Source organism: Lolium perenne, chromosome 3 (assembly GCF_019359855.2).
Source record: "Lolium perenne isolate Kyuss_39 chromosome 3, Kyuss_2.0, whole genome shotgun sequence".
NCBI lineage: Eukaryota > Viridiplantae > Streptophyta > Magnoliopsida > Poales > Poaceae > Lolium > Lolium perenne.
This window is the reverse complement of record NC_067246.2, coordinates 283400631-283472719: the sequence shown is the minus strand read 5'-3', so window position 1 is coordinate 283472719 and position 72089 is coordinate 283400631. Positions and strand designations below refer to the sequence as shown.

Here is a 72089-nt window from a genome sequence, read left to right as displayed (position 1 = left end):
AATAATAAACATGTCAGAGAAAAAGTTTCAAAACCTAAAGTCTCATGACTGCCACGTGATTATGACACAATTACTTCCGGTTGCATTGAGGGGGCTTCTGCCGGAAAATGTTCGAGTACCCATTGTGAAGCTATGTGTGTTTCTAATTGCAATTTCTCAGAAGGTGATCAATCCACTTACTCTTCAAAATTTACAGAAGGATGTGGTCCAATGTCTAGTCAGCTTCGAGTTGGTGTTCCCACCATCCTTCTTCAATATTATGACACATCTCCTAGTTCACCTGGTCGAAGAGATTGGCGTTCTCGGTCCTGTATTTCTACACAACATGTTCCCCTTTGAGAGATTCATGGGAGTCTGAAAGAAGTACGTTCATAACCATGCTAGGCCAGAAGGAAGCATCTCCAAGTGACGAGGGAACACCTCGGCAATGCCTACGTATTGTAGACTAGGGTTTCGGGAGAGAGCGACGATGGAGATTCCGGGGACGAGATTAGGCACACGACGTACCCAGCTTCGGGTCCCCTCGGTGGAGGATCCCTACGTGCTGCTAGCAATCCAGTATATGAGCATATGTATGTTTACAGGGTGTCGCCATAGGCGGAGCTATGTTGTCTATCTCTATGTCTATCTGTTGTCCTCTTTATTTCGGGTGCCCTGGCTAGCTTTATATATGCAACCAGCCTAGGGTTTTACAAGAGTCCTAGTCGACTACTTCTTCGGATTGCCTTGTTGGGCCTTCTCCATATTGGGTCTCCTCCATATTGGGCCGAGCCAGGTATACTAATAATGGGTATCCGAAGTGTATGCCCATGTCAGTAGCCCCCGAGTTTATAGGGAAGTTGAAGACTTGCGTAGAAACTCCAAGCATAACCATCTTCGATGTCGAAGAAATACAAGGCGAGGTCCATGTAGAAGATCATGTATAGCGTAGATGATGTCGACGATTCTTGAAATTATCGGGTGCGCGACAGCGCTCCCGATGGGAGTAGCCCCCGAGTCTATGGACAAGTGCTTTCACTTGGGCATAGACTCAAGTTGTACTTACTCGATGAAGAACTTAACTATATTTCCGGAGAACTTGATGAAATCCATGTGCTCCCGATGGGAGTAGGCTCCACTCGAGTCGCAGACTCGAGTTGAGTCTACAAACCTTGATTGTCGTAGATGTTGTCGAAGTTATTTTCTATCGGACGCGCGACCAGCGCTCCCGATGGGAGTAGCCCCCGAGGCTACAGCCAAGGACTTGTGCTTGGTTGTAGGCTCAACGCTTTATGCCGCTATATTGTCATTCTTTCTTGAGCTTTTCACATTTATCGGGTGCGCGACCAGCGCTCCCGATGGGAGTAGCCCCCGAGGCTACAGCCAAGTGTTTGCACTTGGGTGTAGGCTCAACTTGCTTGTAATCGACACCACAATTTTTCCTCTTTCTTGTATCTTATCGGGAGGGTGAACAATACTCTCGATAAGAGTAGCCCCCGAGCCTATGAGCAAGTGCTTGCACCTGGCATAGGCTCAAGTTGTACTACTCGATAAAGAACTTGGCGCAGCCCCTCTTTTTATCGACTCCAGGCCATTGCTATTTTTATTTGACATCCATATCTATATTGTACAGGGATAATGGTAGTTGGGGCTAGTTCATCTGACGGATCAGGTACTAGTTAACTGCTCTAGTGGCAATCCGCAAAAACCTACTTCAAGATCACGTCCCTGGACATGATCCCGGGATACTGGTGTTAACTCGACAGGTGCCGCTTAAGGTCTTACCATTCTGTCGAGTCCCAGTCATGTTTTATCGGGTACCTAACGCGTCCGTTAGGATTTTCCTTCGTATCTGTTGATACGGATAAAAGTAGCAGAGCGCAGTCTTTGGCGATGCCACGCCACACAGAACGGATCTGGGGTCTTACCTTCGCAGAGTTTTGCGGCATTCAGAAATTGTTCGCAACTTTGGCGTTCTGAGAATATTTTGTCAAGTGCCTTGTTCGGCTGATGCAATGACCCATTTTGCGGGTTTTTCTATTTTTCTCTCGGGCTTGATGAGACGGCCGAATATATTGGTTATTCTATATTGTCGGGTACATCACCGATGCTCTTGCTCGGAACAATATGACGAGTCAATGGACCCGAAGATTTGTCCACCCCCCCTTTTTTTTTTTTTGGTTCCTCCTTGATGAAAATTTCGTCAAGTTCCTCCTTCAGGAAAATTTCTTCGGGTCCTCCCTGAGAAAAAAATTTCGGGTCCTCCCTGAAGATAATTCTTCGAGACCACCTTGAGGATAATTCTTCGGGACCTCCTTGAAGGTAATTTTTCGGGACCTCCTTGAAGATAATTCTTCGGGACCTCCTTGAAGATAATTCTTCGGCACCTCCTTGAGGATAATTCTTCGGCACCTCCTTGAAGATAATTCTTCGGGTCTCCTTGAATAAAATTTCGTCGGGTTCTCTTTTGAAGAAAATTTTGTCGGGTTCTCTCACGATTTTATCGGGTTCCTCCCTGAAGAAGATTTCGCCGGGTGCTATTTTGATTTCGTCGGGTTCCTCCCTGAAGAAGATTTTGTCGGGTCCTGTTCTCTCTTGAAAACAATTTCGTCGGCTTTCTCCTGCACAAATAAACAAACTTTTTCGATCTTTCCCTTGACTCTCTTTTTCGCATGCGGTGTCAGATGCTCAGATTCGATGATATGTAAAGTGAATATATGCCGTGCAGCCCCCGAGCATCGGGTGCGGCAAAAGTGAATGATAATCAACTTTTTGCAAAATAAAAGAACACTTAGCTTTTTGGACACGACGGAGTCAATGCGCGATGAAGGTCTTCGAGTGCAGCAAAAAAGTCGAGACGAAGTAGAAACCACCAAATAGTGAAAATATATGCCGCCAAATTATTGATGAAGAAATAGCCGAGCCCCCGAGCGCTGCTGGGGTGATATCATGATTGTTGCTTAGACACCGTGTCGCAATTGTGATCCGAGGCGAAATTATTGTTGAGCCCCCAAGTATTATCATTAAATATGAATCATATATTGAAGATGAATCCGCCGATATCATAGAGGATATATTCATTGACCCGAAGAATCCAGTAATAACCATAGAAGATGAATCCGTTGGTATTATAGAGGATGAATCCATTGATCCGAAGAATCCAGTAATAACCATAGAAGATGAATCCGTTGGCATTATAGAGGATGAATCCATTGATCCGAAGAATCCAGTAATAACCATAAAAGATGAATCCATTGACCCGGAAACACATCGGGTAATATTGTATAAGTGAACCAATTATTAACCAAAGAAAACCAATCCAGTAAACCGAAGAAATTGAATCCACTGAGAGCCGAAGAAAATAAAGCCACTAAGTTGAAGAAAATAATTCCACTAAGCCGAAGAAAATAATTCCACTGAGCCGAAGAAAATAATTTCACTGAGCCGAAGAAAATAATTTCACTGAGCCGAAGAAAATAATTTCACTGAACCGAAGAAGATATATCCAGAGCTGAAGAAAAGGAATTCACCAAGTAACCGAGTATATTTGCGCAGCCCCTAGTGTTTGGGTGAATTTGCTGTAATAATGTAATGGCGCAGCCCCGAATATTTGGGTGTGGTGAAAGTAAATAAATAATTGAATCTTGGAGAAGGAGGAAAACTTAGCTTTTTATTGGGTGCGGCGAAGCCAATGTGGACGCAAGTCGTGCCTCGAACGCAGTCTTTAGTTACGCGGCGCCTAGCCGAAAGTAGTAGATGTGGCCGACATAATCGATGAAGAAAACGCAGTCGATCCGGCGGATCCGCGATGGGTGAACACCTTAGTGTGTTAAATCCGCGATAGGCGACTGTGCGCGGCGAAGTAGTAGAAACTTGTTCCGATCTGCAATTATATTACGACGCAAAAAAAAACTGTGCGCAAATAACAACACGAACGAAAAAATTGGCCAAATAAATTTTGTGAACAGTAATTAATTGGGAAAATAAAATCTAATGGTATTTGTGTCGGATGGCAAGTCCGCAACGGCGAGTCCGCAATGAATAGTTATCTACATGCATGAGAGTAGCCCACAAGGCAAATAAAATATATCTTTGTAAAATTACGAGATTTAGTACAAGGTCTCATCTGCTCAAGCTAGGCTGATTATTGCAGCGACGCGCTAAGGAGCGCATAGAAAATTAAGTAGCCAGAAGTCGGTTCTAATTTACTTTGATGGATGCAAGAGAAAAGCAATAAACAATAGAGATCTAGTACATTGAATTGGTGTGAAAATACTTAGCTTCGTAAGGTTGATTCCTGACGATCACGTGGGTTGTCTTCTCTTTTCTGCTGAAATCACGACTCAAAGCATATCAATCGTGTGCGCGGACGAGTCCTTTAGCTTTTTTTTTCTTCTTCTCTAACGCTCGTGAAGATCAGACCAGGAAGTTGGGGTAGTGCGCGCGATTCAGCGAACCGGAGCCTAATCGAGTGCGCCAGCCGAGTTTGTCACGACCACCACCAGATGCAGATCTTGCTGGCGTTGACGGATCAGGCGCCCTCGTCGCAGACCGTCCTTGCGCAGGCTTTTTCTTGAAGACGCCCGAAAGTTGTGCTTTTCGAAGATGACGAGAGATCCCGCCCGGATAACAAAATCCAATCGCCACGATTCCCACAGACGGCGCCAATTGACGAGGGATCACCTCGGCAATGCCTACGTATTGTAGACTAGGGTTTCGGGAGAGAGCGACGATGGAGATTCCGGGGACGAGATTAGGCACACGACGTACCCAGCTTCGGGTCCCCTCGGTGGAGGATCCCTACGTGCTGCTAGCAATCCAGTATATGAGCATATGTATGTTTACAGGGTGTCGCCATAGGCGGAGCTATGTTGTCTATCTCTATGTCTATCTGTTGTCCTCTTTATTTCGGGTGCCCTGGCTAGCTTTATATATGCAACCAGCCTAGGGTTTTACAAGAGTCCTAGTCGACTACTTCTTCGGGTTGCCTTGTTGGGCCTTCTCCATATTGGGTCTCCTCCATATTGGGCCGAGCCAGGTATACTAATAATGGGTATCCGAAGTGTATGCCCATGTCACCAAGGGCTATGGAACAGAGGAGGTCATTGAGTTTTGTGTTGACTTTATTCCTGACCTTAAGCCGATCGGTGTTCCTGAATCGCGCTATGAGGGGAGACTGCGTGGAAAAGGCACGCTAGGAAAGAAATCAACAACGTGTATGGACGGACATTCTTTCACTCAAGCACACTACACAGTTCTACATAATTCCATCTTGGTGGCTCCGTACAAAGAGGAACACAAGGATATCTTACGCTCTAAATACCCGGAGCAACATGAAGATTGGATTGATGGAGAACACATGAAGACTTTCGGCGGTTGGTTGCAAACACGTCTCATGAATGTCACCGATGACGAGCAGCTGTACTTGTTGGCCAAGCAACCATCTTCTACTATATCGACTTTTCAAGGGTACGAGATTAATGGGAACACATTTTACACTTTCGCCCAAGACAAAAAGAGCACCAACCAAAACAGTGGTGTCCGCTTTGATGCAGAAGATGGCAATGGGAACAAGGTCACACATTATGGGTACATAGAGGAGATATGGGAACTTGACTATGGACCTAATTTCAAGGTCCCTTTGTTCCGGTGCAAATGGTTCAACCTGAAAGACGGGGTACAGGTAGACCCGCCGTACGGAATGACTACAGTGGATTTCAAGAATCTAGGGTACGACACCGAACCATTCGTCCTAGCCAGTGAAGTGGCTCAGGTTTTTTATGTGAAGGACATGTCTAGCAAACCGAAAAAATGAAAAGAAAGGCAAGAGGACACATCATACGATGAGCCGAAGCGGCACATAGTTCTTTCAGGAAAAAGAAACATCATGGGAGTAGAGGACAAGACTGACATGTCAGAAGATTATAATAAGTTTGACGATATTCCACCCTTAAAGGTAAAAATTGACCCAAGCATCATCTTAAACAATGAAGATTGTCCATGGTTGCGTCGCAGTAAGAAGAAAGGAAAACAGACGAAGAAAACTCAGAAGACTAGCTAGATATAGGGATCATAACTTGTGTATCTCAATATGGAAATCACTTTTGTGTAATGATGTTACTGTATGTAAGATATTAACAATGGAGATGGTTGGCTTGTTTTACTAGTTAAGTAGCTTTCACGGGCTTGCAGGGAAATTTTTCCGAGGCGGAACTTCCGAATATGCCATATATAGGGCATGTGCACCAAGGGCATATTCGAGAAGTTCCGCCACGGGAGATTTCCCAACCCTTTCCCCAACATTGTTAGAGGAGATGGAGTCTTTCACGGGCTTGCAGGGAAATTTTTCCGAGGCGGAACTTCCGAAGATGCCATAGGGCGTGTGCACCAAGGGCATCTTCGACAAGTTCCGCCACAGGAGATTTCCCAACCCTTTCCCCAACATTGTTAGAGGAGATGGAGTCTTTCACGGGCTTGCAGGGAAATTTTTCCGAGGCGGAACTTCCGAAGATGCCATAGGGCGTGTGCACCAAGGGCATCTTCGACAAGTTCCGCCACGGGAGATTTCCCAACCCTTTCCTCCATCCATGGTGATGAAACTCTCCATCCATGTTGGCTTGTTGAGCTGCTTGCCATGGCGTATCGATGCTCCTTTTATAGGCACGACGCCGCTTCTAAATTGTCTTCTTCCTCCGACAGGGCGTCGTGCGCTACATGTTTTATCTCATCGAGCAGGGCGTCCTTATCCTGCCGACAGCTTTAGTACCGGTTGCACCCACCAGCCGGTACTAAAGGTTACCCACGCGTCCTTATCCCACCGACACTTTTGTTACATGACAGAAAAACCACCTTTAGTGCCGGTTGCACCCACCAGCCGGTACTAAAGGTTACCCACGCGTCCTTATCCCACCGACACTTTTGTTAGATGACACAAAAAAAAACCTTTAGTACCGGTTGCACCCACCAGCCGGTACTAAAGGTTACCCACGCGTCCTTATCCCACCGACAGTTTTGTTACATGACAGAAAACCACCTTTAGTACCGGTTGCACCCACCAGCCGGTACTAAAGGTTTCCCGCCTATTTTCTTCCCACGCTTTCCACCGGTTCCCGCCTATTTTCTTCCCGCGCTTTCCACCGGTTCCCGCCTCCGTCATCCCGCCATTTTTTCACTATATATATGTAGGCTTGGCCTCCATTTACATATCACATCTAGACTCATATCTACAAACCTCATCATTCTCTCCCATGGCTTCCATCGTATCTCTAACCCCCCGGGAGGCGGAGGCACTTTGCGCCTCGAACTACCCCTGCCCGCCGGGCTACCGCGTCCCGACCGGCTGGTTGCTAAGCGTCAGAGGCGTACCGGTCCCTCCAGTCCCTCTAGGTGTGGCGCGCGAGATGGCCATCACGAACCACTACTACTTCAAGCTCACGCCAGAGCAGCGGAGGAATCCCCAGTGGCATCCCGACTACAGCCCGACTTGAGAAAGCTTCTTCATCAATCGGCGTGAGAGGGCGCTTGCCAGGCACGAGGAGGGCGGCCCGCCTCCTTCGAACTTCAACGAGGCCGGCCGTCGGCTGTGGTGGCGCGGCCGGACTCTCCAGGGCGTCATGGCCTACCGTGGCCCCCGCCTGCGCTACCCTCAGTCCCAGCCCACGTGTGCTCACCCACCGACGTTCGACTACCGCGACCCCGATGCCAGCGACGATGATGACGGCGACTACGACGACTATAGTGACGACTACTACAGGGTTAGGCACGAGTATGACTGAATGACTCCAATAGTAGAATCTGGCCATGTATCTTAATTTTCAGTTAAGCTATGTACTTTTAATTCGAGTTCAATCGTAATAAAATTTTATTCCGGCCCTTTCTTTCCCGCCTTTTTTCTCCCACGCGCGGCGTCGTGGCGGGAAAGTAAAAGAAAAAAGAAATAGAAAAGAAACAACAAAAGAAAAGAAGAAAAGAAGAAAAGAAACAGAAAAGAAAAAAAGAAATAGAAAAGAAACAGAAACATAAATGAAAAGACAAAAGAAAAAAGAAATAGAAAAGAAAACATTAAAAGAAAAGAGAAATAGAAAAGAAAACATAAAAGAAATAGAAAATAAATAGAAAAAAAGAAATAGAAAAAAGAAATAGAAAATAAAACAAACAGAAAAGATAAAGAAATAGAAATAGAAAAGAAACATAGAAGAAAAGAAAAAGAAACAGAAAAGAAAGCAGCAAAAGAAAAGAAAACAGGAAAAACAAAAAGAAAAACAGAAAAAACCCTTTGGTACCGGTTGGTACCACCAACCGGTACGAAAGGGTCTTCCCCTCTATTTCACTTAGCCGCGCGGGCAATTTTCCCCCAATTCCCCAAATTTCTCACACCCCGCGCAGAGACCACGCCGTCGTCGTCGCCGAGTTCTGCGCGCTCGCCGTCGCCGTCGTCCACGCCGTCGCCACCTTCCCTCGTCAGCGCCACGCCGCACCATGCCGTCGCCGCCGTCCCTCGTCAGTGCCAGCGGCATCTCCTCTCTCCGCGCGCCACCGCAGGTACGTCCTCCACCACGGCACCGCGTCGTCGGCGTCTTTCCCTTGTCGTTCCCCTCGCCTGCGCGCGCTTTACTGCTGCTGCGAAGGTTGCCGTCGCCGTGAAGGTAGCCGTCGCCGTCCAGAAGCTGCTGCGCTCCTCCGCCTCGGCGCCGGCCATCGAACACCCGGAAGGTGTTCGACGTTATGCCGAGGGACGCCGAGCCGCCGCGCACGCCATGCTTCTCCACGTTATGCACGCCGCGGAGTACGCCGGGTCGGCCTCCCGAAACACGATGGAGGCGGCGGCCAGCGCGGCGGTGATCTCGGCAGCGATGTCGGACCCCGGGTGCGTGGTGTCCACCTTGTAGACCGTCCGAGGGGTGTCCATGTCCTCCGGCCGCTCCCAGCACGAGTGGTCCCGGAACGCGTCGTTGAGGGCCGAGTCGCGCCGCCAGCGCACGCGCTGGCAGGGGAGTAGGCGGCCGGACCGTTGGCCCTCAAAGAAGAGGATGCTCTTGCGGAGGGCGTCGCCGTAGTCGTGCTGCTGGGCCGTGAACACGGCCGCCGTCGACAGAAGCAGCAGCAGCGCCATCATTGCCCTCGCCGGCGACGCCATTGTTTGCACCTAGCCGAGCTCGCGGTATTGATGTTGGTAGTTTAGTTTAGTTGCTTGGTCGCGCAGCGTCAGCTGCTCCCTCCACGGCGTCGTCAGCATAGAGTTCTGCTTCCTTCTCTTTGCCTCTGCCGCCGGTGTCCCGTTGGTGGAGCGCCATCGCGAGCCCGCGGCATGGCGACGGCCTGGGGCTGCTTCCTCCGCCCTCGCCTGCATCATGGGGAAAAAATGTTTTCGTGGACATGAATAAGTTGATTTTTCTTGAGTGGGATGTAAAGTTGGAAACAAATGAATATAAATATCAAGCTAATCTCTACTCCAACCGAAAGTACAAAGAGAGAACAAAGGCAATAGAGCTTTGGTGAAAAGAGAAGTGAGGAGCACATCATGAAAAGAGAGGGAAAATGATGGACAAAGAGCTCTAGAGTCCAGATATTCAGATAGAGGGTCGAGAAAAAGAGAGAAGAGCAAGAGGAAGAGCGCCGAGTGTTAGGGGTTAGGGTCGAGAAAAAGAGAGAAGAGCGAGAGGAAGAGCGCCGAGTGTTAGGGTTAGGGTCGAGAAAAAGAGAGAAGAGCGAGAGGAAGAGCGCCGAGTGTTACGGTTAGGGTCGAGAAAAAGAGAGAAGAGCGAGAGGAGGAGTCTGTGGTGGTGCCGCCGCGACATAGAGAGAAGAGCGAGAGGAGGAGCGCCGAGTGTTAGGGTTAGGGTTTTTTTGCTTTTTTCATTTCAATTGTTATTCATCTAATAATCTGTTATATGATCATTACATGATGAATGAAATATAATTGCTTTCTTAATTTTGCAGTGACATTGAGGTATGGAGGACGGCACCTTCGTTCGAGATGAGGAGGGGGAAGAAGCGGTGCAGAAATTGATCTATGAGAGTGCCCGTGGTCCAGAACCCGATGGAGATGACAACGAGTTCCAAGACTTTCTGAATGATTTCGGCGAGGGACTTGAGTCGGAACAAGTTAGAAGAGACAACGAAGTGTCCATAACAAACTCCGGCGAGGTGTATATTTATGTATAAATTAGTCTATATTCATCGATCCCTAGATGCATTCATTTATTTGTATTGCACTTATTAACGAATAATTTTTTCTTTTAGCCTTCTGCATCATCGAGCAAGTCTGTTAAAACAAAAGGAGGCCCGACGAGAGTGTTAAAGGGCGAGGGCAGGTTAGCCCTCACGGCAAGGCTAATGGTGAACCGGAGCATCCCAAAGAGTTATGCCGAAATTTACAAATCAAGCCGGAGTTCTTGTTAGGGACCATGTACCGATCAGCATTCAAGAGTGGAATAAGCCGAAGAAAGCGGGGACTGAAGCTAGTTATGTCAACGACACGATGAAAACTTTTCTTTGGGACACTCTACTGACACGATTCAGCCTACCGGAAGACATGACGGAAGGCCAGAAGAATAAAGTCAGGGAATGGACATGGAAGAAGATGGCCATACAATTCCAGACCTGGAAGAAAAATTTATGGGACAAATATAAGAATGAAGATCCAGTTTTCGATGATACTCTAGTGAAGATAAAAGATCACTGGCCCGCATTTAAGGAGTATAAGCAATCGTCTACTTTTGTGTCCCGATCGGAGACAAATACGAAAAATGCTGCAAAGAAGAAACTTTGGCATCATTTGGGGTCAGGTGGCTACAAGACTGCCATTCCGAAGTGGACAGCGTTTGAGAATAAACTGATGGACGCAGGAATCACTCCACAGACATGGGACTGGCCCGAACGGTCCAAGTTCTGGTTGTTCGCGCATGGGGCAGGGTTGGACCCAAATACAGGGTTGATCATTGTGAAGGGAAAATGGAAGGAAAAGATTGAGGCAATCGTACCGAAGCTTGTAGATGCAATTGATAAGGTCAGAAAGGGAGAGTACATTCCCGATAGAGAGAATGACGAGCTTACACTCGCTCTGGGGAATCCTGAACACGTTGGACGGGTACGAGCTCGCCCAGGTCTCACCATGAAGGAAGCGTTCCCGGAGTCCGCTGACACTTATAGAAGCCGTTCGCGGAAGAAGAAGAAGGACGCCGACACGTTAACAGAATTGTTAAATAGGGTGGAGGCGCTTGAGAAAAATCAGAGGGCACCTGATCAGCCGTTGTTTCTACAGGATCCACAAGCCGGTGCTGCCCCATCTCAGCGAAGAAGCAGTGTCGGTTCCTCGCATCTTGACGGATGTGGAGGAAGCTACCCCGTGGATTATGTCATGGAGAAGACAGATTGCGAGCTACATATGTTATTCAGGACCGCGTCCGTTAAGGTGGCGGTCGGCTATGTGTACCCAAGTGAAGATGGAGCAATGCAGCATCATATGCCCATTCCACCTGGCTGTGTTCGTGTCGGGGTGGATGAAGTTGTTCCGGGTTTTGAAACAGTGGAGCTTGATATTCCTAGAGGTGAAGATGAGAGGACACTAGCCGATGTCAAGCACGTTTTCGCCCTATGGCCGAAGAAGTACATCGTCCTTTTTCAAAGGCAACCGACTCCTCCACATGAGCATCAAAGGCCCTCGACTCCTCCTCCTAGCAGTCCACATGAGCAGCAAAGTCCACACCTACCTGAGAGGGACCCCAGCGTGAGTCCACCACCTCGAGATCCTCCGTGTAAGACAACGCCCGTTAAGCGGAACGGTACGCCGCCTAGGAAGAAAGCTAGAAAGGAGAAACAACTGCCGCCAACTGAGAAGTTACCTTGGGAAAAAAACTCCCGAGGAAAACCAGGAAGCCGTTGACTCCCAGCTGAGGACCTTTTTTGCACCGAAAGTGCCAGAGATACCTTTTCAGAAGACACTAGATCCGGTGAAAGTTGTGCGTACCGTTGAGAATCTATATGACCCTGTACCATCGCCGCCATCTGACTATAGGCGTTCTATTGAAAGGTCGTATGACGATATGATGCAGGCGAAAAAACCCTCTACCAGCTCGGGTATCAAGGAGATAAAAGGGATACACCAAGTCTACCAGCTCGGACAACAACCCGTTCAATCGGCCCCCCCTCTCAAGGTGTTTGACGAGAAGGCCGTTCAAAGTTCTCGGCAATACACCGATTACCCCTTAGCTGAAGTGCAATATCAATTTGTTCGAGGGAAAGATTTGGTCGAGAATCTCAGGAAGCTACCAACAAGAATGCGTAACTTGCATACGTGGTACGGTGTTGCCACAAAGGGAGGGATCGAGACTATCATGGTGCGAGTTAAGGAAGAGCACTACTTCCAAGAATACTCTGTGAACGTTGACTTCGCCGAACTCTTCCAGTTATACAATCTTCGGGCCCTTGACAAATCTATCATCAGTTGCTATTGTCTGTAAGTGATTTATTTATATAATTTGAGAAGTCTTTAGCTCAGCTCCTTCATTATATGCAAATTATAATCTTTTGTGCGCTATGTTATGCAGATCGAAGATGCTCGAATGCAAAAGGGATGAAATCACGGACATTGGGTTCATTGACCCGGACACAATGCATGTAAGGACCTTAGAAGAACCCCTCTATAATAGGGATACACCGGAGACTTTGCTAAGGTTTTTGAAGCGACAACGTGACAAAAAGATAATACTTTGGCCTTACAACTTCCAGTGAGTGTTACTCTCTTATAACACATTCTATTTTTCTCACCATATGTTAAAATATTAACTGATGACTTATATATATGACACTACATATTTAAATGTGTGTAGGTTTCACTTTATTCTTCTCGTCATTAAAATGTACGAAGGAGAAGTTGACGTTTTTGACTCACTAACCAAAGAGCCTATACTATACAAGTCTTGTTTTCTTATGCTCAAAAGGTAATTCAAATTCTTATCGGTTTTTTTGTGAATTTCCTGATATCAACTGATTGATAACTCTTTTGTGCATTTTCTTTTGTCGGGCAGCGTATGGAAAACTTTCATCAAGGAAGATCAGTCCTTTCAATGGGCACCGAAGCTGATATGGCGTGCGAACAAAGTAAGTAATAGTTACCTAGGTCCACACACCTTTATCATACTTGATTATTGTTTGACTGAATTATATTCTTGTACAGAAATGCGCGAAACAATCAGAGGGGACTGATCTATGTGGATACTACGTTTGCGAGTACATCCACAGAATTGTCAGCGAGAGAGCGAATAATGAAAGAAATAGAGAGGTACGAAAACAATATTCACAAATTTATTTTGTTACCATAAGTTCTGCTGAGTTTCAGTAATAATTATTTGATTTGTGATTTGATATATACATATATATACACACACACATAGCTCATGTATTCATTTGTATCTTATTCTTTTACAGTTGAGAAGAAAGCGGGAGAAGCTCTCAATCGAGGAGCGCTTCAAAGCAATTGGTGAGGAATTTGCGGGATTTTTCCTTCGGGAAGTCATACCACCATCCGAGAGTTCCACTATGCATAAAGATCTTCTCCCGCTGCTCGATTGCTTTGTGTATATATAGTTCGACTCCGAGTGTACCACTATGGTACATGTAATAGATAGTATGCCTCGGAGAGTACCACTACGCATGAAGATCGATCTTCATGCATGTACTACTTTATTCTGGTGCATCGACTTGATATGCATCGAAGAGTAGTACTTATGCAATTACATGTGTGTTATATTATATGCACCAACTTGATATGCATCACCTTGATCTTCATGTACTACGTAAACCCAAACGCGTTTCTGGTGCATTGACGTGATACGAAACGCACCGATACCCCTAAACCCCTACAAAAACTCTAAACCATGAATTCTCTGCCGCGGCAGAGATTCATGCATATTTCCTGCCGCGGTAGCCAACCTTTGGTACCGGTTTGTAATACAAACCGGTACCAAAGCTCCCTCGCCGTGCGCTATCCTGGGCGCCCACGTGGAGGCGCCATTAATACCGGTTCGTAAGGAACCGGTACGAAAGGGGGGGGGCTTTTGTACCGGATCTTTTATATCGGTTGCAAAACCGGTGCAAATGGTCCTTACGAACCGGTATAGATGAGCGTTTTTCTACTAGTGTCTGTCATGCCAAAATCCGAACTAACAGAAAATAGCGTATAATATATTTCAACAAAAAGTAAGGGAACAATGCATATGGTTATGAGATAGCGGACGAAAGGGAGATAGTTCTTAAACTTAACAGAGAGGAGTGAACAACCGTGTGCCAAACAGCGAAGAGACTATGTGGGAGGTGGTGACAAAGTAGAAGGCTGCAGAGGCAAACAAGAGTTAGTGGGCTAGGCCTCGTTTACGGATACACGTGCAAATTTATGTTTTTGTGGGCTGAATGTTTCACTGGGCCACTTCCCAAGTGAATAATTAATGAATTCCGATAGCCTCAAAGGGGCCGCGATGAATGAACATGTCAAATTGGACAAAATCCCCTCAAACCATGTCACTCGCATCTCATTTCGTCGGGCCCGGGGATCACTTCTACTACCTCAAAACTCAAAAGAAATCACGACCACGGTATCACTGATGACAACGGAGTTGCAAAAATGTTCACTGTGCATTTTTTCTTCAGTGCTCAGGAGTAGTAGTTTTTTTTTTCTTTTAGAATACAGTGCTCTCACTAGTTACTGCACAATTTTCATTACGTTTTACACCGTTAAATTTGCTCGGACTGTCCAGCTTCAACCACGACCTGCAGCTGCACGGCCGCCGGCGCCGGCTCCTCGACAGTGGTTTGAGGCGCGGGCGTAGAGAACGGCTCCCGCCTGCAGGTGGGGCACGTCTGGTGCGCGGAGAGCCAGCGGTCAATGCACCGGACGTGGAAGCCGTGGTGGCAGCGCGGCAGCACGCGGACGCGCTCGCCCTGCGCGAACTCGGTCAGGCAGATGGCGCACTCGGTGGAGGAGCACACGGCGAGTTCGATCTCGGCCGAGTACTCCACCGTTGGGATCGCTCGGATGGCGGCACCCTTCCCCTTCCCTTTCTTCTTGGAGCTGGCGCTGGCGACGGCGACGGCCCCGGCCAGGGCCTGCAGCGCGGCCATCTGCATGCCGGCCTCGACGTCGCCGAGGGGGAGGGGCTCGGTCTGGCCGTAGTAGAAGCGGTACCCGCAGCGGACGAACGCGCGGAGCACGAGCGCCACGACGAGGACGCAGAGAAGGAGAGACAGGATGGTGATCACCGTGTCGTCCGCCGATCCGAAGGGCGTCGAACGCGGCGTGCCGGACGGGCCAGGCGTCGAGGCGACGGCCGGCGTGGCTGCCGCCCCAGCGGCGTGCGACAGGAGCCTCCTGGCATGCATCTGTTCCATGTCCATATCGACGGCTTGTAGAGCGTCCTCAGCTAGTTGAGAGAGGTCGAGTTGTTGTTTTCTGCAGCGGAGAGTTCTCTTGTTTGCGGCGAGGAGAGCAGTTTATATAGGAGCCGAAGGGGACACAGAACGTGGAGGGATCAATATTATTTTGTGAAGATATTTCGGGTCGCTATCTTTGTGAATGTTTTGTGTCAGTGGGTCATGTGTTAACTTAGCTAGCCTTCTGTTTTGACGAGACCAAAAGGTTTGTGGAATGTGGGAGCAAGGGAGTCACCGAGATAATGCGGTAAGGAAAACATATATAGACACCAAGATAAGATGCACCTCACTATTCGTACGTAGGAAATCCGATCGGCGGCGAAATTCAGAGAAGAAAGGCTTTAACCATAGGCGGATCTACCATGCCTTTTGCCCGGGCAGCCGCCCAGGCTTCCGGCCGGACGGCAAGCCTATTTTCTCCCCAATTTCATATGTATTTGATAAAAAATTAGCACACTAAGCTTATTTGCCCAGGCTTCAAAATTTTGTTGGGTCCGCCTATGGCTTTAACTAAAGGAAATTGCTAGTTTTCACTAGATTGAGAACTAAGGCTAGTGCTCAATAGACTCTTGCGACGTCGGATTTGCATCTTGATTTTTGCTTTTGAATTTAAGTTGGGCTGCAATTGAGATATTTTTAGTTGCAACTGAAATTTCTGAGGTTGCAACTACGATGCCTTAAACCATTAGATTTACTTCGTAAACTGTGCTGATGGTAAATTGCAAAAATTGAGATTTGATGGCTTTATTATACTAAGAACTAAGTTAGTGCTAAGTTAGACTGAGAACTAGTCACATCCTTAACTAAAACCAGCTTACCGAGTACTGAATATACGCAAATAGTACACCATTTTTTTTTTGGGTACCAAAGATAAATATTACAACCTCTAACATAAGTGACTTAACTATGTCTAGATATCTAGACGCACGCATGGAGAGAGTATGATTTAGATTTTTTTACCTCGTTGTTACTATCTATGCAGCTTTTTCGGATGTGTACAATTCAGGTCCCAGCAGTATGTCACCGTGAAAACATTGCGCCTATAGCAGCATCGGTCATATCAAATAACCCATGATTCTCTAAATCTCATCAAGTTGCCAAGTAGGGTTATCTTTTTGAGTAGTGCAGGAAGTTAATTAGTACTCTATTTCATCCGTTTCATAGTTTTTGTCGCAAATTTAGATGCTTCTAGATATATTTTAACATACGAATCTAGGATAAGAATTATAGAACGGAGCGAGTACGGTGCAATAATGCAAGTGCCACACACCCACGGTGCCATTCTGTCAAGCGAAAAGCACAGATTTTTTTAGACATTTTGCGTGTTCACAATGCAGCACCTCGGCACAAAACCACTGTGCTAGTACACGGTTTGTTGTTTATGTCCACGAGCACAAAAGGAAACCCCAAAACCAGAACATGCCGACGGAGTTCCGTGTCTGAACAGAGCTTCGTAGGGCCAGAATGTGGCCAAGAGGGGGCTTGCTAGCTGAAGCTCCAAAAGTAAGGATTTGCCAAACCGCACTTACGCCCATCAATGATCATTAGGGGCTAATAATAGTTTAAAAAATCTCGATCATAATCCTGCATGCCGTTGGAGCCTCCACTAATCGCGACCTGCCGGCCGTCGAGAGTATGCCACGTGGATCGGCAGGCGCCAGGGTGTTGCTGACTTGTCAATACGCGGCTGGTTCGGTGCTCAAGCCCAGGACACCGTGGCGTCGGACGTGTCTCTCTGTGTCAGTCTTGCCGGCTGCTTTCAGCTTCTGTTGGCGCGCGTGATTCTTGCCTAGATTTTTCAGTACAAACCGCATATATGGGCTGGGCTGTGTTAAATCCTGCGTTCATGGGCCAACTGTCCCCTCGCCCAAATGAGCTGTTTATAGTTGTTTTGCTAAAAGAAAGTTGTTTATTGTGGTCCCTCACAAAACCTACATCCAACGTTTCGTGACCAATTGCAATTCTGTGGTGTTCTGTAAAACAAAAACAAAGTTAGTGAGACAAATGGTGCAATTGCCATTTTGAGCACCAATTTTGTTTATTCGCAGAACACCAAGGATGACATCTCTTCACCAATTTTTCCATCTGAACATGCTTGTTGCAAGATTTTTTTTCCAATTTATTTGAGTTTTTTGTTATTCTCTCCGATTCATATTACTTGCCGCTAGCATCGATGTACCTAGAACTAAAATATGTCTAGATACATCCGTACTAGCAGCGGGATGGTGTGAGCTAATATGGTAGTTTTTTTTATTTACTCTTCACCAGGTTGGTGTGAGCTCGGGAGCCAAACTCCACTCTCAGTACTTGTCCTCACTTAGTGAAGGTTGGCCCTTTCACGATGTAAGATGGTCACTATTTATTCAATTGTAGAATATTTTTCACTCCTTCATGTGTTTTCGGCACATATTTTCCCTATTTAATTGTAATCATGGTATATTATCAATTATAATATATGGACGTTTTCAGCTATTCAACATGCCTTCTGTAATTTTAGTAACTCCCTTGAAAAGTGTAGGTCGTTTGATTCATATATGTTTCCACAACTCAAGTTTCATTTATAATATCTAGACAATTTCTTTTTCTTATATTAAATAAAAGTGTTTTATTGATTATTCGTAGTGCATCGAAGTGATACACCAATGGAACAAAGTCTCACTAGGGAAAAGGGAAATAAGAACATTCTTGAGATGAATCGTCTTTCCGACGGTCCTACATGATTAGTTGCAATGCATCAAAGTGATACACCGATAGAACAGCTGAAGTTTAATTCATAAAATCTAGATAATTTCTATTTCTTCTATAATTTATAAATAAAAGTGTTTATTTATTATTTGCAATGCATCGAAGTGATACACCGATAGAACAACTGAAGTTTAATTCATAACATCTAGACAATTTCTCTCTCTTCTATATTTTTAAAATAAAAGTGCTTTACTGATTATTCATGATGCATCGACGTGATACACAGATAGAACAGCCATGATATGAATCGTATATCCGACGGTCCTACTTGGAGAGACACCAGAGGGTTTCAGAGAATAAACCTGGCTACTTAGGAGCAGGAGATGTGCACGATGTGTCTTGAGTATTACGCGACAATGATGATCAGTGTGGCGGCTGATCTTCAAGCTAATCCCTTGAGATAAAACACACACCACCAGAATATACCTCGATCCTCGTCAGGCATATACGAAGTTCCACAATGCGGCAGAGTACCGAGCTAACCCCTTCCCGGTAAATTGCACACCACCAATACGTACCTGGATATCGTCACACATATGCAGACTAAACTCTACATCAGCTATATCTAAATCATATCCACTTCAGCTTTTTGTTTAGATTAGATTCAGGAGTGCGTGAAACACAGAGTATATCGGTATCTTTCCTGGCGCATGATACGCAACAGGAGCAAAAGTTTCGAGGATGACTGTATATTCACACCCAGGTTGAGGACCGAGGGAGTGGGAAACTGCATAAGAATTGTCTTTCTGGCGCTCCTACTTGGAGAGATAACATGGGGTTTCAGAGAACAAACATGGCTACTTAGGAACAACAGATATGTACACGATGGTCAGTCTTGATTCTTGAACACTGCTGAACGAACAATCTGGCAGATCGACGAGCCAATCCCTTGTGCGATAAAATGCACATGACCAGAATATAGCTCGATCCTCGTCACACATATACAAGTTCCACATCTACATGTTAATCATATCCGCTTAAGCTTTTGTATTGTCCTCGGTCATTTTAGAACTTCACTACTCGACAATCAATGTGGCAGAGCACCGAGCTAACCCCTTCCCAGTAAATTTGCACGCCACCACAGTCAGCAGCATACCTCGGATATCGTCACACATGTACAAAGCTCGATCTACATTAGCTATATGCCTAGTAGACATGCTACCTAAACCTCGGATATCGTCACACATGTACAAAGCTCGATCTACATTAGCTATATCCAATTTAGCGTTACCCGCTGTGAAGGGATTTAGATACAGCTACGAGGTAAAGAGAAACTGCAACCAATAGTCGACAAAAGTAAGGAAAAGCTGTTCGAAAGAACGAAAGCGCATGAAAAAAGGGAATGGGTTGTTAAGTGTATAATTGATCAAGCTTTTGCACAGGCAGTGAGAGCGCCTCGTACATTCTAGCCACGAGATGTGGCTTGCTACTTGCTCTTAAGGTAGCTTATCCCAGGCATATCAGCTCAATTCAATAGTTGAGGTCACTCTGAATGGCCAAGAGCCTAATGTCCGTGCAGGCGCACACGGCGATCGTCCAGCAGCCTTGTCATTTGATCCCATCCTATCCACTGCAGCGTGGAATCCAGTCCAAGTATTAGACTGCAAGTGGTAATACTTAAACTTAACATGTCGTAATGGATGGGCTCGTGCGGGTGCAGGGGTTAAGTTACTAGCCTAGCACCTTGATTGACTAGTCTGTTTCATCCCTTCACGCGCGCACGGGCCACAAGACGAGAATGCAGGGACACTCTCTCTGCGCTATGAAAGAAGAACAATATACGCAAGTTACCCATTTCGAAATGTTTGCGTTTATATATGTATGCTCTGGTTAACTTCTGTTTCAGCAAAAGACAATCCCGGAGCTTCCCATGCATCTGCTGCTAGTACTTTGTGTGCTTCTTAGACAACCGTACAATTTCTGTACTAGCATATCATATGGTTTAGCATATCTGATGAGGGCAAGCCAATCTTTAAATCCAGATCGAAGCCCACTCAATCGACATATACTTTGGAGGCGTGATCCATGGACAGATCGGATGTCATGTCTCTATGATGAAGGCACGTACTTACGCTGTTACGCGACGCGTGTTGCGGACGGGGCAAAAAAGTACATATCGAGTTCATACGTGTGATGGCCTCATGGGTCTCATGACTAGGCTAAAGCAAACTGAAAAGTGCACTACCTTCCGGGGGAAATATGTAAGCGCCAGATGGTGAAGTTGAAAGCAAACCAGGAGACCACATGGGGGAGCAGTAGTGGTGTTTCTGACCTGCGCATCAATCTCTCTCGATTTGATGCATATATATGTCTTATTTTATCTTTTTGAAAGAAAAAACTAGGAGGGCAGGCATCGCCTGATGATACAAGGCAAAGCCACGCAAAAACTCGAACTCGAGGATGTATTGCTCGTGAGTCATGATAGGAACTCTGCCAACCTAACCCTAAAGGCAAGTACAGACCTCTTTGTCAAAACATTCTAACGAGTCCAACCTTGGCTGGTTTGGGGATTTTCATCACCAAAGATAAGTTTCGAGCCACCGCCTTAAGTAAAGGAACGATGCAGGCTTGCATTGACATTGCCTGAGATCATATATCTTACTTTCCACTAGAGTGTGCACATACTTCTTACTGATGGCATATCTCTAGTCGAATACCGCTGGAGAAGTTAGAACATCTTATAATTCGAAACGGGCTGACATATCTTGATCATATCCTCTTAAGCTTTTGTTTAGATTGAGGAGAGGCGAGAGCGGGTATGGCCGTGTGCAAAAACTGAGAACATAGAGTAAAGTCGTATCTTGCATCGCAGCAAGATACAACAACAATATAAGTGTTGAGGATGATTGTACCTAGGTTGAGGAACGATGGAGAGATCGAAAAGGGGATGAGCAATAAGGGGAATGACCGCAGGGCGCAGTCAATGCCTGATGATTAAATCTAATTTTGTGTTAGCTACTCCAAGGAAGAGATTTAGCTACAGACAGCAAACCAAATAATTGACCAGGCGTGTACACATGGACGTCCTTTTTTACCTAAAAGAAATGAAAAGTTGTTGGGGAAGAAGAAAAACGCATGGAAAAGAGAAAAGCGCATGGAAGGCAGTGAGAGTGCCCCGTAGATCCTAGCCACGAGATGGCATGCTACTTGCTCTTAAGGTAGGGTTATCCCAAACATATCAGCTTAATTCATTAGTTGAGGTCGCTGTGGATGGCCAAGAGCCTACTGTCCGTGCAAGCGCACAAGGCGTCATGTGTTCTAATCCTATCCACTACCGCGAGCAATCCAGTCCAAGCACCGCAAATGGTCGTAGTTAAGCGTGTCACAACGGGCTCGGGTACAGGACTCAAGTTACTCCTACCGCCAGAGCGTACTATACTTGACAACCTGCATGTTCCGTTCCATCCATTCAGGTGCGCACGAGCCACAAGGCAAGAGTGCAAAGATTGATGGAACGAATGATGATGTGTTCACTCCTCCCTTCTCTGGCTTGGGGAATATTTTTGTCAATATATCTAGCTCCCTCCGTCAGCCAATGTTTCGAATATATCCTTTCAACGAAACTTTTTATTTTAGGTTAAAATGAACTCTTTTCAAAGCCTTTGGCGGCATCGCCATGGTACCTCGAGACTCGAGAGGCTCCGGCGCTAGCCCATTATCCTACCGCGAGAGCGTTCGACGGCGCCGAAAAGAGTTTGGTCTAATTAAATTTTCAGATTCATTTTGTGTCAAAGTTTTCAAGAAATGTCAAATTTGTTGAAATGCGTCCTGTAATATAATTTGTTATTAGCAGGTTGTGGCAACATCTCATATTACGACCAGAGAGAGCACTATATATACATCGATCACTAATTTCATTTCCTTCGCTTTTAGCTGCATGAATGCTCTAATCCCAACTTCAGTTTCAGAAAAGAAAAACAGGCTAGGAGCTTTTGTTGCTAATGGTACTGTACTTTGATTAGTTAGATGCATACATGATGGACTGATAGTATATATGATGCGAGCTGCGAGCAATGGAATCGTTAAATCCAGATCGAAGCCCACTCAGTCGACATACTTTGGCAGCGTGACCCATCATATCGACAGATCAACTGTCATGTCTCGGTGATGAAGGCACGTAAGTAGGCGACGTGTACGTACGTGTCGCAGACAGGGCAAAAAGTACATATCATGGCCATGCACTTTTCATACGTGTGATGGCTAAGCAAGCTCAAAAGTGCACTAAAGTGTACTTACCTTCCGGGGAAATATGCAAGCGCCAAATGGCGAGGTTGAAAGCAAAACAGGAGACCAGCTGGGGGAGCAGTAGTGGTGTTTTCTGTTATCCTGCTGAAATGGGCAATCTCTTTGGATTTTAAACACCTTGTCAATAGGTTGCTGTCATTCTGCTTTTAGTGGGTTTTTGGATATGCTCTCGATGACAACCTTAGATAGTTTTTTTCTTCCAACTAGTTAAATGCCCGTGCGTTGCCACGGAAAAACAAAATATGTTGAAAGGTGAATTTATTTTGTTGGACGTATGGAAATATGGTGACTTATAGTTTTTAAAACACATTTTTATCTTCTTACTAATCCTTTGAGGACCAACAACTATACTTTTTTCCCTTTTTAACATGTTATGTTTCTTCTTCTATAGCACACAATCTAGCAATTTTCACCATATTGGCCATTTTTCCGTAGGACAATTATTGGTATTTTCATTACCTAAGTGTGTAAGAAAAACTTTGTTGATCCTAATTCATTGTATAAATCGATTACAAAAGTGCAACATGACACTGAATGTGAAGCATACTACTTTTTTTATACATTGACAACAATTCTTTTATAAGAATAAGTTACAAAGTAACGTATACAAAAATACGTATAAAATTTCTTGCAATGCATACTACGTAGTAAAAACCCATCCTCATTTTTCTATCCTCCAAGGAAGAATTTGGTTCGCATATTTTCACCGATTACATTGTTACCTCTTTCCGTTAATCGTGTTTGATTTAGTTCCTCCAAAAACAAGTATCGTGTAATCGAGTCCCAGCGCAGCTCAAAACTGTTACCGGCCAGTCCCCACCGAAAACGAAACATGTTACCAGAGCTAGCCGGGTTGAGCGTCCGCTTCTGATCTCGACCCAGCCGGCCAGCCGCTACCGATATCGGTCCTCCTCGGCGTCCTCTGTTTCGGTACCTAAAGTAGCATAGACTAAAGAGCATAAGAGCATCCGCGCCTGAAGGGCAAGAGAAGCACGAGGATCCCTCATATGGCAAATACCAAATATTCTTGATCTTTTAAAGACTGTAAAGAAATATAGATTTATAATATTCTTTTCTGTTCCTCTTAGATTGTAAAGTTAAGATGTACATAAGGTAGGATAATTTCCTCTTGTTTCCAGCACCGAAAAAATAATCGATCACAACTACAATTCACAGCCATGTTTCTGCAAAATACCAAATGAAGAAGCAGCAACTATACTACGAACTATGACAACGCAATAACCAACATAGCTATGAGTAGGCATACTAAAACATATGTACCGTGCTCTTCTTAAAATCATGTATTCAATAAGAAGCACCAAAGAACACGGCAATCATCACAATGGGATGCAAAATCTGTTCAATAGCTATGAGTACTAAAAGATGTGTACAGTGCTCTCTTGAAAATCATGTATTCAGTAAGCAGCACCAAAGAACACGACAAGCATCACAATGGGATGCAAAATCTGTTCAATAGCTATGAGTAGGCATACTAAAAGATGTGTACGGTGCTCTCCTTAAGAAGAAGAAAAGACTTAATACCTAGGTAGAGAGGCGAGAGGAGGATTTGAACCTTTGTTTGTGGTTAGTGGAGTTTACTTTGATCTGAAGACATATTCTACCAACCTACCCCGATGTTGTTTGTTAAAACCTCCAGCTCCATATATTAGAAAAGCAAGAGGAACTTTTTTAAGTTGTATTATTCAAGAAGAAAGCAGAATAAAGATATCCTTAATAAAAAAACAAAAAGAAATTTGCATCAGACTTAATACATTGTTCAACAAAATCCAATGTCCATAAGAAAAAATTTATACTGCCTTATTCACAATCCACCTTTGGTTTCACTTCATTTAAATGTTCGTGACATGCTCACAATGAACAAAAGTAACCACATCAAGTTTCTCCTATTCCGAGACCAATTCATAAGAACAGAATGTCAGAATAACAAGAGCAGGCTTTGGAGGCCCTGAATAGTGATATTCTATCACACATTGGAACTTAACACCTCTTTATGCTAAAAAAAAGTATGATTATATACTGAGTATACTTACCAATGAGATTTACCTGTTGTCTCAATAACCGCATGATCAACCTTGACCCTCTTTTCATTCACCAACTTCAGAAGCATCATATGGTGAGTCGTCTTTTCTTTACTGCAATTTATGATAGCATAGGATGTCAGTGAAATAGACTGGAAATTCACGAGACCTAAAGTTGCACGGTTTTGCATCAGGGAGTAGAAATTCAGCGGGAAGCATCATGGGGTCTAGCTTCATTGCCTTTAGATTGAAGGCCGCATGAACTGTCTACGGCAGTGTCGGGGGTTCTAGATACGGCGGTGCTTCCTTCTGTCGTCGGCAGCGGATTCCTAGAGGATCTCGCGTGCTGCCGTTCCCCTACTCGCGTCAGGCCTTCCAGCCGACGTGCCATCGGAGGGGCTCGCCGTGCACGTGCTCGTACGCTGCTGCGGGAATATGATCAACTTATCGTGTTGGTGCCACTGCCCTTTTGATTCACCAACTTCAGAAGTAGCAGCACAAACACGTCGAGCGACGCCCATGTGGGGCGGTACGGATGCCGGAAAGCTTGGAACATAGGTTGACCGAGGAGCCGACGGAGTGAGGCGACGGGGGAGGCGGCCAGAGTAGGCTGTGGCGGCGGCGATGGGTGCCGCACGCCCGCGCTGCAGGCTGTTGACATCCTCCCCGTAGATCACGAGATCGTCGGGAGGGTCGGCGGCGGCAACAGTCAAGACTCAAGAGCGGCCGAGTGGGTCGTGGAATCCACGGAGGGGAGCAGGATTTCTAGGGGGGCGAGGGTTTCAGGTATTGGGTTTCCGTTCCTGTCACACGAGATAGTTGGGCTTGGCCCAGTTGGCCGCGTGCGGGACGACGGAATCGATCGACGAAACGAAACGATTTGCGGACGAAGGACCAGACGCGACGAAGAAAGGGTAAGACGTATTGGCAGAATAAGGAACATGTTCCTTCTTTTTAAGTAGTGTAGATGTGTAGAGAATGTAGCTTTGGGCGACCGTACTTCTAAATTGAACTCACTAAGCTACAAATTAATCAAGTCTGCAATAGTATGTGCATATATGCTCAGTTGGATTTACGCATAGTTCTTCCTCTCAGCCAAACTAAGTCCGAGCTACTCTCTACATGGGTGTATACAAGACCACTTAATTTCATACCAAGTCAAACCTATCAAAAAATTAGGAAATCGACATTTAACATCTACAATGCCAAATCTATATTACTGACTATATCTTTTTATCAGCTTCACTTAATCAGATTTGACTTAAGCCAATATTAACTGGTCGTACATACATACACGACAAGTAGTGATTTGAACTAACAGCGTATCTCTATTTCAAACCAAAACCTTTCTTTGAACCAAGCACCTGGAGTCCGCATAATATGTTTGGTAGTGACTGCTCCTCCACCAAAGAGATTTGGAGCTTGCTTCGCTCCTAGAATGAGTGAACTCTGTTATTGCCCCAGTAGGATACTCCTGTCAACGCCTAGTGTGACCAAAATTTTGGTGTTTTCGAAATAATCGACCTCCAAAGTTCATCGTCCTGCTCATCAACAATGCCTCAGGTTCTTGGGCAAGGCCCTCAATGCGAGGAGGTTACCATATTGATGCCACAAGAGGTCTTCCAATGGTAACTATTCATTAGACCGGCTCTCTATCGCAAATACTTCAACAAGGAAAAGGTAAAATCTCTTATCACTGCTATATCCTAACTCATGTCTCAGTAATTTGCGGCTGATTAAATGTAATGTGGCCTGATTAATGTTGTAATAAATATTTTTTAACAAATATGTGAATCTTGATATTTTTCTATCTATACAGAGCTGTGTTACGGTGATTGGTCAGTACTACCGAGTACTACTAAGTACTAGCGCTGGGATTAATTATGTCCGTTCGATCTGGCCAGTTAATTATGCAATTTTAATTAAAGTAATAGGGATATTATGGTAACTTCCCGGGAACCGCCCCACCTCGCACGACCGCATGAGGAGCTCCCCGATCTGAACCAGGCCGCTCCCCAACCTCTGCCCCTTCCTCATGATGGTGACAATTCCTTGCAGCCACTGTCGAACCCCTGCCGCCGATACCCTGCGGTGACTGCTTCGGAGCTTGCTGATCCCCTCTTTCCCTTTACTTCTGCAGCTCTCCTCTCCCGCGCGGCCCCGTGGACGGCGACGGCGGCGGGTTCGTCCGTGCTGTCTCGGGCTCTGCGGAAACAGAGATGTCGCCATTGGAGGCGTGCATCGGTGTCGGGAATCGGAGCGCAGCCGCCGCTCTCGGTCGCCGGACGATCACTTCTGCACTGCGCCCGCCTCCGCCGCTCATCTTGTGGTATGATTAATGCCGCTGATTCTAATTTTCATCAAAAAAAAAATTGTTCTCCCTGTAGTACTCGTCTGTAGTACCCGTATACACTAGTCTGCTGTATCTATGTTCGTCTGTAGTGCCGGAGCCCTAAACAAATTATTACTAATATCCATATGTATCAAGCAGATCTTCTAAGTACTCTACTTAAAACTCCATTGCTAAATCCCGGCTAATTGCATCTGAGATAAATGGATCCAATTTTTTAGCAAACAATATTGCTTCACACTTTATATGGAAGCACTCTAGTTTTTCTTGCAAAACCTACAAAGAGCAGTGCCATCAGTAATTTGATGCAACATAGTTTTCAGAGGGTATGCAATGTAAGATTACTATGAATGAAACTTATAAGATCCTACAATGCATTATTCTTTCTGTATTTATTTGTGTTATTTAAATGCTTCTCCATGAACAAGATTACTTCATTAGCTGATGTAAGTTTGATTAGCAGCAACCTTGCGCAAAAAATGCAGTTATGGTGTGGGTATGGCTTGAATAACCTCCAGTGATTTCTAGTTATTTTAGCCTCATGGTCTGAGCATGTTTGATATTTCTAATTCCACACTTAGTGATACATAAGAGAGTTCCATCCTGAAATGTACATGTATTTGCCAAGAAGATAGTCTAACTGAAATATAGGCCTATTTTGCATCGAGGAACTTAATAGAATGCAGCTTAGTGTCCTATAAATGAAGCCGATATCATTATTAAAAACACGCGAAAAGTACATTTAAACAACTGATTAGATCTCTTGAAATATAGCAAGCAAACATGAATCTTCCTAAACTGGTTTTAAGTAGCCAAAAAGGAAGTTTTTATGCGCCATTGTTAAATAAGCCCTTCTACTAATCAAGCAGCACACTTGGTGACTTTGTTATTCTTGTTATTACATGTATTGCAGTGTACAGCCCTTAATCTAGCTGCTTTCTGAACTTCAAAGATAGGAAACAAATATTTGGCCTGATTTGTGTTAACTCATTTCTGTTTTCAGTAAATACAAATTGTTCTCTAATTTCTTATTTGACATGATAAAACTTTTGATTGTTAATTTGTGTGTGATATGCAGGAAGACATGGGTGATGAGTCTGCGATGAGTACTTGGACATCGTCAAAAAGATGTTTGCTAGTGAGGATGATGGATTTGAGAAAGGTTTTAGTGCGAGGAAAAGCCATGTTGGGTTGGACGAAGGCAACCAGGAGATCATGTGATCTGCAAAATGTGTTGATAGAAATTGCCTTTTGTTACATGACCATGTGATTTGCAAGGCTTGCCTGGAGGACTGCCCCAGAGCAGTGTCATGCTACAGTTTCAGTTTGCACATGCACGGAGTGTGTTACAGTGAATCTATTTTCATTTAACACCATTCCATGTAGTATGTATCTGTGTTCCCCAACTGAACAGATGCACGTATATCTCCAAACCGAAAAATATGTTCAGCTACTTAGTACTCCTAATAGCCTAGTTAGCTTTGTCTAATCTCCTTGTTGCTGATTGTATGATTGAAGTGTAGAGCTCAGAAGTGAACTGAACCATGCTGATTGATAGAAGATAATTGGCTTTTGCATAGTGTGATTCCGGATATTAGTTGTACTGTTAGGCAACAACACTAAACTGAGGTTCAAGCCACTTATCAAGTCAAGCGTTAGTAGCCAGTCTTTCAACCGATGTCCAACTCCAGGTTCTGTAGGGATGCTTGTAACTATACTAACAGCTTCCTGTAAACGTGATGTCAACAATATCACTACTTTCAGTGATCTAAGTTAGTGTTGGCTGACTGAACCAGATCACCTACCGATCTTTGAAAAAAATACATTAATCACCCAGCCTGAAGTTCAGAACCGTGTAGTGCTTGTCTGTACATAAATGATTTGTTTGCTTGCTCACCTGCTTATATTTAAAGGCTATTTCTGTTGTGTACTTTTGCAAAACTGGACCATGATAGTTCCAGGAACCAACGGATAGTATGCACTTGACCTTTGACCAACTTGGTAGGCCATGTTTAACTAGTTGCTTTAGGAGCCAAATCTGACTTTTAAACAGAACTTGCTCTTAGGGCATCTCCAGCGGCGCGACGCAAACGGTCGCTGAGCGACCGTTTTCGTCCGCCGTGACCGGAAATGCGTCTGGAGCCTGTTCCAGCGGGGCGACGCAAAGTGACCGGGCCGTCCGCGGAGACGCAAACCTGGCCCAAATATGCGCTAGGTTTGCGTCGCGGCGGATGCTCGGCGGTCGCTCCGAGTGTCCGCCGAAAAAGACGTAGGACCCGCGCGTCAGTGGCTGGAGGGCGATATTATTCCCGCCACTGGCCATTCCCCCGCGCCAAATTGGAAACTAGACCGGCGCGAGCAGGCCAGAAGCGATGGACGTCCTCGCCGCCGCAGCTACCGCCATGGATGCGGAGCAAACCTTCGCACCCGCCGCCGCCCCACACTCCCCCGTAGCCACGGCCATAGCCACAATGAACACTGCAGCTCCGGCGGAAGCAAAGCGGGCCGCCGACGGCGGCGGCCGGGAGGCAAAGCCGAAGGCGGCAAAGAAGGTGCTCTCTGCAGAAAAGAAAGTCCTGGAGGCCGCCAAGCGTCGCGGGCGGCGCAAGAACCAGAAGATCAAGACTGCCGCGGCCGCCAACCAGCAGGCCTAGCAGATGCAGATCAAAGCCGGCGTCGCGCAAGTAGCCCTCCATCCGACCTTAGCGGAGGGATACATGATCGTCAAGAGAGAGGGGATCGCCGGCGTCGCTCCTCCGGCCTCTTCGGTCAGCTCGGTAAGTTCCCAGCTGCGCCCTGGAACTCCCGCTCCCTTGCAGGGCCACGCGGCGTCGCGGTTCGCCTCCGGCCTGCCGCCGGTGAAGTTGACCGGGGCGGCGGTTCCCGACCTCAACCGGACGCCTAGAAGCGGTGACTCCTGCCCGGGCGCGACACAGAAGACGCGCCAGGTGCCGGAGGAGAGCATGCCGCAGCCCCGCATCATGTTCGACGAAATGGCGCCGCCTGCCCCGACGATGGACGACCCGGTACGTGAGCTCTGTCAATGTGTGCGAGCGCCCAGCAAAAGGGCAAGGTCTATTGGGCCAAGGTCTTGCAGCAGTACAACGAGACCAGGATGCACCCGCCCTACCATATCACAGGCCCTCGGACGGAGGAGTCCCTCCGGAAAAGATAGAACTACATCAAACAAGAGACTGCCAAGTTCTGCTCGACGGTCGAACATGCTATTAACAACCCCGTAAGCGGCACTGGCGTCATGACAGTGGTAAACACGATACAACCATCATCATTCTACACAATTTGCGTCATTGCGTCAATTTGCGTCATTGTACATCATTGGCGGCTTTCGCTTTAGGATCCGTGTCCAGCGGGGTAAGCGCGCCAAAGTCGCTAGAACAAAGTGGTGGAAGCTCAAGGGTGAGGCATCCCAGGCTTTCAGGGAGAGGGTTATTAAGGAGGGCCCTTGGGAGGAAGGAGGCGATGCAAACATGATGTGGACGAGTATGGCGACCTGCTTGCGGAAGGTCGATGTAGAGGAGTTTGGGGTGACTAAGGGAAGTAGAAGGGAAGCTAAGGATACCTGGTGGTGGAACGATGAGGTCCAGAAGGTTATTAGGGAGAAAAAGGACTGTTTCAGATGCCTATATCTGGACAGGAGTGCAGCTAACATGGAGAAGTACAAGGTGGCGAAGAAGGCTGCAAAGCGGGCGGTGAGTGAAGCAAGGGGTCGGTCGTATGAGGACCTCTACCAACGTTTAAACACGAAGGAAGGCGAAAGGGACATCTATAAGATGGCCAAGTTTAGGGAGAGGAAGACGAGGGATGTCGACGAAGCCAAATGCATCAAGGACGGAGATGATCAGCTTCTTATGAAGGATGAGGCGATCAAGCGTAGATGGCGGGAGTACTTTGACAACCTTTACAATGGAGAGGCTGAGAGCTCTACCATTGAGCTAGACGACTCCTTTGATGATACCAGCATGTGCTTTGTGCAACGTATCCAGGAGTCTGAGGTTAAGGAGGCGTTAAGGAGGATGAAAGGCGGCAAGGCGATGGGTCCGGATGGTATCCCCATCGAGGCGTGGAGAGGCCTTGTAGACGTAGCGATAGTATGGCTAACTAAGCTTTTCAACCTCATTTTTCGGTCAAACAAGATGCCCGGAGAATGGAGGCGGAGTATTTTAGTACCAATCTTCAAGAACAAGGGGGATGTTCAAAGTTGTACTAATTACCGTGGAATCAAGCTGATGAGCCATACTATGAAGCTATGGGAGAGAGTCATTGAGCACCGCTTAAGAAGGTTGACAAGCGTGACCAAAAACCAATTTGGTTTCATGCCTGGGAGGTCTACCATGGAAGCCATCTTCTTGGTACGACAGCTGATGGAGAGATACATGGAGCAAAAGAAGGACCTTCATATGGTGTTCATTGATTTGGAGAAGGCCTATGATAAGATACCTCGGAATGTCATGTGGTGGGCATTGGAGAAACACAAAGTCCCAATAAAGTACATTACCCTCATCAAGGATATGTATGATAATGTTGTGACAAGTGTTCGAACAAGCGATGGCGACACTGATGACTTTCCAATTAGAATAGGGCTACACCAAGGGTCAGCTTTGAGCCCTTATCTTTTTGATTTGGTGATGGATGAGGTCACAAGGGATATACAAGGAGACATCCCATGATGTATGCTCTTTGCGGATGATGTGGTGCTAGTCGATGATAGTCGAACGGGGGTTAATAGAAAGTTAGAGTTGTGGAGGCGAACTCTCGAATCGAAAGGTTTTAGGCTTAGTAGAACTAAAACTGAATATATGAGGTGCAGTTTCAGTTCTACTAGGCATGAGGAGGGAGAGGTTAGCCTTGATGGGCAGGTGGTATCGGAGAGAGACACTTTTCGATATTTGGGGTCCATGTTGCAGAAGGATGGCGATATCGATGAAGATGTGGGCCACCGAATCAAGGCTGGTTGGATGAAGTGGCGCCAAGCTTCTAGCGTACTCTGTGACAAGAGAGTGCCACAAAAGCTAAAAGGCAGGTTTTATAGGACAGCTATCCGACTTGCGATGTTGTATGGCGCTGAGTGTTGGCCAACGAAGAGACGACATATCCAACAGTTAAGTGTAGCAGAGATGCGCATGTTGAGATGGATATGTGGCCACACAAGAAAGGATCGGGTACGGAATGACGATATACGAGAGAGAGTTGGGGTAGCACCGATTGAAGAGAAGCTGGTCCAACATCGTCTCAGATGGTTTGGACATATCCAACGGAGGCCTCCGGAAGCGCCAGTGCATAGCGGACGGATAAAGCGTGATGAGAATGTTAAGAGGGGTCGTGGTAGACCAAACTTGACATGGGAGGAGTCCGTTAAGAGAGACCTGAAGGTTTGGAATATCGACAAAGAGTTAGCCATGGATAGGGGTGCGTGGAAGTTAGCTATCCACGTTCCGGAACCATGACTTGGCTTCGAGATCTTATGGGTTTCAACTCTAGCCTACCCCAACTTGTTTGGGACTGAAAGGCTTGGTTGTTGTTGGTTGTTGTTGTACATCATTGGCGGCTATGATTGCAGGTATCCCGCGCCTTGCAGAAGTTCAGGGCGACGCACAAGAAGGGCTTCCATATGGTCCATTGTTGGGAGCTGCTCAAAGACAACAGCAAGTGGATGATAAGCTTTGCGGCCTACAACGAAGCTGTGAGGAATGGGACAGCGATCAACCTCGTCGGCGAAGACGACGATCAAGGTCGTCCAGTCCCTTCCACCTCATCCACGAGGCCACAAGGCTACCAAGGCCGATCTCGTCCGGAAGGCGCAGGCCATTGCTTTCACGCAGAGCATGGAGAAGATAATGGCCGACAACCGTGCCGCCATGGCTGCTAGGGACGAGAAGAGGCGTCTGGAAAAAGAGGCCGCAGCTGCCATCTACCAGAACCTCGCCAAGGAGGTCCTCGATGTCCAAAGGCTGGACATCGAGGCCAAAAAGGCAGACTCCGAGGCCAAATTGCGTGCAGAAGACACAAGGATCATGCTTGCCGACTTGAGCGGCGTCGACGACGACACCAGGGCATGGTTCATGAAGAGGCGCGCCGAAATCCACGCGCGAGACGCCTGATCGCCGGCGCCATGCGCCCAGCACCTTGGCCTCCTTTTGGAATACATGTTGTATTGGGACGGGAAAAGATGACAGATGAGACAAACACTTATTTCATTCCCCACCCTTGTACTCCCTCCATCCCATGGAACATGACTGAGACTTGTGAAAATTTGGATGTATCTAGCCACTATTTAGTGTCTAGATGAATCTGAATTTAAATCTCCGACATGTTTCATGACACGGAGGAAGTACTTACCATGCATGCATCATTGTGCTAACATATGCATTGCCTACAATTTGTTTTAATTGTTGTTTTCTCATATAGTAAAGCCACATTTGCAAAAATGCATGAATATGCCGATAATTCGAAATTGCAACTGGAAATATATCATGCAAACACCAAATTTTATTATCAGTTTGTGTATCTACCCAATATGCGCACTCACTGTCAAACTTGAAGTGGCCGGTTAGTTGCAGACTATGTTTCCAAATAACATGGACATAGTCAGGCAACACATATAGTTCAAACTAAATAGTCAAAGAGGATTTGTGAAACGTATATTACGTGCATCGCTTCCTTCCCTGACATGAAGTGTAGGTCTGTTCGTATTGTAGTCATTCATTATTGATTAAAGCATAACTGAAAAAAAAAAGCATTTAAGTAGCTAAGTTGATCAAAGGCGTACAAGTAATACAATGTCATGACAACTGAACTCAACTGAAGCAGGCAACATTGCATACCTACTGTATTAAACCAGAAGAATCAAGGGATTCAACCAAGTCCCTAAACCTTAAAACAACTGGATTTTGACCTCCAACAGGAGGAAGAACGGACACCGCAGGGGCAGGAACATTACCTTGCCGGACGCAAAGACGACATGATCCCTCATGGTCTCAGACGAGATGGGAAGAGGAGCTGCTCAGGAACCAAGGCCTCCATCGTCCCCATCCGCTCCTCCAGCTGTGACGGACGCCACCAGCCGGTGCTGCTGCCTCCTCTGCCGACCTCTCACCTCAGAGCCGACATCAGTCCGTGGAATGCCCAAGGCAGGCGGAGCGGGCGGGGCAGCGAAGACCCGGAAGGAGGAGGAAGTGGGTCAGTGCCATCTGAGGCGGGCGTGGCAGCTTCGGAGGGGGCTCCGATGGGGGCTGAGTCAAGGGTGAACTCGCCGCGGTGACCCTTAAAGGCGCCGGCGCTTGAAGAAGGGAAGCTTCCTGCCCCCGGATCGCCTCTCCATGATCGCGGCGGCGGACGGTTCACTCGTCGCCGACGATTCGAAGGAATCGATTCAGTCTCGACTGCTTGTGAGAGAGAGGATCAAACTGGGGAAAGAGCTAGACAGGTGGGACCATGAAATTAAAATGACCTATGTACCCTTTTTAAAAATAAAATAAATTAGTACTTTTCAGTACTTATTTTCTAGTACTTTTCAGTACTACTATCTTTTCCACCGTTAGATTAACTAGCTTGGACGGTTCCTAAAATATTCAACCATGATAAAACTTGTAATACTTAAAACGTTTACCTTTTGCTAAACAAATTATCCGTACTTGAAAGTGGTCAGGCTCCAATGGAGACTGGGAATGTGTACGATATTTTCTGGTACAGTTAGAAAACGGATACCTTCGCAAAGGTCACCAGCAGGCAAGAGAACAACTAGAGGCACACTTCGTGAGCACTGAGCGGTTCGGGGTTTTCCCCCACTGTTTCGTTCTAAAAAATATCCAGTTCTTTTGCAATATCACTGCTCTACTCTGGTCCCTAACAGTTTACAAGCTTATAGCTTAATTCATCCATAATTTGAGGGCCCTATCTTTGCCACCAGAGACGACTTTCTCACCATCAGGGCTCCAATCCACAGCGTAAACCTCGTCCGCATGCCCCGGCAAATCATGTTTCAGCTTGCGCGCACGAATGTCCCAAACCTGAAGGAACAAAACACAAAGTGAATCAGTTTTCCAGTTCCTCACAGATCAGCATGTTTATCTTATCTCTAAATATAACCAATGCCATGCCAACAAAAACCTGAAAAAAAAAATCAAAATGGTACGAAAACATGAATGCAATTCAAGTTTATACATCGAAAGATTAAAAGTGCATGCAGGCTCTTTCTTATGCCAGAGTAAAGTGGACACATACATACCTTCAGGGTGGAGTCCTTGCTTCCACTCAATAGAAGCCTACTGTCGGCGGACCAGCTAAAGAGAGAGATTATAACCATGCATGATGTTAGGCATCAAGTGTGGAATCTATGCGAAACTGGATGTAGAGAAAAGGCTGCTGACCTGATCTGGTACACATCCGCGACGTGCCCTCTGAAAGCCGAGACAAATTTGCCAGTAATACCATTCCACAGCTTTACGGATTTGTCAAAGGAAGCACTCGCCAGCCACTGCCCGTCAGGGGAGAAGTAGACATGGTTTACCACCTGTGACAGAGCAAAAAAGACAACAAAAACATTTGTGTGGGTATCTTTAACTAAATATAAGTTACCATGACTTGCTTCCTTGAGAGAGCAAATAAGATGAGATGCTATACCTTCTGATGACCAGTCATGCGAGCTTTCGGCTGTTTACTAATTGTTGGCTCCCAAAGAAACATAGTAAAATCATCAGAACCAGAGACGAGCCTCTCTGGAGCATTACCCCTCATCTTCTCATATCTTGCAAGAGCTGCCTAAATATGAAAAATTATAAAGAGTTATTTCCAAAGTTTACCGTAAGAATTATATGTCATTACATTAGAAAAAACTAAATAGTCGTTTTGGCAAGAAATAAATTGGAATATTAAAATATTAGCACCAAATTTGCGTCACGTTGAACATACCTCTTTCATTTCCTCTGGAGTTGAATATGTCTTTCCGGTATGGTCAAATGCCCCAGTGCGGAGCACATACTCTGTGCTCAAGGCAAGCGAATTTACCCAGTGCCCATGACCCTGAATATGTAAATGAAAATTATGTAAAAAATGAATTAGAAAATAAAATATGGGATGGTTTCACTGTATAACACGGATTTGGTAATGTGATAACAAATCACAAAACATGAAGTCAAACGCACGCTAAAATCACAATAATTTCAGTTGAAAACATTCAAAAAAAAACTCGATCCACCCACGACAAAACAGAGCTCTCAACTCAAAACCTGAAGATTCTTGACTTGGTACTTGCCAGTATGTTGGTCATAATGTACATAGTCAACCTTAAAATGCAAATAAAAGCAGAGTTGAGAAGTCACGTAAGCTTTTAGGGTTAATTTGATATGTGACATCGCTAACTTTGCTTATTCGAGAATTGCACTGCAAAAACTAACTGAAGGAAAATGTTGCTGCCAACACTTGGATTCAATGAATACCATTATGCCAGTGGCATATATCTAATCAAACCCCTTTTTGCGGTGGCATTTTTCGTAAGTCGTTTTCTGCAGTGAAATTTTTCGATTGAGCAAAGTTGGTAATGGCATATACCAAATTAACCCAAGCTTTTATAGTCAGTGCATAAAAGGACAAGTGAAATAACCAGGGTTGGTCCACATGTAGTTGAGGTGCATACTGGTACTGTAAACACGAGCTTTTCTGTTGATGACCAGCATGGCTAGACTGTTATTTTAGTGTGCTATGGTCAGTCCCCTGAAGTGCACTCCGCCCAGGAAACTAGGCAGTTTGGCAGGATCAATCTAGTAGATAATTGAGTTGATACCCTATGCTTTAAGATGGCAGTCAATGGGACCCTAACACCCAGTGATGTCCTAAACTTTTGCTGATATAAATGTGTTTTAACAGGGGTGAACATGGACATTATAACCTGACACCCTACTGAACATTAATTTCATATACTTGCTACCTCCATTCCAATGAATAAGGCTTATATTATTTTTGAAAATTCAAACAATGTAAAATTTGACCAAGTTTTTACAAAAAATTATCAACATGCAAAATAAAAAAATCAATATCATTAGATACATCGTGAAATATATTTTCACATGATATATATAAAATATCATATTTGTTGATAGATTTTTCAAAAACTTTAGTCAAACTTTACTTGGCTTGACTTTAAAAAAAATGATAAGCCTTATTTTATTCATTGGAATGGAGGGAGTATATGCTTAACTAAACACATATTTTGCAAACGACAAATCATTTTTACACGATGTTGGGTCAGAGCCTGGTTAAACAAATTCATCCACAATTACCAGTATAAGGAAACACATTATCTGGATTTTCATCTAGTAAACAATATTTCAAGCAAAAGGCTGATGAAATGGGTATAAAACGCTGTTGAACTCCTTGACAAATATTGCTATGTATTTTAAATTGAAGTTTCAAATATATAGGAAATATAGAAACATCATTAGAAATATATTAGAATATGATTTGGTTATTTAGATAACAGAAGTAAGCAATAAAGGGAATTTCTGACAAAAACTCAATACTGTTATTCGTGTAGCAAATCAACAAAAAAAGGTGGATTGGTACTGATTAGTCCGAGAATTGACACTGTTGATGGCCCTTAATATAGTTACACAAGTTGGAGAAATTATACTTCGAAAACAACAATATGACATGACCTGAAAAATATACTTTGAATTGTTGTTAACATTACCTGCAGTGTTTTGACCAACTTGCCCTGAGTAGTTTCCCAGACTTTGATTAAACAATCTTCAGAACTGCAGTAGAAATTAAAAAAAAAAATCAGAATTGTATATGTTAACTATAACCAAAAGTGGAGAAACTAATAAAGATTTGCGACGACGCTAGAAACATTTATGGTCAAGGACGTAACTAATTCAGAATCTGATGGCTTTAGCCATCTAGTGTGTCGGGTGTGTCGTCAATCGCTTCGCAAAGAGTTACAGCAATAAGGATTTAAGAATGAATGTTGAATGCATATAAGAAGGAAGTTTAGGAACCAACAAAAGCAATCTGATACCAAGCTAGATCAAGGCCTAACCGCAACAACATATATGCTTACAACGACTACTAGTCTACTACAACATGGTACACCAAGTCAATACCAGTAAATCTAAGGAACTGTCTGACTGCTCGAGTATTATTTATACAGCTAAGCCTACACCTCATCTTGGTGTGGCCTTTATGCATTAGTTCACAAGTTTCCTTTTTGAGGAAGAAAAAAAGGACTAACTAGAAATAATCTTACCCTGTATATATCAAACCGTCACCACCCCACTTGACACAGGTCACAGCATTGGTGTGGCCTGTAAGGGAAATGACACACTTCCTCGTGGTAACGTCCCAAATACGTGCATCGCCATCTTTACTTGCACTAACGAAACGGCGGGAAGGAGATTGCAAATGAACTGGCTCCCAAGATACAGCAGTAATCCACTTTCTGTGTCCCTATTATGAAAGGCAACAATGAATGAATGACTAAAGGTAGCAAGACTGAAACATCTGCAAGATCTAAATTTGATCTGAATATCTTCTTTCTAGCAATCTGCATACAGGGATTCAATATACTACGAAACATACAAATTTGTAGTCCTTGTCAACTAGCAACCATTTCTGTAATGGTTTGTTTAAATTTCTCAATTTACAATTGGCGTAAAATGCAGTGTGAAATGATGTGATAGCAAATGGATAGATGAGATAAAAATGTTATTATATTTTGCAGTAGATTCTAGATGTCAACGAATAAGAATGTGCAATCTTACCGTTAGAGATGTGCCCAATTGATTGCCTGTTTTCGGGTCCCATAATATAAGTTCTCCTGACTTGCTTCCACTAACAAGATGTTTCCCATCAGGTGACCATGCAATGCAGAGAACCCAGTTTTTGTGGCCTACAGAATACAGGGTTAATTCATAACTTTCAACGAACTGAATAGATCACCCAAAAGTCAAAAGTATACTATTAGAAGAGGTTCATTCCAACCGGTAATTTACAGGTTTGCTTTGATAAACAAAATTAGATTGACCTACATGGTTGTGAAGAAACCTATGTAAGGTTGGCTACCTAGTCACCAACCTCATTTCCCAAGCAATTTCTAAGATATCTCTAATGAAGCCATAAGAAGTAGCAAACTTTGATACACACGCAGTTAGCATGGAGAATGATAAACATGTTAAGACTACAAAAAAAGGTATTTCGGAAGGACCACAATTTAAGCTATCAGCAGCATGACTACAAATTACCAAATAATCAGATTCACCTTTGCATGTGAACATTGGGGTCTGTGTGTTGAGGTCCCAGAACCGAACGGTGGTGTCACCTGAACCACTCGCCAGACATCTTCCGTCAGGGCTGAATGAAACTGCTAGTACAGCCTCTGTGTGGCCTGCAGATGGTAAGATTGCGTACAGATCATTCCATGGCAGAGTCGATATAATTGGGAGTAGGATATGCTTTCCAATGCCGGGTTATTGACTTATCATGTACTATGAGTTAATCAGGCTATACATTCACTAATGTCATACTAGTGTTATTCACCTTCCGAGTATGCTACCAGATGTTCTCTAGTCCATCATTAGTAACTAAACAACGTGCGGCTGAACGATTATACCCTTAGTTCTTCGGGTAAACATACAAGACACATTTACAACTTTGCTAGCAATAGAAAAAACGGTGCTACCCTGAGCTCCTTAAATCAAATTTGACCATCAGGTTATACATATCATCTTGATGGAAAAGTACCTACACCACACACCCAATGGTCGTACAGAATATTGAATGGTGAAGCCAGCCATACATCACAGCACTAATATCGTTTCATTCTAACCCCGTCCAAATAAGCAAATGAAAGTAAACATAGAGCTTCACTTTTATGCTTGTCATGTTAGACGTGAACCAACGTACGGATTCACCAAAAGTGCTTAAGTCTTCCTCACCGGAAAAGAAGGGTGATGATGCAAAGATGGAATTACCAGCGATTGTAGCGGAGCACCGGTTGACCGGCCTAATCCGGAAAACTGCCTGCGGTTGGTACACTATGCGCAGAGCGACCTCGATGTTTGCTTCATTCAACAAAAGAAAGCACAGGCAGGGTACACATGAGATTCCACGACATCACTATCCAAACCAGATTTAGCTCAGGGTGCAGTTGAGCAGAGCTGCTCACCGTTTTTCTGCTGCATGTAGGCGCCGAGCTGCACGGCGAGCTCCTCGTCCGCGATGTAGAAGGCGTACGGCAGCTTGTCCTCCTGAACCAAAGCAGCAGAGCATGATTGGTGGGTTTCAGGAGGCGATTAGGGTAGGGGGCGGCGGACGATGTTAACTCACGTTGCGGAGGAGCTGGTTGACGATGTCCTGGAGCTGCGGCGGGCCGACGTTCTGCGGCAGGTAGAGCGCCGCCCCGAGGTTCTCCCCCTCCGCGCTGACAAGCTGGCACATGACGCTGCTGGTCGCCTCGCCGGAAGGCGGCGGAGCCCGGTTGTGGTCCATCTGTGCGTAGTCGCGTGGAGGCGGAGGCGGCGGCTGTGGCAGCTGTGGAGGAAGACGAGACGAGAGGGCTGCGGGGTGTGCTCTGGTCGTGTTTTGCTAGGAAGGGAGGGCTATACCGTCCTGGCCCAAGAAGAGGCCCAATAACGAGAGGTTTCGACGAGCCCACTAATTGCGAACAACATAAACTTAGTTTCTATTTTTTTTAAAAAAAAACATAAACTTAGTTTCATAGGAAAAAAACAAGACGAACTCTGGTCCCAAAAAAAAGGAAAAGAAAGGGAGCAAGTATAAATTAACAAAAATAAACTAGTTGCGACATGCTACATTGATGCGATGTTGCGTGTGGATGTGAACCTCGTGACTCGTGAGCAACATACTCCCTCCAACCCAAGGCTTAAGGCGTAAAAAATTTGGCACGTCGATTAAGGAGAATCCAGCGAGAGAAATCTTTCCAAACAAGCCCCTATTAAATTGTCAGATTTGTTCCTTAATTTCCCCTCTAACTGTGAGCTGATTCCTAATTTTTCTCTGCATGCAAACGCAAGTCTCCTCTTTCTCACCTCCCAATTTCACATTAACTACCCACTTTCACTGCATGCACATGCATGGCCAATAAACAGCCGCCCACTAAATGCTCCTCTCCGGATTACCTGCTCAGCTTCCCGCATGCAACATGGCAGGCCAATGACAGGAGCCCAAATTACTCCTCCCCTCCCGATAATTAAGTGCTTTTAAACGGATTTCAGGGGTAGTATTGGCAGAAAACGTGCAAACCACATCGTGCGCCTTATGCTGTGAGGAAAATTTGAAAAAAATTATACGCCCTAAGCCTTGGGTCGGAGGGAGTAGCTCCTTGTGGGAACTGGTCATAGACTAGGATGGTAGCTGTCCCCGGTTGTCCAGGCATGCTCCCGCGAGGTCGTGTGTTCGAGCCCTAGCTCCGTGATTTAGCACCCAGAGCTCATCCTGCCTTAATAATATATAAAACGGTAAGGGCTTCTCCCATCTGACTTGTTGGCATCCAATTGACCAAAATCACGGTGACTTAGCTGCTTCATTTACCATCTTTTGTTTCACCTTTCCCTTAATTTACATTGTGAAGAGCGCATTCCCCCCTTCTCCTTCTCTCTCATCTCTACAGTAAATGAGAGCTCTCCTCAGAGGGCCGGGCCGACCCGAGGCCAATCTTACCGGCGCCGCCGGTCGAGATGGGCGGAGGGAGGGCGCCGGAGTAGTTAGGGTAGTTAGATGTAGTGGCTATATGCCGGTAGGGGCCCTGGTGCCCGGTAGTTTGAGCGGAGGAGGAGATCTGGCCGCCTGGATCTCGTCCGATCTAGGGTTCTTTCTTCTCAATCTTCTTCTCCGGCGGTCGGAGGGGAGAGTGGAGAGGAGGACTGACGCTCGGTCCAATAAAGGAGTGGCGGTGAACCATCTTCTGCAGAGCGACTGCGGCGGGAGGCGCTTTTCCCTGGCCGGCCTTGGAGGCGAGGGGGGAAAAGCGCGTCTGCTGGCAACCAATGGCGTGAACGAGCTCTTGGCCGGCCGTGGAGGCGAGGACGAGCCCAGCCGCGCCATTTCTTCATCGAATGTTGGTGGGTGGTCTTATCTGTGCCGCTTCTGGTGCAGTAGCAGAGCACTGATGCTGCTCCTCTTGGTCGGCCATGGAGGCGAGAGAGAGGACAGCAATGTTGCTGCTATGCACTGGAGACAGTGTCGTACCTACATCAACCTTGGAGCTGTGTGTGCTTCATCTTCACCGTCGTTCATACGGCGGTTAGCCTGGGAAGCTCTCCAACAGGGGACTCATGCCGGCGTCTTCGCCCTGCCCCTGCATCTTATGGCCGAAAGGCGGCCCTTCTCCATAGGTTCTCTTCCTCCACAGGGAGGCTATCTAGCTCGTCGTTGACAACCCCTGCTCCCGATGCCCCAAGTGGCTTGCTCCCCGGCGGCGTTGGAAGCTGTCGATGGCGGTGTCCTTTCTCCGGCGCAGATCAAGGACCTGATCGCTTTTTTGCTTTCTTACCTAGGGTCCTGCTTGCAAAGTATGAGGGCTTCTCTGTTATTTCGTGTTTTTCAGAGACCCTTTATGTAATCTGGTTTGTAACCGCGTGGTTTTAATACGCTCCCGTCCTTCGGGCCTTTATTGTTCAAAAAAAAATTTACATTGTTAGTCTTGCAGCTTAAGCTCTTGTGTTTAATTTTTAGATTCACATGAAGACATTTTCCCGGTTCCATTTCATAAGAAAACAAAATCATAATGTCATGGATCCAAATTTTAAAATAATAGGAAAACTTTAACTTTTTCTCCTCGGATGTAACACCGATTAAACTCTGTCATTACAACCATCCTTTGTCAGAGAAACTAGTGATGGAGCTGTTGGTTGCCTATACAGGCAAAGTGTTGTGAGATTGCTGCAGAACAAAAGAATGTCAGGACGTTTTTGAAGCGGAAACCTAGGCGTGCTTAGTGTGCTTGAAATGTGTGCACAACAGATGTAATTACTCGGCCATTCTCGAGTCTGACAACATCCGAGTGGTGAATGCAATTAGGAAAAAGGACCAAGGGTTCTCCAGGTTGTGGAGTATTTTTGAGGAGATAAACTTCTACGCTACTAAATGTAGAAATTTCGAGGTGAGAAAGATAGGAAGAGAGAGTAACGGGGCAGCACATACCTTATCTAGCCTAGCTAGGTCTTACGACAAAAACAATCTCTGGTTGGGGTCTGTCTCGCTAGAAATTGAGAATGCTGTTGTTGTAAACTTTGTTGATGATGATGAATAAAATCTCTCTGTTCCCTCAAAAAAAAACACCAACAAAAGCTTTGCCAAGTCTCTCTTCCAAAAACTTTGGAGTAGAGATTACAAGCCACACCAAGACAGGTTGAAAGCACGAAAGGCATCACGGGACGACATGGATCGACCCATCCTTTTCAGGGTTCTCAGTGAAGCATATCATGTATTACATTTCTTACGGATGAAACTCATATTCGAGATTTTGAGACATACTTTCTCTTTACAAATCAGTTTGGTACTACAACGGATATGACAAGCCCTATTAGTTAGAAGAGATTTTAGTTTGTGTTTCTTAGACTGTTTGTTTGGCACTATAATGAAGTATCATCACCACCTCAAGCTCCCCCTCGACTTCCCCATTGAAGACACGGTCTGCCTCCAGCTTATCGTCACCATTGACTCATATGTCCTCCTCACTAGACGACAATGTGACTTGAATGATGTCAAATCAGATATTCGAGGTTACAATGGCATATACCTCACATCTGTGAATTTGTTGGACTCCCCAACACTCTCCACATATGGTGTTATCAATTTTCATCGTCTGATATCACCCATCCAGATGTACGAGACTTGCACTGACAACAACATTGACACAAACGTCATCCTCGCTAGACGAAAATTTTGCAATGTCAGACAAGATATTCAAGGCGACAACAGCAAATACCTCACATCAGTAAATTTGTTGGAAACCCATCCAGATGTAAGAGACTTGCACTGATGCCCACCCGGGCTCGAATCCTAGGATTGACGGGTGCTCGCGGAGCTTTCTTCTATAAAGCTATGCTAGCCAGGGCTTGTACTGGCTGGTCGCATTTTTTTTTTTTTTAAGAGACTTGCACTGACAACTAAAGTGTGGTTGGATTGTCCCTGTGAAGGATGCCGACTTTGACTCAAACCAGTCATAGGATTTTGTCCCTGTGAATGGCACCGAGTCGTAACGGACGGCAACAACATTGCACTCCAAAACATCACCAATGGGAAATTCTGGAACAGTAACCCTTTCAGGTAACACGCCCAACACGCCCAACCTCAATGGCAGTCAATGCGAACACAGAAGTGGCATCATTCGAAGAACCAGTTCATTCTCGAGATATCTATGATATGCAGTATACCACATTAGTGCAGCTAAGATTAGCTGCAACAAAAATGTTTGCAGGACGGGGGTAAATTCGACCAACATTATACAAGGTATATATTACAAAACATATACCATTGGAAAGTTTAGATGTTCTACTTTCTAGTGATACAATTCATGTGTTATATAATTTATATTATGTTGGTCAATTTGGCAATCTAGGGATGCACGCGGCCCCATAAACCAGGACAGGTTGAGTACTTGCCACAAATATGACACATGAAACCAAGAAGACCACACAGATCACACAAAGGCAACAGCTTTAGGGCGCAGGCAAAACTTAGGTTCATGAATTAAAGCACATGTCATTCTTAGTACCCAGCACAAAATAGATAATGTCATGGAAGACAAGATTCAACTTCAGACAAGATAACATAGCACCACAGGCACTTGGAAGCTACATTCCTCAAAAACTAAAATAAGGTTTGATAAAACAGATAGATATCTGCTGATTATGCAACGATGTCGTCTGACAGGAAAGCTTGTCCAGGCTGGCGGTTGGAGAGGCGACCATGGCATCCCAGAAGCTGCAAGGAGAAAGAGATCACAAGTTTAGATGACACCACAGCCCTAATTGTCTTCAACATCAAATGACAGGTGCATATGCAGAAGCTACAGAACAACCAGGATAAAGTACCTTGGCGTTAACACCATCCGGCAAGATCCTGCCCTCACTCTTGAGCTTAAGGTAGTCATTGCGGTTGAACTTGGTGAAGCCCCTGAAAAGAGTTGAGTGAAATTAGAGGTATGGCACACAGAAATTATTGCAAGCTTATGATATCAGCAAAAGGAATACTCTTTGCTACTTACCACTTCCTGCTCTCAATGATCTTTTGGCGGCCAGGGAACTTGAACTTGGCACGACGGAGAGCCTCAGTAGCATGGACAGCATTGTTGGCCTTGCAGCGCACTGAAAGAAGGACCTGGCCAATAGCGACACGGGCACAGACACCCTGAGGCTTGCCGAAAGCACCCCTCATTCCGGTCTGGAGCCTATCAGCCCCAGCGCACGAAAGCATCTTGTTGATGCGCAGCACATGGAACGGGTGAACCCGGACCCTGAGGTGGAAGGCATCCTTTCCTGCATGCTTGGTCATGTACTTGTTGCAAGCAATACGGGCAGCCTCGAGAGCCTCACTGGAGACGTTCTCCTTCTCCCATGAGACAAGGTGGACACAGTGAGAGAACTCATCCACACCCTTCTTCTTCATGCCAACATCGTAGATCCTGATCTTGGGATCAGGGACACCACGGCAGTACCTTGACTTGGGGTATGGCTTGTTCTTGATCTGGCGATAGCACCTCGCAGGTCCTGACACAAGTAAAGGACCAAGAAGTTCGTTAGCAACAAGAACAAAATCAAAATGCAGTAAACCATTACAGCAGATGAAACTCAGTGTAGCACACATCCCATTGCGCTGAATACATGTCAGGTTTTATTTGCACAATAAATACGATACCATCAAGCATGGGTACTAGTAAACTGGAATTGGGTCACAAGTACACAGACGTAAATGAAATAGGAGATAAATAAAAATTGTCAGCACAATGCAAGAGGAGCAAAACAAGCCATCATGTCACAGCTGAACTTATTTGAGACATTGGAACTAGATATCACGATGGTGAAAAAAGAAACAACTAGATTCAGATTGCCATTATTTTGATCTAATCGTAATCTCCAGAAAAAATCCCAAAGACCTCAATGAAATCGCTTACAGAAAACTAAGAAGCATATTATAACCATTAAGGAATGCTCAACAATAGAAGTGCAAAACATGTTAAAGTATATCCTATGTTCTTGATGCCAGCAGACACAACAATAAGTTTGGTACCTCTGTTTGAGAATCTGCGAGGGGGGTTAGTTCACAACACTGACAGCTAGATAACATAAACTGTTAAAATAAGCATCATGCGAGCTAAGAAAGTGTAATTGGGTAGTACACAAGGTCTACAGCAACTAGCTACAGCAATCACAATATAACTCAATCGGTTTCAAAGAGAACGATAAACCGTTCATGTGAAGCCATACCACTAGACGCAGCCACGAAAGAATTAAAAAACATACAGATCTCCATTCTCTACTGATATATTTAGGAGCGCAGGAAACATTAACATCAGAGAAGCCAAATAGCGCATTCTTGCAGGCACTATTATGCAAGCAGGTAACTAAATGAAGAGAACGGGAAGCACCGACAGAAACTCGGATCTAACCAGATTCACAAGCAAGCTAAACCAGATCAACGGGCTAGAGAAGGAGAGATGGTGAATCATTTCTTACTTCTCCCCATGGCGCCGGCGGCAAGAGTCAGGCGGCGTCTGCGGCTGCGGCGGCGGCGGGAGGAGGAGGAGAAAGGCTCTGTGACTTAGGGTTTGGGCGGAAAATACATGGCAGCTTATATAGAGTAGGCGAACGGGGAGTGGTATTGGACCGTCAAGATGAGAACGGGCCGGATCAACCCTTCGGGCCAAGGCCCGACCCAAAAGAAATCGAGGCCATTGGGACACTCGGGGCCTTGCATAGGAATCAGTCTTTTTCCGCTAAAAAAAAGGAACCAGTCTTTTTTTTCTTATATACTTTTTTTTTTTGACAAACCAGCCAAGCTCTATTATTCATCAAAAACAGCAATTACAGAACTGTCACAGAATGAGGGGTGCCCAGCCATGTATGCCGGCCAACCCCAAGAGCTAAACTATGCTTGGCTAGGTTGTGTGCTTCAAAATTAGAAGCTCTACTTTCAAACACAAAATTACACTCCAGCACGTCGTGGCCGAACTCGTCCACATCGCCCTGAACTCGGAGATGAGCTAGAGACAGAGGCACGGGCGCAGGAGGAAGGCGTCGGTTGCGGCGAACACGCAGGTGGTGAGGAGGGGAAAATGAAGCCGCAATCGTGTACTAGATCATGTACGAGATCGTCGGCCCACAGCCCGAGCACCCCGCCATGACGGACTGCACACTAGCCCCTCCTCCCGCCAGAGCTCCTCGACGCATAACCAGCGCAGGCCGCCTAGCGCGCCTCCGTGGCTCAAACCATAGTCCACGTCAATGATACCGGCCACCAAAATAGCTCTAGTCGTGTGAAGGGGGTGAATTAGCTGGTATTAAATAGTTAGGGGGGTTAAGTGCCCTATTTTGAACTTAGAGGGTTCTTCGTCCCAAAGAAGATAGTTAGGGGGTTATTTGGACTTCTTTCCAAGACAAATGCGTCTGCTCAAATCGGGTTTGGGAAGCAGCTAGCGAACTCTCTGTTCGACATGCCTTCGCTGGCGGTTGCTTGAATTTAGAATGGCTTGTTATTTATGCATTGTTGACAAGTTTTTACATGATCAAATCCACAGTTGCGCGAAGATCCTGGTACAACTTATGTTATAGATACAATATCAGATGTTAACAAACAACCATATTATTCTATTAAACGCCTTCCATTTTTAGAAAAGTGCAACTCTCTAAACCGTGATTAATTTTTTTTGGGGTGACTGAGACTTAAGAAAACAACATTCAACTGAGATTTAGGAAAACCGGTAGATTATACCTAGATTAGACAGTTGTGAGGTGTCACCACTAAGCAATTAGCATATTGCAATGCATAAATTCATTTCAAAGCATTGTGGGAAGGAATTACGGAGGGAGCAACCGAGAAGGGTAAAGCTTTCTAAGTTTCCCAATGTGTTTAGCCTTAGATGTAGAAAGCACACCACTAGAAATAACATAGGAAACACCATAACATATTTGGATTGGGCAAAGTTTAAATGAGACCGCACGGAAAAATACAAATAACAAAGACCACATGTAAAAGGACCTAAAAGGAAGAAAACATGTGTAAAAGGAACTAAACGGGGAAAAACTGGAAAATGGGCCAAAGGGAAAGAACGGTGAGAAAAAAGGAGCAAAGGAAAAATAATGCGAGGGAAAATGCACATAGACAAGCGACCCAACCATACAAGATGCAGAGTCTACACCCTGTTTTTTGTTAATTTTGTGTCATGTACGCATATATTGATTTGATCTTCAACATTCCAAGCAAGACGAAACAACATGCATTGAGTATAACACTATTTATGCATAACATATCCTGGATATCATAGTTAAGTCTATCATGTATCTATTAAGGGTATCTTCTATACATCTTCTAAGCGCCAATGAAACGTGTAATTTTCTAATGATACCGCTATTTTGTTCTAAACATTGAAATTTTCTAACAAAGTCTTGCATCCTAAGCAAACAACCAATTACTCATAAGATTTTTTTAATTTTTTTATCCTTTTTTTCTCATAGATCTTGAAAGCGGATCAATAGTTCTTTTAACGAAACTGCTCTTGTTCCTCAATCTTCGGAGAATGCGGCGTTGGATTAGAGAAAGTTCTCTGTTTCGGACATATTTTAAAAGTAGACGTCACGTTTTAAATCCAAAAGATAGCATGGCATATTTTGTTGAATCGGTCTTGTTTGCCACATCGCGTGTAAAGGTAATTGGACCCAACTCTTCCACGACCCCCGCCCCCCTCCCATTGGTCCTCCCTTAATTCAATGAACTATGAGAATTCCTTTGCCTTGTTTTTTTTGCTTTTAGGTTCTCATAAGAGCATCTCCACCATCGAGCTCCAAATCGTAGCCTGCATGTATGCTGGAGGTTGCTGCAACTATCGTCCGTCGTCGTCCCTTCTTATTTCTTCTTTCTGGCGCAATCAATCGGATCACGCGATCAACAATTGGGCAAGACCACAAAAAGGCCTTTGCATCGATCAAAAAAAAAATCTGTTAGACGATGAAATTCTAATCGGGACGTTTGCGATTCAGAAGTCGAGCGGACGAGGAATCGATGAAAATAGTGCATAATTGTAGAACATGCGTAATCCAAACAAGTTTTTTTTCACAGGTAAAATCTATATGGGCTAACGGGCTGAATTGCCCCACCCTTCCCCCCGGCTGGATCCGCCCATGTTAGTGTTTTCTGTGCGTTATGATAGTAGTGGTGGCCTCTAGTTGCGAAGATAGCAAACTACATATTGGAGTGAAATGATTGGTGGTAATGATGTAGTAGATAATTCACGAGTTTTCTGTGAAATATGAAGCCTTTGCCACACTTAAGGGAAAAACCTCGCAATTTGTAGATACAACACTTACTTTCTTCACTTAAAAAATTATAATTAGAATAAAATATAGTTAGAAAAATCTTCGTTCTACCTCATTTGATCACATTTAACGCAAACAATTTGTTTCAAAAGATAAACATTCTTACGCTTTGCAAGTTTGGGGTGATATGTTTGTGTTCCTACTTTTCAAAAATATAGTAATACTATTTTAAATAAGTAGCATAAAACTATAAATAACTATTGCCTCGTGATGAAGTTCTTTGAATAGTGGATATGGGCCCTAGTGGAGTAGCTATGTGTTAGCTGTGGGGTCAGCTGACCCCACACCTTTTCTTAAAACCCCTTCTATTTATATATATTTTTGTACGGAACCCATGTACTTAGGAGCTCTGACCCCACAGGTTTCAGCTGGCTAGACCTAGCAATAAGACTGCCCTGGAGATTGACTATGCTTCCGAAACATATTAATAAACCATTGGCAATAGTAATTATTTTTTCTAGTTACTTAAATAGGTGAATATCAAATATTATTTATACATACTTTGTTCATTGATATAGCATTATAATTTCTAAGTCTTTTGTTGTTTTAGCTTACACCCATAATTGTTTATTTTCTCATTATTACATATTTTTGTTTTGTTTTAGTACTATCAATGTGGTTTTGTTTTCATTCTATGAAAAATAGAAGCATGTGAGGCAATTATAACATTCTGGGATTCAAATGCACACACTCAAAAGTGTGCCTTCTCCCTATATTTTATTTTATTATCATTGGATCTGAAACACTAAAGAATATTCTTTGAGCTGGACCCCCTACATCTAAGAAAACTAGAACGTCAACATTGCCACCCATGGAATATTTGTGTAACTCATATGGATTTACGGAGTACTATTTTATATTTTCTTGTAGCTGGCTCGGCCACAAGTCGGGCGAACATGTCGCTTCGCCTCTCGGGCGACGACAGAGGCGATCCCCGCGATCCCCTTCCCCGAGCATTTAATTCGGCAAGAGTGAGAGAGATTGAGAGGATCTGTGTGCTTGATGAGTGGAGCAATACCAAAATCCCTGTTTCTGCCACAATCGTCAACAATTTTCACCACGCCCAGACCCAGCGCCACAGTGAGTTCATCCCCACAGCCACGAGAGAAAAATCGAAAGAAATCATCAGAAAATCCCAAAATCCACGGAAGTGCCTAGCTTATTTCCTTTCCAAGTTCGATACTTTCCTAAATCATGGATCCAGTACCGAGCGCTCATGCCTCCTGGCCGCTCAAGATCAGTTGGTGCCTGATGTGGCCGCCCAGGATCAGCTCGCCCCTCTCCTGGTCGAGCGGGAGCAGGATCCGCGCCCCGCGCTCCACACGATCCCTCCAATCGAATTGGTAACTATCCCGTCTCCCGAAATCCCTGTGCTCTCCTTGATTCCTCTAAATCAATCGGAGATTAATAACCTTCCCGTGTTCTCCTCGAGTGAGGATGAATTACAACCGTTGTGTCTATTTTCCATAGCAAAAACACCCCCCAAATTACGCTTCCAGCAGTCAAAGATTGAGCACCTTGACTCTAGCCACCATGAGATACAGACTGACTCGATCTCATCGGACAAAAGAATCAATGTCCAGTCAATCCACCACACAATCAAACGATTTTATGCAGGGAGCAATCACCGGATCAAACTTTCCCCCCTTTGGGCTACAAATTCCACCCCCTTCAGCCTATTCACCAACGCATCACCACACCCCTCCTCACCATCACAACTATCCTTCGCCGGTGTTTCTGCCCTCCTCATGGCAGACCTCACTAGCATGTCTGCAAAAGGGAGTGGTACCTCCACTGCTAAGACGGGCGCCAACGACATCATCGCCATCAACAACGCGGTGGTGCCTGCGAGGTACACCACGGGCGTCACCGACAAAGCCGCGGCGACTCCGCCACGTCAGTGCAAGGGGAAGGAGATCGTCAAGGAGCTGGGTACCGAGAAGGAGAAGAAGGCACTGGTGGTGAACATGGCGAGGGCGCGAGGAGCTGCCCGCACGAGGTTTCTGGCGGTCGGCATCTTCCTATCGACTATCCTCGTGACTTCGAGGACCCTCATCGACAACATGAGAAGCTTCTGGAAGATTCGTGGCCACCTCGACATGAACCAGCTTCAGGACAGAAGGTTTGTGTTAGAATTCTCTGAAGAAGGTGACTTCCTGCATGTTACCAAGGGGGGGCCATGGAACTTCAGAAATGATGCTGTTCTTGTTGAAGAACTAAAGGAGGGGGTCGATCCTGAGTATTTTCTTTTCACCACCATACCCATTTGGATCCAGTTTCAAAACATCCCGTTTTATCTTCTATCTAAGCAGCTTTGTAGAAATCTGGGTAATGATATTGGTGAGCTAATTTCCATTGATAACGATGCTAGAGGAGATATTTGTGCTAAGATTCTCAGGGCAAGAGTGTGACTCCCCATCGCTCAAGCGCTGCAGAGGTGGATTACTCTCCAAGATGAAATCGGTGAAGAGGAGGTGGTCGTGTCGGTGGCCTATGAACGGCTGCCAAACTTCTGCCACTTCTGCGGCTTCATCGGGCACCAAGACATGGACTGCCTGCTCCCAGCAAATGAGAGGAAGAAGAGGTACAACGACGACCTGGGGGTGGCTCCGACCCACCCCAAGGACGCGCGTCGATGGTCCATGCCGGAATTCACAGGACAAGAACGTCATCAGCAACGCTTCCCGTGGCGCTCCGGCCTGGACTACATCACGCATCCCCCCAAGGCCGGCTTCCGACAACATATCGCCACCATCTCTCGTGTCACCCATGACGTTGGTAAACTCTCCATCCAGGACAAGGCGACAAGCGAGATCGGGGACGGAGGACCTGCATCACCACCACCACCTCCAGCACAACCGGCTACAGCCGCCGCTAAGGAGTCCATGCTGGAGAACAGCGAAAAGAGGGACAACGAAGCTGCTACAACCACGACTCCGCCATCGCCGACTACTCGGGTCTCCAAGCAACAGTTGCAGTACGCCCTCGACAACGCTGTAGCTGTTGCTGGAACCAGCAATGCGGTCGCCGCAAGCCCCCCGGTCGTGGGCACCGGGGCTCGAGCACCTCCAACAAACGAGACTCCTGCAGCAACCATCACCAACAACCTGAAGAGCGGCGCGAGCTGGAAAAGGAGGCAGCGTCCCGACAACGACAACAAGGACAGCGAAAACACACCGCTGGCAACCCAGGGCTGCTCCCTGGGGGCTCAGCGATCCAGACCAGAGGTGGAAGAGGATGATCAGCGGCTGCAACCTTTGCCAAAGAAGATCTTGATGCAGGTACCAACCCTTGAGGAATGCCTGGGAAAGGAGTACTTGGCGAAACTGAGGCATGAAGAGGAGAGGGTGGAACAAAGCTATGTGAAGCCAAAGGAAACAGTTGAAGAAAAGGAACAAGGCTCACAGGAGAGTGAGTCGTTGGACATTATAGCTGATAGCCAAGATATCCAGTTTGTTGCAGGTTCAGGATCACAGAGGACCAACCTGTTAGGCCAACTGGAACAGATGGAAGAAGTGGGGGAGAACACACTACAGAACAAAGGGAAGAAGAGCAACAGCAAAGAAACCGGCCTGAGGTCAGAGGGCATGAAGCTGGGCGCCAAGAAGAGCGCCCGTCGCAACAAATGAGAATTTTGGTCTGGAACTGCCGGGGTTTGGGCGACCCCCGGACAGTTCAAGAACTCGTGCGCCTCGTCCATAGAAATAAAGTGAAAATTGTTTTTCTTTCTGAAACTCGCCAATGTAAGGATGTAGTAGAGGGCCTTAGATGGAGGCTAGGCCTCAAACATGTAATCTCTTTTAAAGAAGAGGGCAAAGGTGGAGGTGTTGCCCTATTCTGGGATGAGAGTGTAGAGGTCGATCTACTAGGAATAGGCAGCCGGTGTGTTGATGTAATGATCAGAAATCTGCCAAAAGAAATAAAATGGAGGTGCACGTTTGTCAATGGTGAACCTTGTGCAAGTCAGAGACACCACATGTGGGACTTGTTGAGGAGATTAAAACCCTCAGCTAATGGCCCCTGGATGATGACAGGTGACTTCAACGAAGCCCTCTGGCAGGGAGAACACTTCTCCAAAACAAAACGCAATGAAAGACAAATGTTGCAGTTTAGGGAGGTCTTATCTTATTGTGACCTCCATGACCTTGGTTTCTCTGGCCTTCCTTGGACCTTTGATAATAAGCAAAAGGGAGACCGCAACGTTCGCGTGAGGCTGGACAGGGCTGTTGCCTGCCAAGATTGGATGAATATGTTCCAGGACTACAAGGTTGAGCACCTGGTGAGTCCCAGATCTGACCATTGTCCTCTGCTTGTTAGCTTCAATTCCCCTGTGTCTGCCAGACCGATGAAACCTTGCAGGAGATATGAAGCCTACTGGGAAAGGGAAGTTTCTTTGGGAGAGGAAATTGAGGGAGCATGGAACGGACAGAAAAAAGCTAATAATCTAGAGGATATCAGCAACAAATTAGATGGGTTGATGGATACTCTACAGACTTGGAGCAAAAGAACTATTGGCTCCGTACCTAGGAAACTAGAGAGATTGAGAAAGAGGCTGCAGATTGTTAGTATGTACCAAGATGGCTATAGTTTGAGCGAAAAGAAGATTATCACCAAAGAGATGAATGAACTTTTGGCAAAGGAAGAGGTAATGTGGAAGCAACGATCTCGCGTTGATTGGCTGAAGTCCGGAGACCAAAACACTAGTTATTTCCACAGAAAAGCAAGCTGGAGATCTAAAAAGAACAATATTACCAAATTAGCTACAGATGATGGGTCGGTTATCATGGATGACGACAAGATAAAAGATATGACAAAAGTGTTTTTCAAGGACTTGTACAACAGAGATGAGTCAGTGGAACCAGATGGTATACTGAAGCTCATTCAGAGGAAAATAGATGTTAATACTAATGATAGGCTCTGCCAAGACTTCACTGACGAAGAAATCAGCAACGCCCTGTTCCAAATTGGGCCGATGAAGGCCCCTGGCCCTGATGGCTATCCTGCTCGTTTTTTCCAGAGAAATTGGGCTCTTGTCAAAGACGAAGTCATAGGTGCAGTAAAGGAGTTCTTCCGAACTGGTGTTATGCCTGATGGTACAAACGACACAGCGATTGTCCTAATCCCAAAATTTAAAGAGGCAGCTAGTCTAAAAGATTATAGACCTATTAGCCTTTGCAACGTTGTCTACAAGGTGATCTCTAAATGCATTGCAAACAGACTTAGACCTATTCTCGACGAGATCATATCACCTACCCAAAGTGCATTCATACCAGGGAGGATGATTACGGACAACGCCCTTATGGCCTTTGAATGTATCTTTGCCCTCCAAAACAATAGCAACAAAGGAGGGAGCTTCTGTGCCTATAAGCTTGACCTAAGCAAGGCCTACGACCGGGTAGATTGGATGTTCCTTGAGGGAGTCATGAGGAAAATGGGTTTTGCGGAAAAGTGGATCACTTGGATCATGTCCTGTGTTACCTCAGTGAGATATGCTGTCAGACTAAACGGATCCCTCCTCGATGCTTTCAGACCCTTCTAGAGGTTTAAGGCAGGGCGACCCTCTGTCCCCCTACCTCTTCCTCCTTGTTGCTGAAGGCCTTTCATCCCTCATTGATCATGAAATCAGTGCAAATAGATTGAAAGAATTGAAAATTTGCCGCAGAGCTCCTGGCATCTCGCACCTTCTGTTCGCGGACGATAGCCTTTTATTCTTCGAGGCAAACATAGAACAAGCCAGTATAGTGAAGGGGATTCTACACACTTATGAGAAGTGTACAGGCCAGCTACTCAACCCATCAAAATGTTCCATTCTCCTCGGTAACAAAGTCAGAGAAGAGGATGGAGATGCTACACTATCAATCCTACATATTGAGAAGGCTGAGTTTGAGGAAAAATACCTTGGGCTTCCCATTCCCGAAGGAAAAATGAAAAATGGCCAATTCGAGTCAACAAAGGAGACCCTACACAAGTATATGAATGATTGGTGTGAAAAGTATATGTCTTCAGGGGCAAAGGAAACACTTATAAAATCCATCGTGCAAGCGATTCCTGCCTATGCTATGAGTGTTTTTAAGTTCTCGGCTGGCTTGTGCGAGGAATTTGCTCAAATAACAAGAAACTTTTGGTGTGGCGATGAGTTAGACAGACGAAAAACCCATTGGAAGTCATGGGAGAAAATTATTGCTCCTAAATATTTCGGAGGTCTGGGCTTTAGGGACTACAGGTTGTTCAATCAAGCCCTCCTAGCCAGGCAGGCCTGGAGACTGCTAGTATTCCCTCATAGCCTTTGTGCCAGACTTTTCAAAGCAAAATATTTTCCTAATGCTGAACTCACTGACACTGCTTTTATCCAGATCTCTTCCCCAGGTTGGCAGGGCATTTGTCATGGACTTGAGATCTTGAAAAAAGGAGTGATATGGCGTGTCCAATCTGGATCAAAAATCCGGATTTGGCGTGATAATTGGGTCCCGAGAGGAAACTTAAGACCCTCGACAAAGATTGGTGGAGGCAGATACCGTTGGGTTTCGAACCTAATAGACAACAGCTCAATGACATGGAAGGAAGACCTAGTCAGGTCAATGTTCCCAAATTATGATGCCGAGGAAATTTTGCGAATTCGTTTACCTCACTCAGCTGAAGAAGACTATATAGCCTGGCACTTTGAAAAAAGGGCAACTTCAGTGTTCGGAGTGCATACAGACTTGCCCTACTTCAGAATTCCGAGAATTTCTGCTCAGGCCAGCAAAGTGACAATCCTAATGGAGACCGTCCGATCTGGGATGTGATATGGAAAACAAAAGTACCACAAAAGGTGAAGATCTTTAGTTGGAGACTAGCCACGGAAGCACTAGCCGTACAAAAAACCCGGTGCTTGCGTAATATGACAACTGATCCAACTTGCACCATATGCGGAAGAGAAGAAGAAGATGGATACCATGCCACTATGACCTGCACCAAAGCTGCCGCCTTAAGAGAAAGCATGAGAAAAATCTGGAAGCTACCACCTGAAGAAAAACTGAGAAATAGTGGGAAGGAGTGGACTCTGAACATTCTGAATGCTTCAAGCCCAGATATGCGCGGAAAGCTGATGCTGGTCTGGTGGAGGGCCTGGCACCTAAGAAACAATTGCATCTTTGGAGATGGGAAGGTGGGAATAAACCAGTCGACTGATTTCTTAAGCAACTACTGGCAGGTGTTGTCAAATATTAGAGAGGAAAAGCAGCCTGAAGATAGAAAAGGAAAAAGTCCAATGCTTGAAATGAAGGAGATACATGAGGAACCAAAAAAGAATGAAATGAAATCAAGGTGGAAGCCACCAGACACGGGCTGGCAATGCTTAAGCGTGGATGCTAGTTTCATTAAAGAATCAAACTTCGCCTCGTGGGGTGCTCTAGCTCGTAATCACCTTGGATAGATCAAATGGTCCGCCTGGGGAATTCTTTCTGATTGTGATAATGCGGAAACTGCAGAAGCGCTGGCTTGTTTAGAAGGGATCAAGCAAGCTGTTAAACTGGTGGATAGTAGCCTAATTATTGAGAGTGACTGTGATGCTCTAATAAAAAAGGCAAACTCTGATGGTAGGGATCGCTCCCATACGTCGAGTGTGCTAGCGGACATTCATCGGTTGGTTACTCTGCTACCTGACTTCATCTTCAGAAAAGTGGCAAGAGAAGATAATAGGCCGGCTCATGAGTTGGCCAGGTTTAGTCGTGTGAGTTGTACTGGTGGTGTGTTACAAGGTTCAGCACCTCCCTGCGTGTTGGAGCTGACTTTGGTAGAATGTAATCAGAACTCTACTACCGATTAATACAAACCACCGTTTTCAAAAAAAAAAGATATAATATCATTAAATATCATGGCAGGGAGAGTGTACTTTTGTGTAGAAGTTTTCAATACGTATATATGGTTGATTATTTTAGGTGAAAGTAAACAGAAAATTCTAGTGTATATTTGATGTCAAGTGCTCGGTCCTCAACTTGCTAGTGATGTTTTGGTTATCACTAACTAGATACTAGTGTGCTACATAATGAATATGCGCAGTCAAAGACACATGTAGTTATCATCTTTGTCTTGATAAGGCAGATATCTTGCTCCCATTTTCTTCTATGCAGTCAACCACCACATTACTCTCTTTACTCGATCTATCTTGGTTGTTGTTTTGTATCCTGCTATGCATGATAAGTGAGCCTGGGCGAAGACTATTGGATGACGGCTATTTTTCGACAAAGGGAATACATTAATATCAAAAGATATCAATTACACCCAGCTTCTGCAACAACGCACCACCCTAATGGCATTACAGATGCACACAGCCAAAAAATAGAAAAGAAAACTAAGAAACAAAAGTTCCGCTACAGTATCTCGAGCCTAACAACAGCAATACATCCACCACCAAGACAACACCTGAAATACAGACTCTCCAAAAACGACGCCTTCAAGAAGGGAACAGTGCTCTAACACTGTTGTCGCCCGATCAAAGATCTTAGGTTTTCACCCTAAAGATAGTCCCCGCTCTCAAAACAATGCCTCCAACAAGGCCATTGCCAGGCACAACCAGTTAAGGCCAGACCTTGGGGTTTCACCCTGAAAGGTAGGACTCTGAACTTCACATGTGTTGTCGCCCCCATTTTCATACCGCTGCTGTGAAGCCCGGAACACCAAGCAAGTCCCTCAACAACGCGAAGACTTGAACCTCCCTTAGCTAGTCCTCCCATCCGGCATTCATGCAATTCTCTTCTTCCAACTTTCATCATGGATCCATAGTCACTTGATGTCAACACAGAAAAAGAGCTTCGCGCCACTCCCTCCAGAACCAAACGGTCGGAATAAAAGCATGGGTGCGCGCGACCGAATACCACCCGATCCAGCAAACTACAGGCAAAAGATGCGCTGATGCATTCGCCGGCGGAGTCTTCTGGAACTAAACACTCCGGCTAGATGAAAATGATCAGCATCCAGTAGGTCTTAATCTTCGCAGAAGAAGAACCCTAGGACCACCACCTTCAAACCCGAAGCAGATGAACAGGCCCCCACGCCGCCATCCGCTGACCAACGATGACGAAGGAGAATTCGGTGGACGGCGGAAGCCGCAACCACACCATCCCCGCCCCCTTCCTCGCGCCGCCAGCAGAAATCGACGATGGATCTCGGCGGGCACAAGATCCAACAGCCGCCGCCACCATCATCCATCACCAGAGGCCGTGGAGGAGGAGCCACCGCCGCACATCCAGGGATGCCACCCTAGACGCGGAGCGCGCCGAAGCCGGAGGTCGCCGCCCCAGCCGCCACCGCCGGTCGCCGCCTCCAACAACCCCCCGGGCACTTTGGCGCCGGGGCCCGCCGCCACCGTGGCCAGCGCCGACGACAGCGGCGGAGGGAGAGAAACGGAGGGAGGGGGCGGTGGAAGGAGGGAGATCGGCCCCCCGGCGGCGTCCTGGGGAGCGCGGCGGGAGGGGTTAGGGATTGATCAAGAAAGAGAGAGAGGGATGACGGCTATTTACCCATAGAAAACATCTCTTCACTATACACTGGCGGAACCAGCTTGTGTTAGGGTGGGGCATGCCCCACCCTAACATTTCATCGTAGCATACTTTTTAGTGAGAAAAAAGAAAGTATAAAAATATAGCTCATATGTACTTAGATTATTTAGTTGCCCCGCCCTAAGAAAATTTTCTAGATCCGCCAATGTCACTATATGCTACAACTTCAAAGGACAACCCATGATGGAGCTCGGGCAGCTGTACGGCCTTGGACCTCTCCCCTAACTATCGACCGCTCGCGGAGTACATGTTTTACTTGTCCGAGCGTACTCATATGTATACTGCTAAAACTTTTACTTGTCTGTTGCCGGTTGATTCTGGCGCGGGCGAGGCTCCGCCTTATTTTCCTCCCTCGAGTCCCTAACTGCGCTCCTTCTTGTGGTAATGCTCATGCCCTCTGCAACAAACCCCTACCGACCACCACCCCGTCGACCCAAGATGTTGCTGTCGGATAGGTAGGGCCAAGCCGGTAAAAGTTGATGCCCTGTGCGAAACTCTGAAATGGGTCCTTTCGTGCTAGAAAATAAAACTAATCAATATTAATATCAGCATATATCATAGTATCTTACGCATTGATCTAATATTTTATAATAATCACTTAATTATTGGAGGACTAGTTCTTGCTAATTATTTAAAAACCGGACTAGTGACCAAACATGTGGAGGCCTTCGTCTGTTCGATTCACTTGTCCGTTTATTAAATATTAACAATGGGAAATACTAATAATATGTTAAAATTTTAAGCGTGTGTAATACATTTTTTATGTACTACTTGTAGACAAACAAGATATTCACTTTGGCTAGCACATTTTACCTTGTTTTGCGCCTCTTGTAGAGGTCGAGGGATCATTTCTTCATGCAATCATTTAACTTTTTTTTGGCACCGAAGGCTTCCACTGATGGCCCATTCCAACCAGGTGAGCCCGACCGGGTCGACCATCTCTTCCTGCTCGCTGCGGCAGCACAGCCTGAGTTTTGATAGGCTTCGAAGCCTATTAGGTGAAATAGAAAATTATGGCCCAACGAAATTTGGGGCCCTATGTGGCTGCATAGGCCGCACTCCTGTCGACCTGGGCCCGCGGACAGGCTTGGCCGTGGCTCCCATTTGCTCTGTGTGGTTGACTCCAACCTCCTCAAGCTGCTCCACTACCCTACCTTGATACATTCTCCTACTCCGAGCCCGTGCTCAATTTCGCCTCCTCTAGTTTATGCTCAACTCCACCACCACGTCCTCTCGGTCTGATGGTGATGCACTGATGTACTCGTAGTGTTGTTGTATGTGTATTGGTGATGTGCTACTCATGGTGTTTGTTGTTGATGATGTGATGTTGTTGATGGTGTGTTGCGGGGATTAGTTATGTGGGTGTGGTGGTGATGGTGTTGATGTGCCGCTCATCTCGACTCCGACGCCAACGAGACAGTGCTGCAAACGCAACCATTGTGTTGGCCTTGTCTGCTCCTTTATGGCACTATGAGCTAATTCCCCCTCTTCTTTGTCCATGGCTCTGAATCGGTGATCATATGCTTGTGAATTTATTGCTTAATGATATAGTGCTCCTAGTGATTGGTGTGCTTATTACCGTTATACTATCGAAATTGAATATCAATTAGACCATTAACTGGAGAGCTTTCTACTAAGAGCATTGATATGTGTTCTTTGCTTTGTTTGGGTTTCAAATGACCATTTTAGTTGACATTTGGAATTAAGCTCAATTGGAGCTCAAACAAAGTAAAGAATAATTTTATTATGCTCCGAGATTCAGTCATTGGCATTTAAGATATTATTTGGTAGTATATTTGTTGGAGAAGAGTAAATACTTGATCTTGTTGCTTAACTATTCCTTCAACTCATATCTGTTGTTGGTGGTATTCAAAGTGTTGATATGCAATATTTGGAAAGATATGTTGCTTATACATGGATACTTTATGTGATGACTGGCTGGTGAGCTTGTATGCTTACTTATCATGGATTTGTTGGTTGTTTTGGTTCTAGTTGGTTGGCCTACGAATAATTCTTGTACCCTAAGTAGACCTCTGCAGCTTGGAAAGTATTGCTCAAGTGTTGTTGTATATATTTGGATAAGAACAGATCTTGTGCTTTGCTTTCTTGGCCCTGCCTATGATGCAAAGGCTAAGTTACTTCCTTTAATAAGAAAAAAATACTTTTGAGTGGCCTTTAATTCTTTGTGATGACCTTAGCATAGCACTTCTATGCCAGTTCTGAGAGAAATCCCTCTGAAAACATTTCTTTGTTTTCCGAAAATTGATATGAATAGATGTGTTATTTATTATTCTTGATGTTTTATTGCTTCTTCTAGCTCTTGGTTACTGGTGGTGATCATCAGCCCAAATGATGGTTATCTTGAGCTTGCATATAATGTTGCATGCATTTTATTGGTTCCCCTTGTATGCAACTAAGAAGAAATGATTTTATTATGTGTTACTAGATCAACCTTCTGCCGTAGAGTAGCTTGCTCATTTGGTTTCTGATATGGCCTTCTTCTTGTGGCATGCGTCCACCTCCTAGCTGCTTGGCCTATTTCCTAGTGGTTCTAAATAATCTTGGTGGTCTGTGGTTGCATGGTTCTTGGTATTCTTTATGGATTTGGATGTGGTCTTGCTGGTAGATCTTGCATATAGCTAAGAGAGGATTTAGTTGGTGTTCTTGAGATTTTAGCTTGAAGCATGAACAAATGGTGTGGTTGGCTACTAATGCCCTGTTTTCATAATACCTAACTTCCGCTGTAATGTCGACAACGCATCTCTTGCATGTGCAGTGTGAGTTGCTCGTGTGTGGGCTCCACTTGATAGTATAAGTCCCAATGTTGGTTGCTTTACCCCTTGTGCAAGCATACAAATGGACCTTGCTTTACTCATCCAAATGCACTTCCTTCTTGTTGGAAACTTGACTTTCTCTTCTCCTAGTGCATGGCACTGTTTGGCATCGATAAACATTCATAATTGATTTATTTCTTTAGTGCCAAGTATATTAACTCTTATTGACGGCCCTTATTACATAGATCTATTATTTATTTGAGCTTTGCTTATTTAATAAGTGACTTAATTTTGAATAATTGGCATATAGTAAATATGTATCTTTTGTTTGTTCAATCTTATTTACTCTCCTTGCGTGTGAGAGTGTGCATTTTACTGTTTGCCAAACTGCTATGTATAACGAGTTGCAAAACTGTGTTTATAAACATTATAATGATCAAATTCTGGTACAACTGCAATACCTCACTTTAACCATCAAAGCAACATTTGGTATTCAACTTCAATACCATGTGCGGAATCCCAAAATCTACACATCCAAAAAGAAGTATTGCCATTTGGTCTCACTATCAATATCCTGCCTATTGGACATTCAACCCAACACGATGCCAAACCTCCCAATGCAAACATGCAAACAAGGCATAACTTGGAGAAGTCCGCCAACAAAGCTAACCCGGATGCATGTGGATTTGGTAGATCATTGGTGCTCCAACCCTAGGTTAATCAAATTCCAAGCCAGCTCCAAATTGGCTGACTATTTCGAGACCCCTAATCTAGTTAGCCGAGGGAAATGCATCTTCATTTTGGGATATGTTGTGGGCAAATAAAAGAAATATAGAGATTGTAACTTAAGCAAAAAGGAAGAAAGACCGGAAAAGTACAGACCCGGATGTAAGCGATTCCTAATTCAAGTCAGCCAAAAAAAAAAGGCTGCTACATCACCACATGTTCCAGCAATAGATAAGAAACGGACATGGACGGATGAATGTTGGCAGATTGATGGAAAGAAAACTCGTGAATGAACAAAACATATGACAAAGAGGAAAATATCTGATGAGAGGGCTAGCCCGTGCTAGCCCATGTAGAGGCCCAATTAGGACGAGGTTTGGATGAACCAACTAATTGGGTTGGGCCAGGATGTTATTCTAGAATGTGGTCAAAGCGAAAGAAGATAAGTGGCCTAAGATGGTTTCACTCACGGCAACGGACTTACCGTGTCAAACATCATTGGCAGGTTCATCAGGGCCTATCCACATCTGCAACATTCGCGCAACCACTAGACGAACAAGACACTACGTCGCCGTCGCAGATCGAGGGAGAAGGAGAGGCAGGTGCTGTCTCAGATTCACAGCAGAAAAGCCGGCCATGGCCATGGGACTGGGGAGTGGGGAGTAGTACGGCGGACGAGCTAGAGCCAAGAGACCCATTGGTCCTGGGCCTCCGGGCTCCATCGAGGACATGCCCACATGTTCGACCGGTATATATCATATATGTCAACACGACGGCCCCTTGATGACTGATCCCATCCTGTCACGTCGGCAGATGTCTCTGTTGATTGCGTTCCAAGGAAGGGATTATTACGAGACACATGCAGAGCCAGCATCACCTCACCCATCACGTTGGCATCCATATATCCATGCATGGTCCTGGGAGAGAATCATGTTCGTTTGACGTGCGTACTTGCAAACGTTTGCAGCTAGGACCGTGATTGTACGTGCTTGTTTTATGTGTCCGGATAATGCTGATAGACTTGCTCCGGACTTGTGGAAAAACCATCCTGCAAACTGATCTCCTCCCTAGTCGATCAAGCAGAGTGGTTACATATACATAGAAACCGAGAAACCTTCATACGTTTCTCCAGTACCCGGCCTGCGCATATATAAACCTCCATACTTTGTTAGATACCATCGCCAAGAGCTTTGCTTGCTACTGACTCCAAATACACTGAATCCATGTACTCTTAACTCTAAATATTTCGTCTGGCTGTGAAGGATCGTCAAGGAGCTTCATCGGCAGTTCATCCTACTTCTTCGTCTCTGGGGCGGACGTGGTCTTTTCGACCCGTTCGATGATTTCCTTTCCGCAACCAACAACGTCAGGCGGACTCAGGGAGGAGTAGTAGCGGCGGCGCGTCGCCGACACGGTCTAGAGGTTGAAGATGAAGGGCTTCTCAAGGATCTCGTTGTAATGTTTTTCTTGAACTGTTTTATACTATTCGATGTTTCTTTTAATGCCAGTGTCCTATTCGCAAAAAAAATTTATCGCAGATTTAGGGGTGTACGTTGATGGAATTGATTGATCACTGCTACTACTACAAGCAGAAGGAATCCTGAAGCTATACCTACACGAACGCCTTGGGAGAGGGAAAAAATTATACTCGACCGCCGCTCGGTCAAGTAATTGAAGAGGAGCGAGGCATATGCTAGCTATTTAAGGGTTTCGCTAGGTGTCGATTAGAGGAATAGAATCAATTATAAATGATTGGTTAGGGATGCTCTAACTGGCCGGTCCATATGCGTACGTGCATCATGTCAATGCAATTCAAGATGCATTATGAAATACCATCACCAGGAGCTTTGCTGCTACCGATGTACGTGCATGTCTTTTCCTGAAAACCATATACTGTACGTACGTTGATCGAATTGATTGGTCACTAGATGCAGAAAGGAACCCTGCATGCAGGTACACCTACGAACACAACACCACAGGCACGTATTGTTCTTCCATCCCCGGACCCCCAACCTGTCGTGCCAACGCGAGAGTAACGGACAAACCAGGCAGCACCATCGTATCGTATCGCGCGCGGTTCGGTCGCTTTCCCGCGCACTGCACTCCGCATCTCCCGCGCATCCATGCATGCATATGCAGGTGCGGCTCGTCGATCGTACGTGCACCGGTCGGTTGCGCCAGCTATCGCACTGCCCTCTGTTTGTTCGCTCCAACTATCTAGCTAGCGATTCTCGAAAAACAAAAAACTATCTAGCTAGCGACTAGCTAATCAGTCCACACGCACGTACAGAAACTGTCTAATCGAAATCAGTGCGCCTGTGCTGTTCAGCCCTGGCCCTCGCCGTGACCTGCGTTACTGCGCTGCCTGCCCATTTCTCCCCCTCCCAGCAATCAGTTTCGGCTGCCCATGTTATAGTGTTCATGCTGCTTCTGGATGTGCGAGTGAGTGGCTGATGAGTGTAGCGTAAGCAACTTCTGTCAGTACGGCTAATATGCCCCAGCGAAATCATTGCTGGTGTGACCCTCTCGCTAGACCTCGACTAAGGTGTCGGTCGGTTCCACCTCTCTGTTGTAAACCCTGAGGTGTTTTTCTGCATGAAAAGGAAGGCTGCAGGCATCGGGGCGTCATGTTGATCTGACAGTTTCTTGATACAGTATAAGCTAGTTGGATTACTGTCCCCCAATCAGCTATACTCCACTTTCTAAGTCTTTTCTTGTTCGGGGAAATCTCAGAAATAGGGAAAACGACATATTGGACAACACCCATCCCACACACTTTGAAGTAAGACGGATTGGTTTTCAAACTTATTCCATGTAATGTAAAGACTTGGGTGTGCACACGAGCGAACAGCAGTATACATCAATAATGCACCAACCATCTGTCGAATAAAAGAAGACTACACTGTACCTACGCACACCAACCAGTAGTATGTAATGTCATCATGAACAAGACAACAACCCGTCGAAATGTCGAATGAGGAGCACCGATCACCAGTCCATGTATCTGTATATGTGTACTACGTTGCCGATAGATGAACTATATAGAGAGAGACTCAGCGGTGTACGTCCACCATCCATCAATATCTAGCAGCTATGCATGTGCAGTGTCCCCTCGTGTTGATTTTCAGCTACTATATCATTTGGCTCAACAACCTGCAAATCTTGCAACATTCGCTGACTTCTACATGGACGCATGCATGCAACACCGCTAGATGATTGGCTAATTATTAGTGCGTGCCAAGAGATCCGTTATCAAAATCACAATGATTTAAAAACTATTTAGTAATTGAAAAGTTTAACTCCTTAATACAAGGAAAGAAACATTAGAGAAGGAGACACCAGCACTAAGTACGTCATGAGAAAATCTAGTGGCAGGAAAACAAATGGTAGAATTTATAGAATTAATGCATGTGCTACCAAAAAATTCTATAAGAAATTACTTGGACATGTAGATCGTTTAAATCTTTCTCTTTCGACTCCTTTACCTTATACCTTGCCTAATGATAGAGCACAACAAGGCTTCATGCTCTGATGGGTTTCCAATAGAGTTTTACAAAAAAGTGTTGTCATTTGATAAGCTCCGATATTGTAGTTCGCAGTTTTTCAAAATGCACATCCCATTTTGCATCTCCGTAGAAACAATACATGAACTCGTCATTACTATTAGCATTAACCTCTTTCCTAGCTAGATCTTCACAATTTGGTCAAAATGTGACCTCCACTGGTTTGTTGGGAACTAATTCATCACCCAAATCGTAATCATCGCCGTAGTACTAATCTTTTTAGATGTTGTTGCGCCTTTCGATGATGTAACACTCTTACACTATCTACTACTATCTGTGCTTGCGCCACTCTTCAATGATGTGCCATCCTTCGATAAAATGCATGGCCTATGGATTATCCAATATCCTCACTTGGGTACGAAGAACATTGGAGGACCATTGTCGCCCATTAAAAAAATGCCCACAATAGCTTCATCCATTTGTGGGGATACTTACCCAACTCGATTAGGTGGCTCTCTCTTGTCTTCCTCGAAAAGAACTCTAGGAACCCCCTGTAGGGATTCGTTGCATAGAAAACAAAAAAATTCCTACCGCGAGAACGCAATCCAAGCCAAGATGCAATCTAGAAGACGGGAGCAACGATGAGATGATCGAGACTCACCCTTGAAGATTTCCAAAGCCTACAAGATGAGGCTCTTGTTGCTGCGATAGACGATCACTTGCCGCATGCAAAAGCGCGTAGAAGATCTTGATCACGGTGCCACGATCGGGCAGCACGTCCGTACTCGGTCACACGTTCGGTGTTGATGAAGACGACGTCCTTCTCCCCGTTCCAGCGGGCAGCGGAAGTAGTAGCTCCTCCTTGAATCCGGCAGCACGACGGCGTGGTGGCGGTGGAGAACTCCGGCGGAGCTTCGCTAAGCGTTGCGGGAGAGGTGGAGGAGAGGGGCGGCTAGGGTTTGGGAGAGGGGGAGGTGGCCGGCCACTATGAGGGGTGCGGCCACAATGGCTTTGGTGTGGCCGGCCCCCTCCCCTTGCTCCTCATTATATAGGTGGAACACCCAAGAGTTGGTCTACAAGTCTTCGAATAAGACCCCAAACCAAAACCTTCCATATGACATGAAACCTACCCAAGGTGGGATTCCCACTTGAGGTGGGATTCCCACCTTTCCTTGGGAGGGTGGTGGCCACCTTTGGTGGAGTCCACCTTGGACTCCACCCTCTAGGGTTGGCCGGCCATGGTGGTGGAGTCCCTCCGGGACTCCGCCTTCCAAAGTGATTTCTTCCGGACTTTTCTAGAACCTTCTAGAACCTTCCATAAATGCACCGGATCATTTTCAAACACATAAAATGACTTCCTATATATGAATCTTATTCTCCGGACCATTCCGGAACTCCTCGTGATGTCCGGGATCCCATCCGGGACTTCGAACAAAACTTCGAACTCCATTCCATATTCAAGTTCTACTATTACAACATCAAACCTTAAGTGTGTCACCCTACGGTTCGCGAACTATGTAGACATGGTTGAGATCTCTCTCCGACCAATAACCAATAGCGGGATCTGGAGATCCATAATGGCTCCCACATATTCAACGATGACTTAGTGATCGAATGAACCATTCACATACGATACCAATTCCCTTTGTCACGCGATATTTTACTTGTCCGAGGTTTGATCATCGGTATCACTCTATACCTTGTTCAACCTCGTCTCCTGACAAGTACTCTTTTCTCGTACCGTGGTATGTGGTCTCTTATGAACTTATTCATATGCTTGCAAGACATTAGACGACATTCCACCGAGAGGGCCCAGAGTATATCTATCCGTCATCGGGATGGACAAATCCCACTGTTGATCCATATGCCTCAACTCATACTTTCCGGATACTTAATCCCACCTTTATAACCACCCATTTACGCAGTGGCGTTTGATGTAATCAAAGTACCTTTCTGGTATAAGTGATTTACATGATCTCATGGTCGAAAGGACTAGGTAACTATGTATCGAAAGCTTATAGCAAATAACTTAATGACGTGATCTTATGCTACGCTTAATTGGGTGTGTCCATAACATCATTCATATAATGATATAACCTTGTTATTAATAACATCCAATGTTCACGATTATGAAACTAATCATCTATTAATCAACAAGCTAGTTAAGAGGCTTACTAGGGACTCATTGTTGTTTACGTAACACACATGTATCAATGTTTCGGTTAATACAATTATAGCATGATACATAAACATTTATCATAAACATAAAGATATATAATAACCACTTTTATTATTGCCTCTTGGGTATATCTCCAACAGTCTCCCACTTGCACTAGAGTCAATAATCTAGATTACATTGTAAGGTACCTAACACCCATGGCATTCTGGTGTTGGTCATGCTTTGCCCTAGGGAGAGCTTTAGTCAACGGATCTGCTACATTCAGATCAGTATGTACTTTGCAAATCTTTACTTCTCCATCTTCGATGTACTCGCGAATCGAATGATAACGCAGCTTGATATGCTTTAGCCTCTTGTGTGACCTTGGTTCTTGTGCATTGGCGATGGCACCCATGTTGTCACAATAGATGACTAGTGGGTCCAATGCACTAGGAACCACACCGAGCTCTACAATGAACATCTTCATCCATACCGCTTCTGATGAAGCCTCTGAAGCCGCTATGTACTCCGATTCTGTTGATGACTTCGCCATCGTGCCTTTTGCTTGAGCTTGCCCGACTTCTTTATCGCAAGCATCATTCAATATAAACACGTACCCCATCGTGACTTAGAGTCATCAGGATCAGTGTTCCAACTTGCATCGGTGTAACTTGTTACAACGAGCTCTTGGTCACCTCCATAACAAAGAAATATATCCTTAGTTCTTTTCAAGTACTTCAGGATATTCTTGACCGCTGTCCAGTGTTCCATTCCTGGATCACTTTGATATCTGCTAGTCAAACTAACAGCATGTGCTATATCCGGTCTAGTACATAGCATGGCATATATGATAGAGCCTACTGCCGAGGCATAGGGGATCTGACTCATCCTTTCTCTTTCTTCTGCCGTAGTCGGACCTTGAGTCTTACTCAAGACCTTGCCTGGTAACATAGGTAAGAATCCTTTCTTACTTTCGTCCATTCTAAACTTCTTTAGAATCTTGTCCAGGTATGTACTTTGTGATAGCCCTATTAGACGTCTTGATCTATCTCTATAAATCTTGATGCCTAATATATACGATGCTTCACCAAAGTCTTTCATTGAAAAACTATTATTCAAATAACCCTTTACACTGCTTAATAGTTCTATATCATTCCCAATCAATAATATGTCATCTATATATAATATCAGGAATGCTACAGAGCTCCCACTCACTTTCTTGTAAATACAGGCCTCTCCATGACACTGTATAAACCCGAAGTCTTTGATCACATTATCAAAGCGTCGGTTCCAACTTCTTGATGCTTGCTTCAGTCCATAAATTGAACGCTGAAGTTTGCATACTTTGTCAGCATTTTTAGGATCGACAAAACCTTTGGGTTGTACCATATACAACTCTTCCTCAATGTTTCCATTAAGGAACATCGTTTTGACATCCATCTGCCAAATCTCATAATCGAAAAATGCAGCTATTGCTAACAAAATCCTCACAGATTTTAGCTTCGCTACAGGTGAGAAAGTCTCATCGTAGTCAACACCTTGAATTTGTCGGAAACCCTTTGCGACAAGTCGAGCTTTATAGACAGTAATATTAGCATCAGCATCTGTTTTTCTCTTGAAGATCCATTTATTCTCGACAGCCTTGCGGCTATCAGGTAAGTCTACCAAAGTCCACACTTTGTTATCATACATGGATCCCATTTTGGATTTCATGGCTTCTTGCCATTTGTTGGAATCTGGGCTCATCATCGCTTCTTCATACGTCGCAGGGTCTTCATCATTGTTGTCCACAATCATGACATTTAGACAAGGATCATACCAATCAGGAGTGGCACGTTCCCTTGTCGATCTGCGAGGTTCAGTAGCTATCTCGTTTGAAGTTTCATGATCATTATCATTAGTTTCCTCTGTTTCCGGTGTAGGCGGCACAGGAACATCTTCCGGTACTGCGCTACTCTGATCAACGAGTGAAGATTCATCAATCTCATTGAGTTCTACTTTTCTTCCAGTCACTTCTTTAGTGAGAAATTCTTTCTCAAGAAAGGTTCCGTTCTTAGCAACAAAGATCTTGCCTTCGGATCTGTGATAGAAAGTATACCCTATAGTTTCCTTAGGGTATCCTATGAAGACGCATTTCTCTGCTTTGGGTTCTAGCTTGTCCGGTTGTAACTTTTTTACATAGGCTTCGCAACCCCAAACTTTTAGGAACGACAGCTTAGGTTTCTTATTAAACCATAATTCATACGGTGTCGTTTCAACGGATTTTGATGGTGCTCTATTTAAAGTGAATGCGAGTTTGTCTCTAATGCATAACTCCAAAATGATAACGGCAAATCAGTAAGAGACATCATAGAACGAACCATATCTAAGAGAGTTCGATTACGACGTTCGGACACACCGTTTCGTTGTGGTGTTCCCGGCGGGGTCAATTGTGAAAGTATTCCGCATTTCTTTAAATGCATGCCAAATTCATAACTCAGATATTCACCTCCGCGATCAGATCGTAGAAATTTAATCTTCTTGTTACGTTGATTTTCTACTTCACTTTGGAATTCCTTAAACTTCTCAAAAGTTTCGGATTTATGTTTCATGAAATAGATATACCCATATCTACTCAGATCATCTGTGAAGGTTAGAACATAACGATAACCACCGCGCGATGCTACACTCATTGGTCCGCACACATCGGTATGTATGATTTCCAATAAGTCAGTAGCTCGCTCCATAATACCAGAGAATGGAGTCTTAGTCATTTTTCCCATTAGACATGCTTCGCATCTATCAAGTGACTCAAAGTCAAGTGATTCAAGTAATCCATAGGTATGGAGTTTCTTCATGCGTTTCACTCCAATATGACCAAGACGACAGTGCCACATATAAGTAGAATTATCATTTAATTTAATTCGCTTAGCATCAATGTTATGTATATGTGTATCACTACTATCGAGATCTAATAGAAATAAGCCATTCTTTTCAGGTGCTCGACCACAAATGATATTATTCATAAAAATAGAACAACCATTATTCTCAGACTTGAATGAATAACCGTCTTGCATTAAACAAGATCCAGATATAATGTTCATGCTCAACGCGGGTACAAAATAACAATTATTGAGGCTTAAAACTAATCCCGAAGGTAGATGTAGAGGAAGTGTGCCGACAGCGATCACATCGACTTTGGATCCATTTCCAACGCGCATCGTCACTTCATCCTTTAGTAGTCTTCGTTTATTCTTTAGTTCCTGTTTCAAGTTACAAATATGAGCAACCGAACCAGTATCAAATACCCAGGTACTAGTGCGAGAACCAGTAAGATAAACATCTATAACATGTATATCAGATATACCTTCTTTCTTCTTCTTGACAAGGCCGCTCTTCAGATCTGCCAAATACTTGGAGCAATTACGCTTCCAGTGTCCCTTCTCCTTGCAGTAATAACACTCAGCATCAGGCTTAGGGCCAGTCTTAGGTTTCACAGGAGGCGTGGCAGCTTTCTTGCCACCTTTGTTGAATTTTCCCTTAGAATTGCCCTGTTTCTTGAAACTGGTGGTCTTGTTGACCATCAACACTTGGTGCTCTTTCTTGATCTCAATCTCAGCAGATTTCAGCATGGAGAAGAGTTCACGTAACTCTTTGTTCATGTTCTGCATATTGTAGTTCATCAAAAAGTTCTTGTAACTAGGTGGCAGTGATTGAAGGACACGATTAATCCCCAGTCAATTAGGAATCACTATTCCCAAATCACTGAGTTTCTTCGCATGCCCGGTCATGGCGAGCATGTGCTCACTAACGGAGCTGCCTTCTTCCATCATGCAACTGAAGAAGTGTTTCGATGCTTCATAGCATTCCACGGCCGCATGAGTTTCAAAGATAGTTTTCAACTCATTGACTAACTCATGTGGATCGTGGTGCTCAAAACGTTTTTGAAGATCGGCTTCCAGACTGCACAGGATGGCACACTGAACTTGAGAGTACCGAGTTTTTCGAGTAGCGTAAACATTCTTTACTTCATCGGTTTCAGTTTCTGCAGGAGGGTCACC

At 45.1% G+C, this 72089-nt stretch overlaps 3 protein-coding genes and 1 long non-coding RNA gene across 4 annotated transcripts; 1 reads left to right on the top strand and 3 right to left on the bottom strand.

Annotated features, from left to right (window-relative positions):
* Positions 1 to 14577: 14577 nt before the first annotated feature.
* LOC127338667 (probable E3 ubiquitin-protein ligase ATL45) lies at positions 14578 to 15436 on the bottom strand. The gene has a single exon (XM_051364695.2). It carries the CDS (start codon positions 15367 to 15369, stop codon positions 14710 to 14712), a length of 660 nt encoding a protein of 219 aa, XP_051220655.1. The 5' UTR covers positions 15370 to 15436; the 3' UTR covers positions 14578 to 14709.
* A 10821-nt stretch (positions 15437 to 26257) lies between these two features.
* Positions 26258 to 28293, top strand: LOC127344308 (uncharacterized). Its single transcript, XR_011756089.1, has 2 exons — positions 26258 to 26763; positions 27863 to 28293. It is a non-coding gene; the product is annotated as an uncharacterized lncRNA (long non-coding RNA).
* A 6102-nt stretch (positions 28294 to 34395) lies between these two features.
* On the bottom strand, positions 34396 to 40361 carry LOC127344307 (notchless protein homolog). Its single transcript, XM_051370538.2, has 12 exons — positions 40123 to 40361; positions 39962 to 40043; positions 39768 to 39857; positions 39056 to 39181; positions 38559 to 38686; positions 38045 to 38244; positions 37490 to 37553; positions 35713 to 35823; positions 35425 to 35562; positions 35172 to 35314; positions 35030 to 35084; positions 34396 to 34811 (listed from the first exon to the last, which is right to left on the bottom strand). Exons 1-12 carry the CDS (start codon positions 40282 to 40284, stop codon positions 34671 to 34673), a joined length of 1440 nt encoding a protein of 479 aa, XP_051226498.1. The 5' UTR covers positions 40285 to 40361; the 3' UTR covers positions 34396 to 34670.
* Positions 40362 to 44476: 4115 nt separating this feature from the next.
* On the bottom strand, positions 44477 to 46641 carry LOC127344309 (large ribosomal subunit protein uL16y). The gene is made up of 4 exons (XM_051370540.1): positions 46494 to 46641; positions 45026 to 45527; positions 44853 to 44934; positions 44477 to 44742 (listed from the first exon to the last, which is right to left on the bottom strand). The coding sequence occupies exons 1-4, from the start codon at positions 46501 to 46503 to the stop codon at positions 44668 to 44670; spliced, it is 669 nt and encodes a 222-aa protein (XP_051226500.1). The 5' UTR covers positions 46504 to 46641; the 3' UTR covers positions 44477 to 44667.
* Positions 46642 to 72089: the final 25448 nt, after the last annotated feature.

Coding starts and splice junctions, on each gene's coding strand:
- LOC127338667 (XM_051364695.2), bottom strand. CDS start 15,369: ATGGACATGGAACAGATGCATGCCAGGAGGCTCCTGTCGCACGCCGCT.
- LOC127344307 (XM_051370538.2), bottom strand. CDS start 40,284: ATGGACCACAACCGGGCTCCGCCGCCTTCCGGCGAGGCGACCAGCAGC. Junction 37,554..38,044: donor GACGGTTTGATATATACAGG/GTAAGATTATTT, acceptor TTTCTACTGCAG/TTCTGAAGATTGTTTAATCA. Junction 35,563..35,712: donor CTCCAGAGGAAATGAAAGAG/GTATGTTCAACG, acceptor TTTCATATTTAG/GCAGCTCTTGCAAGATATGA.
- LOC127344309 (XM_051370540.1), bottom strand. Junction 44,935..45,025: donor ATCATTGAGAGCAGGAAGTG/GTAAGTAGCAAA, acceptor AACTCTTTTCAG/GGGCTTCACCAAGTTCAACC. Junction 44,743..44,852: donor CGGATGGTGTTAACGCCAAG/GTACTTTATCCT, acceptor TTCTCCTTGCAG/CTTCTGGGATGCCATGGTCG.